Source organism: Mytilus californianus, unplaced genomic scaffold (assembly GCF_021869535.1).
Source record: "Mytilus californianus isolate M0D057914Y unplaced genomic scaffold, xbMytCali1.0.p SCAF_1, whole genome shotgun sequence".
Lineage (NCBI taxonomy): Eukaryota > Metazoa > Mollusca > Bivalvia > Mytilida > Mytilidae > Mytilus > Mytilus californianus.
The window spans coordinates 33,407,632-33,468,579 of record NW_026262581.1 but is presented as its reverse complement, the minus strand read 5'-3'; the positions used below and the strand labels follow the sequence as shown (position 1 = coordinate 33,468,579).

The following is a 60,948-nucleotide window of genomic DNA, read 5'->3' as shown; positions in this document are numbered from 1 at the left end:
GGGGGTATCTGCACGGAAGAACACGAAATAAAATTGCCATTTCACGATGAACGACCAATTAAAACTTTCTTGCACGTTGATCTTTTTACCGATTTCACGAAACACGGTGAATAACGATTCTTGTTCACGGCTGCACGTGAAATAAAAATGGCAAAACACGTTGCACGAAAATAACCCTTTACCACCCTCTTTAAACCAACTAAAGGTCCCATTCTTTGAAAACAATCCAGAGATGAAACGAAACACAAAAACGATTTACAATTAGCATCACATAAGAACCACTGTTCAAAGGAAACGTAGGTCTAGATTTGTTGATTATTTTAACAATTAATGATCAAGTAAGTATAGAAATAAGAAGATGTGGTATGATTTTTTATAAGACAACTCTCCACCTGAGACCAAATTGTTAACAACTATAGGTCACAGTACGGCCGTCAACAATTAGCAAAACCCATACTGCAAAGTCAGCTATAATAAGCCCCGAAATGACAAATGTAAAACAAAACGAGAAAACCCGTTCCAGAAATCAAAAGAGTTGATTATATTAATATCACAGCAACAAAGTTTGATAATAATAATACATTATTTGATTCAGATACCCATGTGCATACACTATAATCTACACATACTCATACTCGAACACTCTCGTTTATACATGCACATATAAAGCAATTGAGTGTAGGGTCTATATCCGGACGGAAATACGTTGACTAAGATTAAACTTCAATGCTGTTTTGAATGTGGAGCGTTTTATGTGTTCTGTAATGGTTGTTTATAAAAGAAAAATACGGATTTAGATGGGGAGAAGCGGTAAGACCTACAATTAATTTCAATTTACAAATACTTCTTCCCGTGTTCCATTTAGGGAATATACTTAACCAATTATAAACACGTTTTTAGGTCAGAGATGTAAATATTTCCTGTTTTTATTTTTGTTGACAGAGTTTAATGTAAAATGAACGAAGTTCAATATATATCGGTTATACAATGTTTTATTCTCTTTCTTTCGCCTTAAAAAACAAAACATGGTTATCTTTTGAAGAGCATCTGATATTTTGTTCTGTTTTTGTTTGTTTTTTTGTTAGTTATTTTTCTGCTATTAAGATTACAGTTCCAAAGCTTATTTCCAATGTAATCTGTTCTTTCTTTCCCTTCTGATCGCAAGGTGTCAAATCACTTAGCACAACAACCAATCTATCTATTGGATTGATAATTATTTTGTCTCGTCCTAAATATGCACTAAATGTGTTTACTGTGTGTTAAACAAACAACAATCAATCAATCAAGTCTGCTCATTTTACTTCTTTACCGTAAGTTATCGGCTATTAAACGTTCTTTTTATGTTTAAATTCGGTATACTAAGTCTAAAAAATTTGACTATATTCTAATTTAGTCATGGCTAAACAAACAAAAAACCAAAAATTGACGCTACTCCTACAAGTGACGAGATAAACTAGACTGAACAAAACAAAAACTTTAGACTTGTTTGTACTAAATTGCAGGAAAGGTCCTTCATACACCAGCTGATCAACTAGACCTTAATATTTTGTTTCAAATGACCTAAGCTAGTATTTAATGTTTTTATGGTGATAGCTAAAGTGTCCCGTATGTCATATATCAACCAATTAGCTAGCGAAACCTTAGAGAATCGTAAATAAGAAATCTCAGAAAACTAAGCATTTTATCATGATTCTGATTATATATTCTTAACTTAATTCTACCATCGAAACATTCATGAACTGGATTACTTTTGTGTTCCTTTCTTAGTCAGTCATTTAGGCAAATTAAATCATTTCTATCAACAAAGATGCTGTGTTTATACGTGTATCATTTAAACTATCACATGGGTGGATCCAGGCAAAGTTATGAGTAGTTTGTTAATTGTTTTTTTAATGTTAGAGACTCGACCCCTAAACCAAAATCCTTAACTGATCTGCGCCTGTGGTGCAATTTTAATCATGAATTGATTATACAAACCTATAGGATAAGTTATATATATATATATAAATCTACATTCTCATAGCTGCAGTGCACATTTCGTTGAGTAAAGCATTTCGACTATTCATTTTTTGGGAGGGTTTTCTCTCGGGACAATCAATTTTTCAACTTTAATGAAAAAAAAAAAACTTTTTTTCAATAATATGCAGGAAGAAGAAATTTCTGTTCATGAAAACAATTCTTTTGAGTTGACTAACTTTCAATGGAATAAAACTATTATTTTCACTTCCCATCTGAAACTATCAAAATACCAAGAAATTCGGAATCAAACAATTTATTGCCCATGCCGCTCCCTTGCGAAAGATGAATGATCGGTTCCTAACAAATAAACTTGCTATCCATCTTCAATGAAGATCCTTAGGTACACAGTAACAAGTAAATTTATTGGCAGATGACATTATTGGTCTCTAAATTCATTTTTTTCCTTCTAACTACAATATATAATACTACACAATAGATATTTGTATACTGATTTTATGCAAATAATACACGAATAAATAATAGTTGCACAAAGACGTTCATAAAACAAATTAAAAAATTGAGATGACCAGTTGGTGCTAAATAAATACATAAGAACCAGGTTTTCGTAAGTGAAATTCTTTTTTTATATAGAAGGGCTTTTAAAGTTTCATTTTTACTTCTGTGACAGATGACTAAAGGCAGTGAAAAGCAATAAGCATACGACATGTGAATAAAAGAAGATGTGGGGTTTACATTAATGGACATCAACCCAACAACAAAAATTAAGCAAAAGGCAACTAGAGTAGACTGGTAAATTTGCATAACACCGCTGGTTTTGGAAGTGGTAAAAAGTAGCTGTGTACAACATTAAGGATGTTCGCTTGTCAGATATTCGGAATCCTCTAGTTTTATCTGTGTGGTGCCATTAAGAATTTTGCCCGCTAACCCCTACTTTTCTTTTCATTACTTTATAACTAATAGCCTTAAAAAAAAAGCCATTTATGAAAATCGTAAAAAATCCTTGTTATTTTTTTATAGTTTTTGAAAGAAAAAAATTGTCAATGTTAAATGTATGAACAATCTAGAGAGAATCATTTCCCGCCAAATTTAAAATGTCTTGCATTTTTTTGTTGTTGCTTTTCTAGCTCGTTTTATGAATACTCTCATTTTATAAAAGTCTGTTAAAAAGCTTGTTGTTTTGAAACAGAGTAGCGAACATCCTTAATTTTCATGTTAAAAGCAATAGTGTGAGAATACGGAAAAAGATATCTTTTGTACATGGATGCATATATATATGTTTGACATTCCACAACTGTCTAGAATATTTTTGATATTAACAAGCCACTTGTTTTGATATCCATAAATAGTAAAATTGATGAATAAAAGTTTATATAGAAGAAAAGATATTTTACTTTCTTCATCATTTAATAATCTGCCCCAGAATTTATCTTACGAACTTTTGGTTTTAATGATATTCGATATCTGCCAAGCTCGGCATAAAAATAAAATTGGGTGTGTTTTGTGCTTTGTGTGTACCAAGACAAAGATCGAGTACCACAAACCCATTTTATTTGTGTGGTAACTGAAAGTAATCGATCCAATAAAAATATCTCAACCCTAAATCTTTTGAAAATAAGTATACGATAATATTTTGCAAATTATATTTTGAACGTATGCACATTTTACTTTTCAAGAAAATGTAAGAAAAACCATTCGCATTTTAAGAAAGAAGATTTTGTGTATACATCAATGAGACAGCTTTCCACTTATATATATAAATACAAAATACCAAAATAGACATGTTTTCCTTTGAATTCTATCTCAATATTAACCAATACCGGAATTATCAATTTGTTGCAAAATGTTATTGAAATTTAATCATTCAAAATTAAGGAAGAATTAATATTGATACTGATTGAATATGATGTTACAATTAGTAAATGCCGTTTAAACAACAAAATATTTAACGATCTAAAATTATCTGCATTAGAAAATTTCTTTTGTTTATCATGCTACATTGAAATTTTATTGTATAAGTTTATAATGTGCACTGCACAAATTTATGTAATATAAATCATGTTCCTGTGTAAAGACGTAATTAACAGTCAGAGAAAAACACGACCTTTTGCCATTGACATATTGTATAGACCCGGTATGTTGATCTGTAGTTGTTTTGTTTTTTGTTTTTTGTTTTTGTGTGTTTTTTGTTTTGTTTTGGTTTTTTTTAGGGGGGAGGGGGGATCTGTTGCTCTCTCCTTTTATTATTGTGTTATTTTTTTCAATCGGCACTGTGTTTTAATACACTACTACTGGTTAAATCATATTTTTACATGATTTATTAAATTATATTTTTACATGATTCATTAAATTATATTTTTACATGATTTATTAAATCATATTTTTACATGATTTATTAAATTATATTTTTACATGATTTGGTTGCGTTACCAACTTGTTACATTTTTCAAGTGACGGATAACACTTCTACATGTAGGTCAACAGAATCTCAAATAATATAATATTGGTTCTAATATGAAAAAAATGTCATTAGAACTAACATCATGTACATGTAGGACAGAGGACAATTGATATATTTTCTTCATCTGTTAAGATTTTATAAGTTACTGTTTGCCTTAGTTGTATTTTTGTTTTATACTAGCCACATATAGTTTAATAACAATAAAGATTTGATGTGATAATTGAAGAAGATTTATTATGAACCTAATTTCAATATAAATAGATATAAGAAGATGTGGTATGAGTGCCAATGAGGCAACTCTCCATCCAAGTCAAAATTTATAAAAGTAAACATAATAGGTCAAAGTACGGTCTTCAACACGGAGCCTTGGCTCACACCGAACAGCAAGCTATAAAGGGCCCCAAAAATTACTAGTGTAAAACCATTCAAACGGGAAAACCAACGGTCTAATCCATGCAAGAAACGAGAAACGAGAAACACTTATGAACCACATCAACAAACGACAACTACTGAACATCAGATTCCTGACTTAGGACAGGTGCAAACAATTGCAGCGGGTTTAAAGTTCACATTTGAAATTAGTTTGGGTTTTATGTTTAAATTTTGCTTCAAGTTTTTTATTGTTCTGTTTATGTCTTGATTTTGTTTTTACTTTCTTAAATGGATCAATGCGTTTACAAAATTACATCTTTTGTGTACTTGATTCAACTATACGATGTTACCGCACTGCCACACTGCGCCCATTTTTTCATTACAAATACTAGTAAGTCAACCCTTAAAACTATTCAAATAATTTCCTCTTGTATGTATGATTAAGATTGTAGTAATCATGTTAAATTTCAAGTGTTTCATCATTTAAAATACTACTATATACTCATTTGCTAAGGATGTGAACGAAAACATCCGGAAATTAAACGTTTAATCTCTTAAATAATACTTTAGCATTGAAAATCTTAAGAAATAGTATTTGAAATGTCCAAGCAAAGTAATAAGCTACTCAGAATTACTAAATTACCCTATAAGTCAGTAGTCGTGCCAGAGTAGAAGGTCATTGTTTTCTTCTGTGGTATGGTAAGAAAGTTTTGTCGTGGGAGCACGAGTTAGTGTTTGATGTGTCGACTTTATTGTCAATAGGCAAACAGTCGATCGGATTTTTTTACTTACTGTGTTACAGTTTATGTAAAATGCTAATTTACTAATTTACTCAAAATGTTTAGAATCCAAAAATTGAGAAAAAAATGAAATGTCTATCAATATACATACACATTGACTATGATGAGTTTATTGACTCCAATTGAGGGTTCCCTTGAGTCCTTAAACTTTGAAAGCGCAAAAATGCAACTCTTGTACCTGCTATAAAGGTCACCTCTTTTAAGCAAAATAAAATTGAGAATGGAAACGGGAAATGTGTCAAAGAGACAACAACCCGACCAAAGAGCAGAAAACAGCCCAAGACCACCAATGGGTCTTAAAAACAGCGAGAAAATCCCGCACCCGGAGGCGGTCTTCAGCTGGCCCCTAAACAAAAATATATACTAGTTCAGCGAAAATGGACGTCACACTAAACTCCGAAACATATTATTGAACAATAATTAAAAAAAGCATACAAGACTAACAATGGCCAGAAGTTCCTGACTTGCGACAGGAGCAGAAATGCGGCGGAGTTAAACATGTATTGTGAGAAAACCGGTCTTGGCAAGTCACCTTCTTCTCTTCCCGCAGTAGTAATACCTATGCACTTTGAACCCCAAATCAAAGGTCACCACTCTTGTAAGGTCAGTTTTCCTGTCCCAAGGGTGACCTTTACATACAATTTTCACTATATTGTTTAGCTAAAAGAATACATGTACATATATTTGGAAAGCTCTGTATAGCCCTTTGGCATGGTTATCCAATGGATAAATTGTATCGCACAAGAGGTATCGTCAATTTGGAGATATATACTAGAACACACTCGCGAGATCGCGGGTACCTGACTGAACAAAAGTACATTTTAGCCTTGATTTTTAGTATTCGTACTGTCATCTGATAAAGTCATGCTGATTGTAAGGTGCACAGTTTTTTCTGCTTTCAAAATCTTTTATGTTTGAACCCGTCCTGGTTTTCTTACTACAATAAACTTACTATAAACTATTTTTTTCTTAACTAACTAACTAACTAACAAAAAATTATAGTGGTATTAATTTGGAAGAAAGCAGACTTGTTAAATAGTGTACTATAGTATAAGATAGACATAAAACAACCACTGGAAGAATTCCTGGTTCTCTTGATAGAAGAGGGATTTATAGAAGGTAAGAGACCGGAAACTTCATGTGACAGATAGTATTGGTATCGGTATCGGATTCGACTCGAAACTTGTTAATTATTGGTAATTCAAGTAATAGCTTTTCTAAAAAGCTTGCCGTTTTATAGCTTATTGTGTTGAAAATTGTTTTTTGATTTTTAGTTACATCTATTCAGAATATTCCTAAAGTGAAACATTGGAAAGACATAGTATTTTAAGGGTTACAATTTTCTTTTTGTGCGTGGTAATTTTTAACCCCGGGAAAGAGCTTTATTTCTAAATCACTTGCTTTTTTTGCCTGTACTAATTTCGGTAAACATTTTTATGGATTTATTCTTCAGCAGACATGTCATTTATTTACTCTCTGTTGGGTTGTTTGTGTTTGAGAAAAGTGTGATCAATATCTTTCATTAATTGTCCCGATAAACCAACCTACTCACAAACCGGAACTAATTGTTTCTATATACTACTTGAGCCGGTTTCAGTCGTGTATAAGGGTACACAATTCTTGCGAAAAACGTTTAAAGAGTAAATCGGTTTAAAGTCGGTTCTATAAAATTCGACAAATTGGCACGTTATGAAATAAAGTGCATACATGTGTGATTCTCTGATCGTTACTTTATTACATATATATATATATATATATATATAGGTCTTTTTGTTAGTTTATTTTTTTTTAGCTTTGTATCAATCTGATGAGTCAACTCCTTTTCAACTGGTTTTTACAATTAGTTCTTATATTATAGAAGAAAAAAAGATATGGGGTATCCATACATGACACAAAATCAGTTCATGCACAGCAAAAGCACAAAAAGCAAAGGAACAGCGATTTTGTTGATTTATGTTGCGCTTTAACACCACTGTCCCAGGTTAGGGTTGGGTTGGACGCCCGCAAACATGGTTAACCCCGCCAAGTTTGATGTGTGGCTGTACCAAAATCATGAGCCTGGATTTCATTGGTTGTCGTTTGTTGTTGTGTATTATATTTGCTTTTCGTTTATAATTGTTTTGTACATACATCAATGACATGCCGCCACGGTTGGTTTTGTCGTTTAATTTTTTTTTACATCTGTTATGTCGGATCCTTTTTTAGCTTGCAATGTGGTATGAGTTTTTCTCATTGTTAAATGACGTAGGTCGACGTATATTTGCTAACATCTACGTCATTTTGTGTCTGGTGTATATTTACTATAAGAATCCCTCGGTAATTAGTTATGTGGAAAACAAAAGGGCCTGGAATGGTGTAATATTCAAACAACACCATTGTCCTATATGAGTTATATATAAAGTTAAATTCTTTGTTTCGTCGTTTTTACGTCATGCCTGCTAACAAATTGGACCTCGTTATCTTAGTAGTATAGATATATATGTATAAAATATATTTATACGTAATTGTATTCATCTTTTACTTATCTAAAAGGCATAAATATTTTCTAGGATGTTTTGACCAAACTCGAGAAGACTGTGCATTTAACCACTGTCTGGCAAAGTTTCGAGATGAACATGGGAACCCGTCAACCATTAAGACAACAACTGCAATTCCCTTTATCACTACAGGTATAGTGTCTTACTAAAATACGTAATCAACGTTTCCATTATGCTTATAAGTGATACATTGAGGGCTGTTAAATTTCAAACAAGTAGCAAATAATACATGCGTGCTTAGTGTAATACAATATATTTATATGAAGCATGGTTTTATTGACACGTTGCTAGCGCAAAAAGTAAGCGTTATCTCTTCTCCAAATCGACCAGTTTGCTCCAGCTCTTGAATATGCTACTTGTTGTAGCAAAAATACATCAAATATCAGCTTTGACGTAATTGTTTTGACCTGAACTGTGAATTTTGCATTTGATATATTTGTTTCAACATCAACGAAAAGTTTACACGTGAGCTTACACACTTTTAAAAACACCTTAATTTACATACTTGATAAACCAATAAGCACAAATATAGAAATAAAAATGGTATTCCACAGGGAAATTTTATTTATAAATTCAATTAAATCATTTTTGTGGGATGAACACTAACGGCTAATGTATAATAGATGAAGACGAAATGTTTTATTCATCTGCATTTAAGGTGGTACCTAACACTACAGGGAGATAACTAAACGTTTTAATCACGTTGTATTGTTAAGGAAATATCAAGCTTCTCAATGATCAAAATTAGTGTTTGTCAAACTGCTATATAACCAGTGAAATTTTTCTGATAAAGTGATTGGTTCAAATTATTTGAAATTTATATATTTTTGTCAAAGGGTCAAAGTAAACATTTGTCAAAATTTTAGGAAAATTAAACGAGCCAAATTAATATTAGTCAAGGTGTTGGGTAACACCTTAAAAGTTCTTTATAAATTTATTCTCGACATAGCCATAGATTGTGTTTTCTGTGAATGTCTCAAGTAAAGCAATCGACAGAATTGTTTCATATAGATAAACACGTGAAGTACTTTGAGTGATTACAGCAACTGTGAAAATTCTTTAATGTGGCTTGGAATTGTTACTAATTGTTGTGTTTTGCATAATAATGTCCACTGTTACATTTGTATCTGTCATTCACCATTATTGCAGAAAGTGCCTTTCCTTTACAATTTTTATTGTACGATTCTTTTTTTACCTTGTGGCTTGTAGGAGTTCACTGATCCAAATAAACCATTATTCTTATGGACCTGTCCTCAAAAAGTCATTACAAAAAAAAAAACGCCAGACAATCATTTTGTCTACATACGACTCGACAATGATGTTCGAATCTAAACAGTTAGAAGTAAAAACTAATTACGAAGTTTAAGGGCTTTGATAATACAAAAACAACAACAAAAAATAAGACTACATTTGGAAATGGCATTCTATGTTTAGGGTGAGGTATGCCTATTCGTTTCGAATGATTTTTAGTCAAATATTTCTGTATATTTTCACCCGCTATTTTAACTGGCCTGAAATTTTACATAGTTTTCCACACTTTTAGAGAATGATATCGGAGGATCCGTATGCTCTCCCTGTTCCACCGCCGTCCAATGAGATGACAGATTCTCTGTTTACAAATGAAACAGATTTCTACCTACGTAATGCCAATCAAAACCCGTCCAGAAGCATTTAACAGAGAAGTGTATCATTCAATTTTGTTTATTATCTTTTTTAGATCAAAATCGGCCAACAAGAAATGGTCTTGGTGAGTCGCTTGGACTTTTAGGAGGGAATCTAGCAGTTTATGTCGGCGCCGGAACTGGGGGATTTGTTGTTTTATGTATTGTAATTATTTTAGTACTGTGCCGATCCAGAAATGCGGAGAAGCACAAAAGGTATTGTTCCTTTTATACCTACTAGCATTTACATTTTTAACTCTAGATTATAGGTCATTTCAAACCATTACAAATACATAATTCACGTGTTTTTGTCTTTTATCTCTTTTTTAAAATTTATTTGTGTTAAGTACCGATCTCATTAGTCAAACCCTTTCCAGTTGGTCATTTTAGCTTATTCTTATGTTGTGTAATTACACCACTCTCACATGCTAGACAAGGGTTGTGTTTAATTCCACATTATTCTTAACGTGCCTATCCAAAGCCAGGAACCTGTAATCTAGTGGTTGTCGTAAGTTGCTTTCTGACAAATTTATTTTTTCGTTCAAAGTTAAAGTCTATATTCAATTCTGTTATTACTTTAAGCAAATAATGCTCATCATCAATATGACATGTAATATATATATATGCAAATACAATAACTGATAAATAAATGCATAATGCATACATATCAGGCCAATGGGTTTTTCCGTTTTACATGCTGTCATTCCTTGACCGTTTATAGCGTTCTTTACGGTATGCGTTTTGCTCATTGTTATAGGCCGTACAGTGACCTGTAATTGTTAACATCTATGTATTTGGTCTATATTTCTCATTATCAGTCAAACCACATCTTCCCATTTTTATATTCAATTAAAAATATATTTGCGTTATATCGATTTATGTATATACATACATAATATAAGAATAATGAGATATGGTATGATTTTCAATGAGACAACTATCCACCAAAGTTCAAATGAATTGGATGTAAGCAATTATAGGCAACCGTACGGCCTTCAACAATGAGAAAAACCCATACCGTATAGTCGGCTATAAAAGGCCCCGACATGAAAAATATGAAACAATTCAATTGAGAAAACTAACGGCTTAAATTATTAACAAAACTTTTTACGAAAAAACAAATATGACAGACATGAACTAACAACAACCACTAAACTACAGGCTCCTGACTTGGGACAGGCACATAAAGAATGTAGCGGGGTTAAACATGTTTATGAGCACTCAACCCTTCCCCTAACCTGGGACAGTGGTGTAACAGCACAACAAAAGAACAAACTATAAAAATCAGTTGAAAAAGGCTCATCAGATCGATACAAAGAAAATCATAAAACAAAATCACAGACAAGAAGTGGCAGGATATATATCCATCCCTCATCCCAAACAACAACAAAAAAACACTTAAGTACAGATCTTAGAGTACTTGCAGTTACTGACAGCTAGTTCAAAGCCAATAACAACTAATAAAAAAATATCATGTATCTAAGATTTAAATATCAATCAGTACACACCCAATATCCAATGGATTGAGTGTAAAAACGTCATTAACAGTCAGAGAATAACATGACCTTGTACAATGCCAAAATATAGGTATCGATAAATTGTAGATAAGCATTTTTGACCATGATCCATAATAATATTAAGGATGTTCGCTACTCTGTTTCAAAATAACAAGCTTTTTAAAAGACTGTTATAAATTGATAGTACATAAATAACGGAACTGAAAAAGCAGAAAAAATAAGGATACATGTCCTTGTTTTCGAGATATAAGCCATTGAAAATTTGGCGGGAAATAATTCTCTCTAGATTTTTCATACATTTAACATTGGCTCCTGTTTTCTTTCAAAAGCTATGAAAAATTAACAAGGATTTTTTAAGATTTTCAAATATGGCTTTTTAAATTATATGTAATAAAATAATGAAAAGAAAAGACGGGGTTATCAGGTAAAAAAATAATGGTACTACATGGATAAAACCAGAGGATTCTGAATATCTGGCAAAAAATCAAAAACAAGAGGAGAGAACCTCCTTAACACACAATTATCCTATAAAAAGTAAGCATAAACACACAACCAGCGTAGGTTTGGAATATAAATGATTATAGGAAATGGGGTGTTCGTCATTGATTAATAACCCCAAAACACAATACATGTACAAAAAGATCACCCTTATTCTAAATATGCGGTCATCATTAATAAGGAAAGTGTCCATTCAATATTCATATATCTGACTAGACAAATTGATTGAAGTCACTGCCAAATTTTTAAGATATGTGAAAAATAAGAATTCAAGAAGTAGGCAAAATCCACTCCTAATTATTATTTTCATCAGAATATTTTTCTTGAATCTTATACTTTACTGGATTACATTTTTGTTTAAATAACAGACGGGTAATAGAGGAAGATTACAGAGTGGTGGCGACGACATTGACTAATGTAAATGATTCTGATGGCACAACATACGAAGAATTGTGTATTGTAAGTAATTGGAAAAAGTAAATAGACAAGAATAAAACAATAAAACAAATTATGCAAGTTCCTTAACATCGAAGTGGACACCAGCAAATGTAAAACTGACGCAATTTAATGCTAGACATTTTATTATTTTAAGAAATAAATCATGAACAGAATCGTTGCAAATCGCCGTGTCAGAATCTAATGCATTCTGGGAAATATTTCCAAAAGCGTAAACCAGAACATTGTGATTGGATGGTATTATAAATAACGTCTAACACAATGGATAACCGACCAATGACGTGTGACGTTATTTTAATTTTGTTCCAGATTCATAAAATTACCCACAATCCTTTAGATTATGAAATGATGAATTTAATTTACATCTTAGACTATTTAAAGTAAAAACAGATCAACAAAGATTTTGTACGGATAATTTTCTAGATATGTTTCCGAGTAATCCAAAATAAATTTTGTAAAGTAATTTTTGTGTTTGAATTTTATAGTTGAATATTCAAATTAGATAATTAAAAATGATGATATAACTTTCCAGGACAATCCACATTACAATCGACACGAAGTCCAACTACCGTATAAAAAAGACCGTAAACGCTTACCCGGAGTATCCAACGTAGTTGGCGACACCTTTAAGCGTTGGGTCAGTGTTGATGCCAACCAACCAACCGCAAATACATCTAAAACATTGACGCAAGCCTCAACAAACAAACCTCTACCTCCAATTCCAGATGCAAATTCAAAAACATTACCAAGTTATAAACAGGCGGCCAGTGCAAAATTATCACAGTCTATTGATGAGTATACAGAAATAGGTGGGGAAGTGAAAAGGCGTAGTAATGTATATAATCCTTTGGATTCAGAGAAGTTTGGGGAATCACGTGACAGTCACGGGATATACGAATCACTTAGAGCCAGTAAAATGATGGATATACAGAATAATCGGCCTCCTATTGGACTTCCGGATGGAGAATATTTTACTTTAGCTAAAGAAGATGACAATACTACTCAGAAAGAGCCCATATCTCCAGGGGAATATATGATACTGGCAAAGGAAGAAGAAGAAGATAGTAGTTCGGAAAACCAAAGGTTGTTACCATCAAATGAAATTGCAGAAAGTAGTTCGGAAAACCAAAGGTTGTTACCAGCAACTGAAATGGCAGAAAGTAAAAAAGAACACTTGGAAATGACGCCTTACGCAGAATCGTCAAGATCTGTAATTGAAGATGAGGCTGACAGTGGAATCTGCGAGAGTGGTGGACCTAAAAACGATTATTACATTCTTGAAAAAAATTCCGACAAAAAAGATCAACCTGAAAATTCAGATTATATAGAACCAGTAAAAGGTGATAGACATTCATATATGCAAGTACTGCCAGAACATGCAAAACTTTGTCGAAAAAAAGAACTTGAAAATTAATTTTCGACGAAACATTTAACTTTATTTATATAAAACCATTATTATGCCTTGTTAGTTTTACAGATATTTATCAATATTGCTTTTTGCGATATAAGATAAAATTCATTCAAAATTGAAAGTGTTTTAGAAAAAAAGAACCGTGAATTAACAAAAAATACATCAAATCTCACTGAGTGGTACGACACGAATATGGTAATGCAGGTTATGCCTTCTCTTCAAATGTTGAATGCATGCCGAATCTGACACTGATTTTGACTCTGTGCGGGCATTACACATTTATGATAAAAAAAAAGATGATTGCAAAAAAATGTGTTTACGCAGTTGAAATAACATTTCCAAAAGAGTTGTATAGACAGAGATTCAGTTTGTCCTTCACTGAAATTGTTTCACCTTTGAAAACAATCTAAATTTTGAAACACAGTCGTTAATTGAAAATTGACTTTTTAACATCGTGGTGTTGTGGTAGCATGGTCTTGGAAAGTATTTGGTTCGATAATCGAAATCGATTGCATTTTCTGCTTCTCCTCCAAGCAAGTACCATTCACACTGATCGTCTCGTTATCATAACGATGTGTCTAAGTAGGGGGCGTATGTCCTAATGCGGACTGTAACCATTAACAATTTAAAAAAAAGTTGAGTTGAAAATATAGAAGACTTGTACATGATATTGTATATATGACGTGTCTAGTTTCAGTTATAATAAATGCATAATGCTAACGTACTAGGCTTGTTCTCTACTTCTTGTAACATACGGGTACATTGTTAAATAGTTATAAGAATACCAGACCAGTCTAGATGATAACAGACACCAAAACCACAGTTTATATCTACAATTTAAAAGATTAACACGTCTGCTTCAGTTATTTACTAAAACAAAAAAATACGAATAATACCGGTGTTCTTGTACACGACTTGTGTTTCTGGCATAACAATGAGGTGCACTCTAGATAAAAAGGTAGTCAGTAGTTCTATAAAAATATAAAATGTAAGAGAGCAGAAAAACCAAAAAGACCTAATACTAATTATAAACATCAAAACCCATCTGAGATCAACTTTGCCTCAGGGAATTGCAACCTTATCTATTATAATAAAATGACAAATTAAGGATGTTCGCTACTCTGTTTCAAATAACAAGCTTTTTAAAAGACTGTTACAAATTGGTAGTATATAAATAAAGGAACCATAACAGCAGAAAAAAATGAAGGGTCCATGTGCTTGTTTTCGAGATATAAGCCATTGAAAATTTGGCGGGAAATGATTCTCTCTAGATTTTTCATACATTTAACATTGGCACCTTTTTTCTTTCAAAAACTATGAAAAAATAACAAGGATTTAATAAGATTTTCAAAGATGGCATTTTAAACTATATGTAATCAAATTATGAAAAGAAAAGTAGGGGTTAATGGGCAAATTTTTTAATGGCACTACATGGATAAAACCAGAGGATTCCGAAAATCTGGCAAAAATTCAAAAACAAGAGGAGCGAACATCCGTAACAGTCTGTTTTGATTATACATTATTAAAAAAACGAATGTTGAGATATCAGATGTTTCGCTGTCTCTAGTACAACATGTCGACGCTGTGGACAATGTTGAGCTTTCTTTTTATGTTTTACGTGCTTATACAATTATGGGACTGTATGGTTATCATCTTTTCCGTAAGTTTATTGTTTTCTGTATGGTATAATATTAAAAATTAAGATTCATTTTGTTACATCTAGTGATCCGTTTATTTGGCAATTGCCATGGCAGTCAGCAGGGTTTAAGAACATCCGTTGTTCGACCTGTTAGTCAAATGATTTTTGTTAAAATATACTTTTTCACTTTTTTGGTCTTTTGGAAAATATTGTTTGTGCTGTATTTAGACCCCTCTACCAAGAAATTTGTTTTGCATGCACACGTATAAAAATTGTGGTTTTTATCCAACGCAATCATAGGTTTGAACGTTGTTTTCAATTTAGACTTGGTTATCAATATATATATATATATATCTTATTTTTTTCGAAATTGTTTTGTTAGTATCCTTGAATTTACCACACCAGAGATCTCGTTGTAGCGTCCTTGGTGCTCTACAGAAGGTTGGAAAGTCATGCATGCACTACCCGCCCGGTGGAATTAAATATCCGACATTAAAGAGGTGATAATTATACATCCTAATTTTTTTACGTATGAAGCGCTTTTCAGAACTAACCTTATTCCTGAAAGCTCAAAGTAAAGTATGTATAAGAACCAAAACACGTGAAAAGCTATATGACCAAAAAGGGACCTAAATATAAAAAGTTCGATCCATCAAAAGTCAACTTTACCTTTTTCCTTTCATGTTGTTCTTTCAAGTGCGAATCATTTAGCTATAGGAGGAAAGACTTATCCGAAAGAAATCATAAAAAAAAATGTCGTAATGACACACGAAAACAAAACCAGCTTTATGTGAAAAATAGTAAATCATATCACATCAAAGTTATAAAATAACGATCCGAATACGTTGATAACTTAAACCCGGTAGTATAAATATAATGTTAAGGAGATGTAGAAACAACTATCTGCCATAAACAGAGGACGAGGATGTAATCTTCTTCCGGTTAGTTTGTAAAAAAAATAACAAATCTATTGGTCGATCATGAAAACCCCACAAATACAATCATGATTGGTAATGATGGATTGACAATTTTGACCATTATAATTGCCTTTCTGGGTGTCAATCAGGTGTCTATTGAAGAACACAGTTGTAGTGTGGATAATTTCAATGAATGTCTGACTATCACGAACAAAGAAGTCTTTCAAATACTGTCATAGTGTGCTCGAAAATCGGATGGTAAAAACAGAAACATACAAACTGTTTACACAACAACGGGTTACATCAATTATTTTGTAAGATAACTTTTCATAAATTATGACTGAATAGAGCAAATAATTCGACTTGACGGCATTACATTTTTGATAAACAAATACACGGCGATTACCCCAAAATTGGTACTCTGTATCTCTTGATTTTTTTAGTTTGTTTTTTTTGTGCTTAGCACAGACCTGATAAAGCCTTTTTCAACTATATTTCTACAATATGTTCAAATCTTGCACTGTTTTCACAACTGTCCCAGGTAAGGTTAGGGGTCAAACTTTAAAGCTTAAAATCAGGTCGTTTGTTTTCTCTTTTGAATTGTTTCACATTTTGTTATCCCAGTGCCCTTTATATATATATAAAAGGAGATGTTGTATATTAGCTATCAAAATCAAATAGAGACTAAGGGTAAGGATGTAATCAACTACATAGATATAAGAAGGTGTGGTATGAGTGCCAATGACACAACTCTTCATCCAAGTTACAATTTATAAAAGTAAACCATTATAGGTCACAATACGGTCTTCAACACGGAGCCTTGGCTCACACCGAACAGTAAGCTATAAAGGGCCCCAAAAAATTACTAGTGTAAAACCATTCAAACGGGAAAACCAACGGTCTAATCTATATAAAAAACGAGAAACGAGAAACACTTATGAACCACATCAACAAACGACAACTACTGAACATCAGATTCCTGACTTAGGACAGGTGCATACATGTCAACATACATCCTTTATCACTGAAGAAAACCTATAACGTAATGTTAGCTATAAAAGGCCAAGGGAAGACTAAATGCGAAACAATTAACAATATAAAACTAACGGACTGATTTTGGCAAAATCCAAAAAAACGGAAAACAATTATTACAGACAGTAACCATTGACCATCACAATATTGCAGGCTCCAAGGTTGGGACAGGCACATACAAGATGTGACGGGGTTAAACATGTTTGTTAGTGCTCATCCCTCCCCTAACTTCTTGGTCAAACAGTGATGTAACAGCACCACATCGGCAAAACAAAAAACAAACAACTTATAAAAAGACAAATGACACAAACGTACCGATCTGAGTACTCGATGTTACTGAAAGCTAGTTCAATTTCAACAAATAAACAAACAAGACTATCCATAAATATAAAACTAAAAAACAAGACGTGTAGGTTAGCTTGTCAACACAATGAATACAATTTTCAAAATCGTACCATAGTACAAATATTTAGATGCTATAAGGTTGAACTATTAAAACAAACAAACAAAAAAGAATTGAAATTTTATAATTAACATTCATTCCTGTTATTGATTTTTTTTCCGAAAATTTAGAATATAATATCAATAAACACAAACGTCAAGTATTTATCAACTCAATCTCTGCTCAAAGTCTTACATTCAACTATATGAATATATTGCTATACAAAATAAGCAGAGACTTATAAATCCATATTAAAACAGTATAAAACAATAATGATAATTAAATTTTGTTATGATTATTGTAAAATATTAATTACGTTTTATGTGACTTAAAATCCTTGTGAATTGAAACCATGCAAGTATTTTTTTCATTCACGATTGTTTAAAATTTAGATATTTAGCTAACTTTGGGTACGCATCCCTGCTCAATGGTGCTCATACGTTGCATATAATTTTCATAAACGTAATGACTGTTCAAACCGGTGAGACATAATGCACGTATATATGACAATTTTAATTATATTTTATTAAGAATAAATTCAGTCTCAGTTTAAACTTAATAATGAATATTCTCTTGGTCTGGTAGTATCTATTAATGAAATCAGATATTTTTGACAGAAAAATCCTTTTGTTTAATTATCTTTCTGCTTTGCGACCACTGTGTTTCCGACCTAAGATAAATATTTATAACAGAAATATCGTTTTTCTTAATTTTCTTCATGCTTTCCGACATTTTCCCATACTATGATTGAAATACAAAATATCAAATGATAAACGTTCAGAAATATTCAGTTTATTCTGGGACATTATGCAATAAAGATTTTGCAATACAGATTAAATAGATTAATAAACTATTCCCAGATTTATTGCCACAATGCACAACAGTACGCTGTATTAATACTACACACACAACGTGTACAGGGACCGTCTCAAAGCATGAATTATATAATTGCGTTATCATTATACTTGATATTTAATAAACATTCGCATTTTTTATTAAAAAACACATATGTTTTGTCAAAAGGCAAATAGGTTCTAACATATGAATGATTTTTTGACTGCAACCTAGTTTTTATTGATTTACTTTCCAATCTACAAATGAACTTTGATTGTTGAAATATACAATGTCACGTGGTACATGTAGCCGATCAATAGAGAGACCGTATCAAAGACATAGAAAACTACCTGTATAAATGATCGCAAATTTTCGAGACGTTCCGGGAATCTTGATTCCGAGGATATCGAATGACCCATAGACACTTCCAAAACTCACCAATATATAGGCGTGAACCCCTCATGGAGTTCAGGCAAAAAATCGACCAATACACCTGTTACGGATTAAGGGTAAAGACATCATAAGCAGTTTGAAAGCATGACCTTGTGCAATGCCAAAATATCGACAGGATGTAGGACCATAAATGTTAATAACTGTAGTAAACTACTAGCATTAAAAATAAAATCAATGTTAGTACCCATAAATACAGTATTCAAATATCTAACTACAATGTTACATCGACTGCCTTTAAAAAGAAGTGATCAGTAAGTTTACATGTATCGTATCGACATTTAAACAAAATCACCTTAAACATCAGGTTGTGGTTCCCCCTTTGTAACACGGTTTCTGCAGGTACAGCCTGTATAGCTTATTGTACGATATTGTTTTTACTCATTGTAGAAAGCCTGTAAGTAACATTCGTGTCTCTTTGACAATTATATAGCATCTCATTATTGTAATTGTACACATAAGACAAAATGTCATAACTATAAAAAAGTATAAGTAACTTTTTCAAAAAGAATGAAAGAAAACATCAAACTTTAATTCGATTAATAAAAACACATTTTCCCATGAACATTTGGATGTACAAATATAAAAAACAAACTATAACCAACAATTTGCAGGATATAACTATAAACACTGATGGTTATTTAACGACGTTCATATCCTATCTAGCAGAAGAGGAAATTAATATCTAATACACACATGAAATTAAATTAGAAATATATTACTAGTTTCGCATAGTTGATTCATGATTGATATACAAACATTTCCTCATTAACTCATAGATGCCAAAGATACGGTTAATTCTGCTTCATATCTTGACTTATATAGAAATTGTCAATGAGTATTGGTTGAGAACTAAACTTTACAACACAATCTTTGATTTCAGGTTTCCAATTGTGAAATTTCCCTTTCTTTTCCGTTTCTATGAATCAACATTCCAGCAGATTCTGCCTATGGAGTATATATCTCCGATTTAATATGATTTACCAGAACTTGCGTTTCCTGTAATGATTTCCTTCATAGAGGGTTGCTGCTTAAACGTGAGCCTTATGGTAAAGAAAAAGTAATTCCTTCAAAAGTTTTATAGACGCCATCATGATTTAGTTGACCGTTATGGAATATCTGTGTCGGCAAATATGTATCAGTTGTCGAAGCCACAATCCAGTGATCTTCTTCCCGACTGTTACATCTACGGATGCGACTTGTCATCGAGTTTGTACTAGTCATGCGCAACATGACGAATGCCACTGGTAGACAAAATATGCCATTTCGGAACACCTGAGATCACTGCGGGTTTTGGTTGTCTTCGTGTAGCTGAGTCTTTAGGTTTCTGTGTAGTGTTTTGCAGACCTTTGTTTGTCTTTTCGTCGTTTTTCCTCTTGGTCATTGTCTTGTCCCTTTTTCTTCGACTTATGATTTTTAAATCTCCCTTTGGAATCATTTGCCTCTTTTTTTAACAATTTAATTGTTTTAGGTAATACATTGAAAAAAGGAGGACAGGAATTACCAAATACACCAAGATAATTGTAATTTTTCTAGTTCAAGCGTTGTTTGCTGTATTCAATTATTATTAAGTAAAACTGTCTCGGCAATGAATGGAAAGTGTGAAATTACCTGCACCCCTTAAAAAACAAAATAACAAACAACAAGCAACAAACAACAAATTAAAAACTATAAATACATAAATACAATAATAACAAAAATAACAAAAATACCTCCCCCCCCCCTCTTAAAATAAAAAAAGAAAAAAAAAACAAAAACAAAAACAAAACAAGCAAAATAAAAACAAAAGAACAATAAAATGGAGTTCTTAGTCTTTTGATTTCATATGTATGTAAATGTAGGTAAATTGCTGGGATTTTTTTTTATGTGTTTCACGACATCTGTAACACTATCTGGTCAGAGAGAGTTTGTGATTAACAAGAAGATGTAGATAGATTATGTAACCATTAGATAGAAAGCATGATGTTTAAAATCATATTCAGTTATTCAGTAAAAGGGTTAATGAATTAAAGTTAGATCTTACAATTGTAACATGAGACACCGACCATTCACCATTTGTAGGTGCATGGCTTTTTTCTCTCGATTAAAATTTTCTTTTATCTTAATTCAAAAACAAATTTTTCAAGATCATACTGGACAAAGAATTTTGTATGGAAACTCAATGTATTGTTTTCCTTCTTAATTTTGAAACAAACCAATTGGTTCACTTCCCTCTGAAATAATATTTTTCAAGAATTTTAGAATAAAAAAAATGTATATTAAAAAAAATCCATGCCTCCCACAAAAAAAGCTCATTTAATCAGCAAAAATAGTTTTTCTCTATGTTTTTCAAGACTGTAAAGTTAGACTTTAATTACATTTTTCAGTACATTTTCTACATTAGTATTCAACGTAAGTATGACAGAAAACAATGTCATTTTGTTATGAAAATAGTTATCCTATACGCTAAAGTTATTTTCATCATTGTACTAGTTTTTTTTTAACGACAAGAATTTCAATTAACCCATAATAAATTGATTGTTTGGTCCATTGTTGTTTGATTATCGTTCAGTGGCAAATATTTGAATTCAAAATATATATGTTCTGCAAATTGTCCCGATCTGCATGAAAGGTTCGAATTTCGAACGGTTTTGAAAAATTAGAATCTGTTAGATAGGGGCAGACTTTTTATCTTATCACAGGCCACATAAAGACCCCACCAAAAGTCATTTCATGGGGTCCTAAACGTACAGAGAGCGTAGCACCAGTGGCGGATCCAGAACTTTTCATAAGGGGGGGGGGGGGGGGGGGGCGCTGACTGACCTAAGGGGGGCCCGCTCCAGTCATGCTTCAGTGATTCCCTATATAATCAACCAAATTTTTTCCACGAAAGGGACACCCAAGCCCCCCCCCCCCCTGGATCCGCCTATGAGCACTCTCCCAGGACAAGAGACGTTGTAATTTAAGTACTCATTCCGACTGGTTATGGCTGCGTATTTTCACATCATTCACATCAAAACGGACGCCCCTTAAAATGTGTTTAACTTCCAGATAGGAGAAATCCAGCTAAATTGTGTATACACTGATAGATGAAAAAATATTGCACGAGAGGATCTTAAATATAAACTTTGTAATTAAGGTACAATTCTCGTTTGAATTGAGTACATTTGTCATTTCAAACCTTTTATAGCTTACTTTTCAGTATGGGTTTTGCTCATTTCTGAAGGTCGTACGTTGACCTATAGTTGTTAAAATCTACGTCATTTGGTCTCTGGCGGAGAGTTATCTCATTGGCATTCATACCACATTTTCTTATTTTTATACAAATGGTGAAGTCAATCAATAATTATTTATGATAAGAAATGATAATAACATGACACTTCAAAAAAAAAAAGTATATACCTAAATTACTCCAGTTCATATATATGTATGTAACATACAATAGTAGAGGGGGAAATGGACAACCTTGTTTGACCTTTTGTCATTTTTTAATACTCAGTCTGTTTAAATTCAAATAAACAAAATATTTCCCTACCTTTTTATAACTAAAAAAAATTTGGAATGCACGTTATTGAGACAACATCCAAACACACAGACATATATCAAGAGGTTACTTTAATATTGGATAAAAAAATACACAGAATTATTATTTTTGAAAAAAAATGAGGTGTTTTTAGTATGTTTCGCCCCTTTTATGTTGGATGGACGAAATGAGACACAATTCAATAAAAAAAAATATCTAGTAGTTTCTGATATATTTTTAATGTAATTAACCATTTTTGCTTTGAGTAAAACTGTATATTTTAATTTTAAAACTAATATATAGAACAACTACATTACTATATCAATAAGATTAATTACAAGCAGACGTGTAGGTGTATGTAGAAAGTTACATGTTTATTTGTAACACAGGTACGAATGTATGATTAGTCAACCGTAAAGCTTGATGGATCAGGGGACATGAAGATGACAGTTGGTAATTTCATTGCAAGAGATATGTCATAATCAGATTATTTAGTATCAAATTTGTAATGATGAAATACATGATTAAGAAAAAATAAATGTCGTACGTAAGGAGAATTTGAACAAGTGTTATATTTTGTTTATCCGGGCAGGAACTTAGAATTTAGTGTTTTATGTCGTGAAAAAATATGGACATTGCAATAGACTTTATTGAGCCTCATGGAATTAAGGCAGTGAGAAATGGTCTACAAACGGAAAAAGTTAAAAATAATGACGATGACTTAAAATTAAGGAAGGAAAACAAGATAAAACGTAAGGAGCAAAAGAAAAAGAACAGAAAAGAAAAGAAAAGAGAAAATTCTAAAAGAAAAAACAAAGACAAACAATTGGGAAAAAATGGCAAACTCGATAACACAGAAATCGATGTCAGTTTGACAACTATTAAGCATTCACCAGATGGAAACTTGTCTTTTTTGCAGTCACAGAATTCAGGTAATAACACTATCTCGGAAAGACCAAGTGCAAACCTTCCTCCTAAAGAATTTTCGGATAATGTGAAAAATGTGAAAATAAAAAAAAACGATGGAATACACATTATTTCACATGAATACGTGAAGAATTTAATTAAAAAAGCTTTTGAAGCTAGAGAAAAAAGCCCTGAAGCAAAATTATCGAAACCTATTCCATTGTCTATTGTGACTTCAACTGAACCCAACAAGCTACGTTCTACTTCCATGCCCACAGCAACTACTGATTCAATGACAGGAACGGATAACTTAAAGACAAACGTTCCGAATGAACCTCAAGTGAGTCCAATAATTTCTGAGTTTACCACAAAAGAAAGCAATCACCCGACAGCAGAAAGTACAACCACAAAAGAAACAGTAACAAAATCGTTTTCAACATTATTACCAACGAGCGGTAAGCAAACATCAAAGCCAATACATATTTCGACAACAGAGAGAACGCAGCAAATTATCCCGGAAGCAGGAAATGAAAAAAAGACGGAAATATCTTCTGCAACGAAAACACCAGAAGTCACCACTGCAAAACTATCAGACGATGTTGCAATTACAATTCCTAATCTCACAAATATTCAATCAACGGAAGTAGAAAAACATCCAGAAATAATAACAACAAATGTGACCAAAAAATCGACAACTACCGAAAAAACAACGGAAATGAAAACACAACCCGAAATAAAAACAACAAATGTAACAAAACAAACAACGAGTTTCGAAACGGCAACGATTTTACCTTCTTCTGTCACACAATTAGAAAGTTTTACTAATGACACTTCTTCAACATTCACTGCAAAAAATATAGACACAAATGTCCCGGATGACAACAAGGAAATAGATAAAACGGAATCCAGTAATACCAAAATGGACAATATACCAAAGAAAGCACATTCCGGTTCAGTGGTTATTCAAGAAAACAAAAACTCAAATTCAACTAAAGCGGATGATATTGATATTATCATTTTCCCATCTTCAAGAGCAGATAAAAGGAGAAGAAAGCAAGAGAGAAGAAGATTATGTGCTAATATTGGTAAGTGAGTTTTTAAACAAAACAATGATGTTAACTTGATTATTTTTTTTACAGATGACTATGGTGTGCAATTGGTTATATGTACTTTTATTTTTTTTTTCTGATAGGGGATGGTCAATTAAGTAAAAACTGCATATTTTAAGTCCATTAATAACGACCAGTTTTATTTTTGTAAAGTGATACATCATCTGCAAAAACTTGTAACGAAACATCAGCCAGGGTAAAGTTTCCGACAAAAATGGGTATTTTATTTATCTTTGGCAATTCAAAATTAAAATTTAAAACTTAACTATAACAACGGTAAAAAGTAGGGAAAAATCTGAAATATAGATATAATTTCTCGTATTTTTTTTCCTCGTTATTACACTGGTCCCTTTGTTTGCGTTTACTGTTTTGAATTTTTGTCTTTAATGCATGACGTTTTGTCCGAGATCATACCTATTGGTAGCAGTAAGCAGTTTGGTATTCTCGTTTGACAGTGATTATTTGTGGTGTTTAGGTAGATTTGTACGTCATATACAGTGTTAGGTGGTTACGAAGTCTGTGACAAGTGAACCGTAATTTGATGGATTTCGGGACATGAAAAATGTCATTCGGTTATTTCCTTCCACAAAATACGTCATAAGCTAATAATCTGAATTTACAGGGATTTTTATTTTACAACATCCTATCCTCGAAATATTCAGTACTAAATGGAAATTATCTTCTTTTAACCGCTTTTTGCTTACAAGCTAAATTCAATCAGAAGCTTCTTTTAATAATATAAATAAGTACAGATCGTGAAACCGTTACAAAATGGTCATCTTTGCGAAGTATGACACATGCAGTAATAACTTTGACGTTGACACTTTCTTTACGCTTAATGATGACCAATCTGTTGCCTGATTGGTTCGACTGTAATTAAGTAGTGTTTGCAGTGTATTGTGTACAATAAACAAACCAACATTAATGGAAGAATACATATAATGTAAATGGAATATACTTATTTAGACTCAGTGAACCTGTGAGAGACACATCCCTATAAACGCTTTTATATATAGAAAATAGAAAATGGATTTGAAATCTGCCGATGTGCTACAACCGAGAGCTATGTTTAATAATAAGCCAATAATATCACCGGACGAAATCAGAAAGCTACTGGAAAGAATGGACGATAAAGTTAAACAAATTCATAAACTTGGACAACAGGTTTTAAATGAATCCACAACCAGTAAACCGACAACACAACCAGTGAAGGAATCGACAACAAAACTTATAGAAAAAACAACAACAAATTCTAAAATTTTGAATGGGACATTAACAAACAACCAGAATACAACAAATGGTTTTGATAATCAAAATCTAGACAACAACTATCAAAAAGTGACAGTGACAACAACATTGGCTCTGCCTACAAAGACCAGGAAGACTGATTCAACAACATTATACCCAAACAACACTACAGAATCAATTATAACAACAAATACAATAGTAACAACAATAAATCCAAAAGGAACCAGTTTCAAATCTGATATAACTGTGAATACTAATGAAACCTTGAACTCTGGTGGTAGTGATTCGGATACAACCACACCAGAAACAGTTATTTCAGACGATGAAGATAAAATTGCTCAAAACTCTGCAACAAAAGATGATGATGTTTCCATTTTTCGCACGTCTGAGGCGGATAGAAAGCAACGAAAGAAGGAAATTAGAATGTTTTGTGCTAAAATCGGTGAGTTTGGTTTATTAGTCAAACCAAACTATTTTCATCTTTTATAATTATTTTATTTTAAATTCATACTTCAACTTTTAAGGTCGTTTTAAGTTAACACGTAATTGTAATTAGTTATTCGCCTTAAAGTTTACATGTTCATTAATTATAAAACTAGCTACACACTGTTGTACATGTTGACAAACTCACGAAGTGTGATTTATGTAATACGACCAACAAGATATCAATGTTCGTGTCTGAATTATAGCTTCTGGACAATTGTACTGTCTCCGGGGTCTTTTCCTTGTATTATGATTTCGTTACTAAATTTCGCCCATATAATATTATGGACAGGTTACGTACACTGCGCAAGAGAAATATGAAACCAGATGATGATATTTGCGGGGAGGAACCAAGGCGTATGTTTTCTTTTATTTAATGTTTTGCGACAAATCTTTGGATTTATTTCAATCTAATTAAAGTTTAATATCCGTACTCGCTCATTATTTTATGTTTGTTCGCTGCGTTGGAGCGACCAAACATAAAATAAATGAGCGAGTTCGCGGACATTTATTTTTTGTTAAGATTGGATTTATTTAAACTCTCTTTTGGTTTATGTCCACGATTTAATGCAATAATGATAATGGAACGTTTAACGTCGAATTGATTGAATCGGAAACAATTTTTAAAACCATAGGAAAGATAACATTTGAAAATAAATTTAAGTGTTTAACCTTTTTATTAATTTATTAAAGATGTTTATGCTAATATTATCCAATTGATAGTAAATAAATAAACTGCGATGAAATAAAACTAAAGAATATAAGAACACACGTAATTATTATATTTTAAAAACTATGACTAGAAAAAATGGCCTTTGGCTACGTTATTTTACGCCTATTAACATGCGATTTATTAATTCTGTTTCACAATAATATTTATAAGACATAAGTAATAATTTTGTTTTATTATCTTATGAAAAGTCCATGAATATTGTAAACTTTGCGTTTATCTTCGAAAGACGATATCTCTTCTGTTAGATAAATAAAAAACAAAATTCAGGTTACTACATTTTGTGCAAATGTACTAACTTTTTTTATCTATATTCTAATGAAAACTCTCTCAATAAATAAAGAAAATTATTTCACTGTGCATCATTAATTACTTGTAATTTTTCATATTTGTGTATATTAATTGATTTATTGTTGGTTGCTTGACGATCCATATTTGCGTATAATATTTGAAATAAGTTTACTTAAAGGTAGTACAAGATTTTATATTATTACAGTTTATTTTTAATTTCTGATTTTGTGATTTTGCTGGTTGGTTGATTACTAAATTTTTTTATTTCAAACTTATTTTCACAAACCGATACATATACATCTAATTTTAAAACATAAACCTACATGTAATAAGAACATTGTCAAATAGTCCATTTTCGAATTGCCGACTTTGTTTCCAATTTTATATGGTTTTACAAGCAAAAGAAAAGAGCATTATGTAATGTGTGAGATATATATGGTTATAGTTCATACTTTGTTAGTTCATAACACACATTATGTTAAAATGGGATTGCAAAAATAGGTTATTACGCAATCTAAGGCAGATCAAAATCAGCTCTTTCCATAGGAGGATACAGATTGTTCTTCATATGAGCTGTTTCTCTTTTCCAATTAGAAACAAAGTAGCTGATTGGAAAAGGGACTATCATTGACTGAAATAATTTAATGTATGTGATCATATTGATTGATGCATGCGTATACGACCCCTTTGTTAGTATTATAGCTAATACATCTTTGTTAGTACTAGCTAATATATCTTTGTTAGTACTAGCTAATATATAGACCGTCACATCGACATTTACTTTTGCTTACTCAAAATTGTAATATTCGACGACTAAACACTTTAAAATTATAGTCCAGTTAAATTGTTCTGATCCAAACCAACCAGTCTTAGCATGCCATTTGATTAACAGACAGGCAACATGATACCATGGAAAAATATAAATTTTTGATTGACCTATCCGTCCGTAGATACAATCGACAATTAGTCCTTTTTTTTTTATAAATAATATGTTTGATAAGGAAATAAGGACAATACTACATGTATTTGATAGAAACAGACATTTTGCCTGAAACTAATGTATATGATCTACAATTATAAAAGATATCATGACCTGAACCCGAATAATTCAGTCCCTCCCCGTGATCGACACTCCCACTCGCGAGGTTCATGTAGCCATCGTAGAGCAGTGGAATATAACGACTGAATTATTCGGGTTATCATGACCTATGTAAAAATCAGTTTAAACGTTATCTTTTGGTTAACATCGAGAGTATCTTTTTCGAATTCATATATCCGATGAATGATATATTACAAATAAAAATAATAAATTCATGAAACTCATTTTAGCATCGAATTGCTAAGAATTTTGAGTCCGGGACATTTTTATGACTTTTTAAATTTTTTTTTTTTTTATAAAAAATGACCTTTTTAAAAATCTTAACAAGAACAGTTGTTGCAAAGGTATGTAGTGTTATATGTTGGTGTTATCTATTAAAGACAATGTTGCCATGGAAAGATATTTTTATCAATTTTAAATCAATTCTTCATTGTCATTACACTATAAATTTATAGCACGTGACAAAACATTTATCGACATAACTGTTTCTGTATTTGCAGATTTTGGGGATGCCAAGAAAGGATTCCAATGTTGTAAGAAGACGTTGAATTGTTTTGACGACCTACCAGAGAATATAGATGAGACAGTTTTCCACAATGGCCACCATGAATATAATGAAGCAGAAAGACTCCATGTTTGTCAGTAAGTGTGTATAGCCCTTTCCCAGTTTTTTTGCTTTCGGTTCGGCCTATAAGTTTAGTTAAGTGGACGACCATTTGATATGGGGACAGGAGGGAGGTGGATTTTTTCCCGCACGAAAGTTTTGTGAGGAACGATAATTAATTTTATTTTTCTTATACAAAGCTGCATAATTTTTTGTTCATGCAAAACACTTTTCAATATTATATGAGTCGGGTATTTATTTTCAGGCTGCTTTTGGAAAGATTATTTATTTTGCCAGTTTCGATGCCAAGTCATTTTTTCAATTATTTTGCCCTAACCCCATACAGAGAATATCAAATGGATTTTCCCTAGAACGAGTTACAAGCAGTAAAAATACACTTGAAATTATAGTTATTAATTAAGATAGTTTTTAATAGCAAAATTAACTGCAGTGACATTTTAACATTTTAACGTGTCTGTTCCATAAATAAATCGAAAGCAACCGCGGATTACGCGAGATTATCCCGATACCTCGTTACGTAAATATCTGTCAATCATTATCAGAGAATTGCAATGCACATCGAAAAGTACATTATGGCTAAGTTTCACAATCGATATCATGAAGTCGATTGAATCAGATGACGAACTACCAGTGGTGTTTTACACTGTTAGTATCTCACTTCCTTTGATGAAATTAAAAGAAGTTGAAACAAGGATTCAATTTTGGTGATCGCTAACCATTTATATACAATTATTTTCCTGCGAATTTACACTACTAATTTGTTCTCCTTATAATTAACGCTCATAACGACACGAAATATATGAATATATGTATCTTTGATCCCTCGATGCAAAAGACGCGCCAAATTGGGAAAATTGTACACGAATTGTGGACTTTGTCCTTTTTCTAAGTTTTCTGTCATATTAGTTTTTCTTACACGATTTAAATAATACATTTATATTGTAAATTTTCATTTATCAGTTATATAAAGTATATTATTCTCCTTACTAAGTTAAAGCTTACAATGTTGAAAAGAAAATTTTGTTTTAGAAGAACTTTTCTGTCGGTCTACGTCTTTTTGCTCTAAATGGATTTTTATAGTAAGATTTCTTTTTACACTCGATCTTAGTAATATCTAACATAAAGGATATTTCAGAAATAATTGACATCGAAATCATATATATTTTATTTATATTTTAGTCATATTGACGAAGCTTTGGTGTGTAAGGATGGTGTGTTTAACAGATCAGTCTGTAAAAATGTTAACCCAATTATGGAAGGCAAGATCAAACCACAGTTAGATAAAGTCAAGTTATTTTATTACAATCATTGTAACAGAGGTATGTATTTCTAACATAATAAAACAAATTCAAAATATAATAATTTGAATGCATTAAAAAAGGTCCAAAAATATGTAAAACAATGACGAATTTAGAAAATATTTAAGATGGGATGGAAAATACATTCGTGAGATTAAATTCAGTAATTTCAAAATAACAAAGAAAAGGTTGCAAAGTTATATAACACGGTTACAGTATTAGGTTTTAGTCATGGTAAGAGGATGTATAGATTCACCAACTTTAAAAACTTAAAGCACAGTCGAACACTAGTAATCGTGAAAGCTTCAAGATACCATTTGAATTAGCCAGCCGATTTTTTAAAACATTTTTTTAAAACAAATTTTACAAAAGTTTTTAACTTGAATGTGTATTCCCTTTTAAGGCACTGCGATAACACCTACAGGAGGATACCCTTCACATAAACCACACCCACACGTCCCACCTACTGGGCCTGGAGGAACAGGATCAGAACAGTATCACAGTCACACAAACTCTTATGCTCCTTACATTGGAGGTGCCATCATGGGTGTGTTTGCTCTGGTTATCATCGTCCTATTTGCTATCTATTGCAGGAAGCGGGTAAATAAAAGGTACGATTTGGTTAATTTTTTTTTCTTTTATTTACATTTAATGCACAAGTTATCTTTTATCGATTATGAAAAATATCAACATAAACTACGAAAAAATACAATATATACCATTGAGAAGAACAACATCGTCAGCATAACATGAAATAATTTACAACAAATGTTATCGAGTGACCCCTCTCATCAGATCAAGAGACTGCTATATATAGAAAGTAACGAAAAGGTTTCGCTCGCTTGTAAGTAGTTGGATTTAAGATATACCGTCTGTGATATCTTTACACTGAGTTTTAAGTCATTAAAAAACCTTTTAAAGTCTTAATTTATTATTTATTTTGCAAAATAAAAAGAAACGAGCTCCATCATGGAAAACTTTACACGTATTACATAATCTTTGGTTCCCTGTGATTTTTTCATATGAAACATTTTCAACACACTTTGCATGTGAGTTAAAAAAAATTATGTGAATGAACATTATTTAATGTTCTCTAAATGTTTACAGAAAAAGAAACAAAGAACAGAGAAATGACCCAGGACGTGAATCTACCCAGTCGTCCAGGTATAAAACTGTCAGTTACAACAGACGGAAGTCAGATGTATATGCTGAAATTGATGAGAAAAGTGTAAGTACAGTCAAGGTGGAAATAATACAATTACAAAACAATTATACGTAGCTTCAAGGGATATTACAAGTCGATGTCAATATACACAAGTTATTTTAGGAAATATCGTAAACAAACTTTTCTTCGCGGATCGATTTGCCCTTTTTTAACCAACTTTCAGCCAATTTAATTCCGCGATTTTCTTATTTTTATTGTTGTTATGTAAGATCCATGTTTGACATTAGCAACGACAGGGATCCATGTGTGACATTAGCACATATGGTCGCGTTATTTTTTTTTCTCGCGCAAAAGTCGCGCCAAAAATCGTTAGCATAAATTAGTTGGGTTTTCCGTCATCTTTCTGAAGATTGACGACATGGAAGGGATCTTACCAAGTCAGAATAGCTGATGACATTTTTCCACTGACACTTATATTTGTCAAACCACCTGCCTTCTTGAAATTTGTTAAGCATATGGCTCCAGAAACTCGACGTAACTTTAATTAAACGCATATTTTCTGTACGATATACGTCATCAGAAGTTGATTGTTTTTCAAATTTATGCTTGGTCACTCAATGACCTATGATTATTATTACAAAATTAATTTTTGGAATTTCGTATCTTTGATTATACAATGACTGTTTATAATCTCATTGAATATTTCAGATGATATCGTCTGTTAGTTATAATATTGATGGACATTCCTGTTCCACAGACGTCACTAATCTCTCGCATTCGAACACAAGCAGTTTTTCTAGGAAATATCAAAGTGCTCCTAGCATTCGACAGTTAGAGCTTGATAATCATGGCTACCTTTCACCAGAGTCAATCATGCCGGAAGATGAACTGAAATCGAATATAGCAGACGAAAACACGTCCACGCATGGATACATCGAACTAAAATCTGAATCGGGAGATAGTGGACAGTCGTATGCTAAACTTGAACCGGAACCGGAAGACGAGTACATTCAAGCAGACGAAATAGAAAGTACTCCAATAAAGAAAAAGAAACCAGATGAGCAAGGTCACATGTACTTTGTTCTTGAAAAGGAAAATGAAGAATCTAACAAAGTCCCGGATCAGTGAATCTGAAAGTTATTTTGTTTGACTGTCTCTTCGTACTTTATGTTATAGTTGTACATACTAGTAGTTATTTAAGGTACTTCTGTGATAAATATGAATGTTCTAAAATCGATATTGACAAAGTGAAGAACGGGATTTGGAGTCGCATAAAGGAGTTGCGCATAATGATACATTTAGTTAAAAGTTGGATATAAATGTGATATTTTCACTTAAAAAAATTCTATATTTGTATATTTCCTTCGCTTGGTGCTAAACTGTGTGAGTACGATTCGCATAGCAAAAGCTGCAGACCTGCGCATAAAGGCTTTTTTATTAAGCGTTGTCGCGGGTTTCCTTTTTGTATGGAGCCGATGGTTAGTTTATTAAAGATATATACTATAACTTTACGAAAATGTTTAATTACTCGTTTTTGAATAATATATTACTGCATTTGAAGTGCTCCGAGCAGTATTATTATAATCTATGCCTTTATTTATGTTTTGATAGTACGTTATTTTTTTACTAATAACTGTTTGTGAACGTCAATTTTTTTTTATCGGTTGTGAAATCAATTTCTATTAATTTCCTTTATGAAAAATGTATGACATATTTATAACACTATTGCAACAACCTTGATGAACCGGATGCGAAACGCCTTTACCATTTATAAAAGAGGAAGGAATTAGTCTGAGATACAAAAGTTTATGAAATCTAATTGAAAATTTTAAGTTTTACTTTTTAAAATGCATGTTTGTACTTTCCAGCTATAATGAAATTGGAAATGCCTTTGTTGAGGTCTGCTCTTAAAGACTTAAACATATTTTCAGAGCAGAATATTACAAGCAATGGGGTTCGGACCCTAACTAACAAAAAAGCTACCATCATATTCCTAGAACCGTCACTGCTTTTCGTTTTAAGTATAGCAATGACGAAACTTAAAATCAAGGTATATTCAAGAAGTTATATTTGAACGTCCTACATGTAACTGTATAGAAAGTTCTGTAAGGATACGCATGCGTAGTGAAATGTCTTCCAACTACAGTAACAGAAAAGAAATCAATAAAAATCGAAAATAATATGTTGATATGATTTGTTATTATTAGTGGAACACTATACATGTAGTTGTCGTAGGAATTTAGAAATAATTTACAGTTTCAAATAAGGTAATAAACAGGTTCATATTATAACTAATGAAGAAGCTTAATAATATCCATAATCTTGGAACTATCGCTATTTTTCGTTTTAAGTGTAGCAATGATGGTACTTAAGTAAAATCAAGGTTTATACAAGAAGTTAAATTTGAACGTCCTACATGTAACTGTATAGAAAGTTCTGTAAGGATACGCATGCGTATTGATATGTTTTCCAACTACTGAAACAGAAAAGAAATCAATAAAAATCGAAAAAAAAATATGTTGGTTGTTATGGTATTATGATTTGTTATTATTTCTGGAACACTACATGTAGTTGTCGAAGGAATTTAGAAATAATTTACAGTTGCAAATAAGCTACTAAACGATTCTGCATGTACACAAGTGGCATAAAGTTTGAGCACGGTGCTTCTGCATAATTCAGGGAGAAACAACAAAGTACAAGTTGCTGTTAGAAGGAACTGTTTACCCTAATGAATCACGTGTTTATTGGTGGGGTTGGTGTTGCTCAATCTGTTGTTTTCAGTATGGTGTTTTGGAGACTGTTGTTTGTTTTTTTCGTCGTGTTGTTTTGCAGTGGTTTTGACTGTTTTTCATCGACTTATTTTTTATCTACCTTTGCATCTTCTTCTATACTTTGGAATAAACATTCAACATTTTGCTGCTGGTAGGATGCAGAAGTTACATAATGTTTCCAGAGTTGTTAACATAATTCGTCCTTGTATTCTTGATAGATGTTGAATAAAAACAGTGAGATGCATCACAAATATAAATACTGACTAACCTCTTATGAGTTTGACTGTCCCTCTGGTATCTTTCGTCCCTCTCTTTAAGAGGGGCGTAAAGAGGGGGTATCTGCACGGAAGAACGCGAAATGAAATTGCCATTTCACGATGAACGAACAATTAAAAATTTCTTGCACGTTGATCTTTTTACCGATTTCATGAAACGGTAAATAACGAACTTTTTTCACGGCTGCACGTGAAATAAAAATGGCAAAACACGTTGCACGAAAATAACCCTTTACCACCCTCTCTTAATCCAATGAAACTGGAAAATTACAAAATAAAAACAAAACAAAACAACAAAACACTATGACCAAAAGAAAAAGCAAAGAAAGACATACAACAGTAAAAACACTACAAAGAGAAAGTACAGTTCGAGCAACACTAACACCATCAAAAACCGGGAGTAAACTCAGGTTCTCAGGTATGATAAGTAGTTCTTGCTTGTTTAAATTCTTTGATGAGTCAGATCCAGTGATCGGACGCCATCTATATCTGATGGGTAAAATTCATTTGTCTAATCATAAGACAGAACCAAATGTATACGCAATCGTTAAGTAAAAGAACAGAACAAACAGGAAAACAAGATGTTTTATAATACACTTGATTGAAAATGAAAGAAAAAAGAAGAAACAAGACGACAGCGATTAGGCAATACAAACCATTAGTTTTTAAACAGCTTTACAGCCAAAAAAATATACAACTAGACAAACAATAGCCATGAAAACCCAAAACAACATGGTCCTACTAAAGATTTGTTGAAATCAGACACGTCGGAAATGGGGCAATTCCTTCTTCATTAGTCTTACTCGTTGCATTGTTAATTTTATTTAGTAGAACTCCTGTAATAAGTCGTAATAAACAGTATGTCAATAACAAGGGAAAGAGGATGTGATTGTGACTACAACAGATAAGACATTAATTTCCTTGGTAATCAGTGACAAGAACACTAGTCTAGTCTATTTCGTTACGACGTTTATATCATTACAAGGTTCTCACGGATGCACAGCAGGCAGTTCTATGAAACATAAACATAGTCAAAGAACAAAGATTGAACAGTTCACGTTGTTTTCCCTTTAAAAAACATTGAACATATTTATTATATTTTCCACTCCATTAAAGAGGTAGGGCCTATTTCCCCCTGCATTTATTTCAACTGCAGGGTCAAAATCATTATTCCGTTTTGAACTTTTGAAAATTGTGTTGGAATGACTATATGAAAGACAGCATTTGTTTTTCGTAGGGGGATACGAGGATTTTTGCCGGATTGGTCATTTATTTTCATCTGTAGCTACGCATGCTTATTTTCATTTTGGTTAACATTTGTAATCTCAACTTTCCTGCATATGATGTTGCAGAATATTAATTTTCATCCTGTCTTGTGCAAAGTCATGTATTTTCAGTTCTTACCAGGCCAAGTTATTCATTTTCACCCCACCCCACCGGAAAATCAAATGGTCGTCCCCTTATGTTTTTCTTTCCATAGTATCTGAAAATTTGCTGACGTCTATCACAATCACATTTTTAGCAAACTTGCCGTTGATACTTTTAATTTTGAAAATTATACCCAAAATTTATTAAAACCTTAAAGTTCACAATGTCATATGAATCTGTGATATTTGAAATTAAATGCAAGACGTAAGTACTATACGTAAATGGTCCTGCTAATGTGAAATTAATGATGGGGAACTGGTCCTACCTTCTTATTAATCATTCTAGACTTTCAGTAAGCACTCACCATTTGATGTTAAGGTAAAGGGATAGGAATTTATTTCGGAAAACTATTCTATTCTTCTTTTGGAACATAAACATTACCAAGTCCGACCACAAATGTAACCAAGATCACTCATACCATCTGTTATCACAAGATTTATGATTAGTTACATAATATTTTTTTTATAAAGAATAATTTATTAGTTCAATGAACTTATGTCCGACTACAAATTAAAACTTTGTTCGTTTGAGTTTCGTAATTATCCATCAAAATCTAAATTCGTGCACTGAATTCATGATCAACAACGCCAAATATATCTGTGATATAATAGGTATTGGATAAGCTTTAGCAAGGTCGAACAGCAAGTGAAAGAAAAAGTTTAAGGGTTTTTTTTTGTTGAAATTTTGTTGAAATTTGTCGTTAATGCTAGAGAAAACATATCCAGTGAAAATTAAATGTATACATCCTGGTTCAACTCAAAACAAAAGATTTATGATATGTATATATAAACGATTTTAGAAATCTACCAAAACAGAGTTATCGCACTTGAAATTGACAATAATATTATAATCAGTTTTTGTTTTATTCTTGAAAGATGTGGAGGAACAGGTACAAAATCGACTGAAATTAAGCAAATAAAAAAAAAATGCACGCGGAAATAGCATGCCTTTCAGCTTTAAGAGACCTGCGAGTTTAACATTGAAATAGGCAATAACGCCCTGGATATGCAAAATGTAACATCCGTTTTCACATCATATTGTGTCGTTCTAAAAGTGTAAAAAAAGTTTTTGCAATTATTCTGAGAAAAATATCATGCTTCAATATAGTATTTATAGAATTTTCATTTTCATTCAGTCGTAATTTTAAGATATCAAGACAAAATAATATCTTGCCAAAAAAACAAAAGGCAGTCATAACTTTATATATATAGATATAAACTCACGACTTTTTTTGTCATTTTATTATCATAATACATACATACGTGTACTTATATACAAATAATAAGTTTGACAGGCCAAATCAAGCGTAAAATAATGACAAATCTGTGACATGTAAATATACGACTGACAATTTTTATCCACAAAATGTATGTACTCTAAAACACTTTGTCGATTATTTAATATAGAGGACTATTATATATCTTTTGCAATATATCTAAAAATCAAATACGTTTTAAATATGCAATTTTGATTATAAATAATTATGTCTCGAAGGATAATATTGAATATAAACCGCCTATCAACACAGACGGCAACTAGGTAGTTTCAAAAAGTGGCGACCATTCCGGAAGTTCGGAACATCAACATGTCGGATCAATTAAGATTGACAACTGTTACTAATACATCGATTAACGTTCGGACGGGTACAAGCAACTCCGACATTCATGCAAAAACTATTTCTAACTTATTGACATTGGTCAATCATAAACAGCACAGGAAAAGAAGGGAGAGAAAGAATACATTTGGACCAAAATTTGAAAAAAATTCCGGTAGTGATGGATTTCCTAGAAGAACAATCATAGATTCTGCTGTGTCATTCGGAATAACAGATTCGCACTTGACTTCTGGATCTCTAGTAAATCCACCAGAAATGCGTAGTAAACAAATCCAAAATGAAATGGTGGACACAAGCGCAATGACTTTAAACAATAGTGAACATAAAAGCCTGAAAATATTAACGCCTAAAATGGTGAGAGATTACGGTGGTCAGTTTCGACCTTTTAAACCGAGAACACCATCAACTCAAACAACAACAGAAATCCATAATTTAGTTGGATTAAACAGAACAACATTATCGTCGACTACTGGTACTAGTCCTGTTTCGGTAAGCCTTGCACCAAAAGAAATTACAACAAAAACAGTTACCAGACATAATCCGCATTTTACCACGGGTGGCTACAGTTCCGAAGAATCGGCGACTGTCACTGAAATTCCAATTCAAAACAGGACTGACGAAAATGACACGAATCCTGGTCCCGACCTTGAAAAAAAGGATGAAGAGCTCGTGCCAGCACCACGTGATGATATAGATTCCTTTTCACCAGCCAATTCTGTACACAACAATGAAACTGCTTTAGCTTTTGACTCTAACCAAGTTAACCTCCAGATGGATCTAATGATGTTCCCTTCTGCAAGAGCAGATGTCAGGAAAAGGAAAATAGAAAGACTACGATTCTGTGCAGGGTTTAGGACGAGTAAGTTGATTTAATAACCTTATTTAATCACGTGTATTGCATGTGCGGGATATTTAATGTGCTTAACCTTCCGGAGCTCTACTATTTTTACCGTTATATAAAATTTTAAAAGTTTGAAAAAAATTATTGCTTTTTAATAGAAATAATTTAAAGAAAACCCATTCAAATTACCAAGATAACAAACAATTATTTTTTACATAATTATATATATATTAAGAAATATTGTATTATTTTGTAATACTTATAAAAATCCTCCTCCTTCGCCTTATTTTAATATTTATTCAAGTAACTCAGGATCATCATTTAAACATTATTAAAAGTAAGTTGGAAAACGAAAAATATCATTATTTGCATATAATATAAAGATAGACAGAATTTTTTTTACATATGTTATGATGTCGGTGAATACAAACTGTGGCTTACAACCATATAAGTATTAGATATTTATAAAGTTTCTATGGTAGCATGGTGCATTTATAATAATACAACACAACAAAAGAAAGAAAACACTACCATCAGTTTATTCATAATTAATAAAACAAATAAATGACTCATTTTTTTAAACTAAAGAAAAAGAATTTTCGAGCAATATTTTTGACAGCATTTTGAAGACATTATGACTTTTTTTTCATCAATAAAAAGAATTAAAATTTAGAAAATATTCGAGAAAGTTGAAGCCTTTTTAACATTTCGAGAAAACTAGAAACTAAGGTAAAAACATTTTGTTTGCAGTTTTCAGTCATGTATTCTTAATATGTGAATTCTTCAACTGTTGAAGTTCAACATATTTAGAATATAAGTAATTATACTTAAATTTATCATAGATTTTGGTAATGCAAACGTTGGCTTGCGGTGCTGTATGAGGACATTGAATTGTTTTGACAATCTTCCACAATATCTGGATGAAACATTGTTCCACCGAGGAAGACATCACTTCAGTCCTGCTGAGAGACTCCATCTTTGCCAGTAAGTTATTTTAAATCATATCAAATTTTGGTTCTTTTTTCCATCTGTTTTTTTATCTTTAAGAAATGGTATACACATCCACAACAGTAAGAACAGTCAACACTTTTGCACATTGTGCCTCAATTGTGACTTCTGTCTCTTCTGTCGTCCTGAACTATTTGTCACTGGACGTCAAGCAATCAACAATCAATCATTTGTCTCTTCTTCTTTTCCTACTACTACTATCATTTATAATACAAATATAACATGTACATGTAGCATTGTTAACATTATTTTTATTATTATTAGTCTATACTGGGACTTTTATCTATACTACTAAAATAACGAGGTCCAATTTGTAAGCCGGCATGACGTAAAAACGGCGAACCAAAGATAACTAATATAGGACAATGGTGTTGATTAAAAATTACACCATTCCAGACCCTTTTGTTTTCCACATAATTAATATTACCAATAATTAACAAGTTCCGGGTCGAATCCGATACCGATTCCAATAGAATATACCACAGGTAGTTTCCGGTTGTAGATTTTGTTCTTTATTCTTCCCTCCACTATTTGGAGTACCACTACTATAATGTAGTGAGAAAACCAGGACGGGTTCAAACAGAAAGATTTTGAAAGCAGAGAAAACTGTGCACCTTATTATCAACATGACTTTATCAAATGACAATAAGAAAACTGAATATCCAGGCTAAAAATAAGGCATAGTCACTTTTATTCAGTCACGGTCCCGCGATGTCGGGTGTGTTCTAGTACTAGTATAATGGTCCAAGGTCCATAAAATAATTGTTTACTTTAACCAGTATAAGAAGTAACTATTAGTTACTGTACAACATGTTTTTACATATACAGATGCATATTTTACAACTTCTAATTAATATTATTATAAGTGTGGGGTTTTCTTAACATTAGACTATATTTTCAAGAGAAATAATATAATGGTTTATAATTTTTTTTCATTTTTCTACGATATTAAAATTTTGCAGAGATATAGACGATTCCATGCATTGTATAGAAAGAGAGCTGGACAGACGTAGTTGTAAATCAGTAACTTCTTTAATGAACAGAAAAATGCAACCACAGATGGGAAAAGTCAAACAGTTTTATCAGAGCATTTGTCCTAAAGGTATATAAAGTAACTGTACTTTAGTCTTATGAAACATGTAAGGGGAGGTAACAAAATAAAAATTGTGGATATAATAATTATCTTGCTGGATTTATTTCCCTTTTATTGGATTGTTCAGTACTATACCGACAAAATCCATCAGTTCAATTGTTTCATACTTCGAAACTACAAAATAGATATTTCCACGAGTTACAAAAAAAAAACAAAAAAAAAAACAACATTACAGTCAATATAGAAAAATCTCTAAAAACAAAGTGTTAAACATTTTCAAGATGGAGAACAGCAGTAAACGTGCATTTTCTTAATAAATTAGTAACAAAAAAGTATCCTTTTTAAGTTATTGGTTTCCAAATGTATATACATAATATTGCCTGATGATTGCTAATCGTCCATTTGTACATATAATGTACTATGTATATAATGCTAAAAATGAATAAATAAATGGATGATACAGGTAAATAAGTAAGTAAATAAAATGAATAAATAATCAACAATTTTCTAAGGAACCCTGTAGACTGGCAAACAGTAGTAGGTAAATAACAACCGTAAGGTTGATTGATTGTTAATTGCTTAGCGTTCAGTGACAAATATTTCGTACATGTTCAGAACGAGTACAAATTAGACAATGTATTAAATAAAAAGGAACTGCAAAGCTGGTCTACAGGGATGAAGGGTGGGAAACTAGACCATCTACTGTAAAAAGAGAGCATATTAACTAGAGACAGATATTTGGCCTTGCAACAGAAGAGGCAACAGGTGCTGTCTCAACACGGATATCTGATTTAAAGTCGCTATTTCGACCGGACGTGATGCGCATTTAATATAAATGGGTAAGTATAAAAATAACAGTTTAAATATTAAATATTTTTGAACTACAACAACAACAAAAAACACCATCTGATCGAAAAGATCTGAAATGAGACTTTTTGCGATAAGTAAACTTCAGCTATGGTTTGATATTTTTGCATCCTGTATATTTTCAATCGATTGTAGAAAAAGTGTAGTACACCTATGAGTTACAAGCATCTATTTATGTTTTTCAGATCCAAATATTTCTACTGTCCCCCGAAATGGAAAACCTACTACACCAACAAACCACAACAATCTTAAAAGTAGAGGATTCGGTCCAATCCCGGGATCACTATTACCGTTTGTAGGAGGTGCTATTGCTGGGTTGATAATATTGTCCATAGTCATGATTATTGCGATATATTGTAGAAAACAATGCAAAATCAAGTAGGTTCAATATTCATTTATCTGGTTTATTGTATAACATTTATATTTATTCCTGTTTTGGAAATCAAAATAGGACAAATGATCAAATCCGTCAAAATAGCATGTTTATCATTTGCGCGAGTTTACCATAAAATATAGCTCAAATGTAAAAATTTACATCGGCCCTATCGCATGATAAGTCCCATTGTAAAGTAATTCACATGTACACATTATGTCGGTTTTTTTCTCGGAATTCTTACGTATATTATGTTATAACGTTTTCTTTATTTAAGACCTTTTTATCTGATTTTCTAGAGAAAGAAAAGACAACTTCCATTCCCTTAACTATAAGTGATATCCATTATAAAGTTTATCAATTATTTTGATTGTTTGATTTTCTTTTTTAAGACATTGTTACTGTTAATTCTACAAAGTCGTTGGATAAATAAAATATATAAAACTTAACGAGAAAAGCCAAAAAGCCCATTCAAAAGTGATCGTGATTTTATTTTAGTTTTCGTGGAAAGATAAATTACATTTCAGACCCTGAAACGCTTATTTTTGTCCTTAATGTGTCGTATTGATAAAGTTAAGACTATTATATGCATTGAAAAAAGTTACAAAAGTCAAGATTCACAGACGAGTATCGTCAATCAATGTTATGCTTTGATTTCATACTGTTTTGTTGCAGAAAACGTAATTCTAACAGTCAAGAAACAAGTTTCGAATCCGACCAATCTCTGAGGTATAAGTCAGTTTCGCACAACCGACGGAGGTCTAGTGTATATGAAGAAATAGACGAAGATAAAGTAAGTTTGTGACCGATAAAGTAGGATACACGTACAAATACAGTGGGAAAATGTTCACTTTTTTTACAGCGAATGACCGTGAGGGCATTCCGGTGTAATGTTGCCACAGACATTTTTACCCACGTGACATTCGTTTTTGACTGATAACCGAACGTATTTCGTATAATTACGCGGATATTATCGAGTGCAAAATGACATTCCTTATCGCTTGTTATATATTAATTTTATCAATAAATATTCATGAAAATAATTTTTAAGAACATAGATAAATGATATGAAAATGTTTTGTCGCGAGAAATATTTATATCAATAACAAATAAAAAACACCGAAAATTTGTGTTACATTGTAACGCATGCGGAATAATATCTCAAGAACGTTTTGCAATAAACGCGGGAATTATGAATGCTACTCAAATCCAATCTATTCGAAAAACGAATTATTACAGAAAAGTGTCCACCATGCACTTGCATTGCACTATCATTAGAAGAGAGGGGCGAAAGATACCAGAGGGACAGTCAAACTCATAGATCGAAAATAAACTGACAACGCCATGGCTAAAAAATGAAAAGACAAACAGACAAATTATAGAACACAAGACACAACATAGAAAACTAAAGACTTAGCAACACGAACCCCACCAAAAACTGGGGGTGATCCCAGGTGCTCCGGAAGGGTAAGCAGATCCTGCTCCACATGTGGCACCCGTCGTGTTGCTTATGTTATTACAAATCTGGTAAATAGTCTAATTCGGTATGTCATATTCGTGGTGAAAAAGGAAGTGAATAGTAGAATAGAATGATATACAAATGGATGAAAATGATATATAACTGTTATACAAATATTAATATTATATATATAAACAACAAACCAGAGTATACTGATAACAAATTATTATATCACTTCAATATAATAATGATTACGGTGAGGTTAAATTCCTTGTCATTTATACATCATCCACACAACTTGTCTCAGAAAAAAATATATCTCATAGTATGTACCTTAACCTAACTTTCAGGTATAGAGATGTGATTTTTTTTCTGAGATAAGTGCTTGTGACCATCAACCAGAACTTGCGGTCATCCGATGTTCAAGTACTTCAGTACTTTGATTTTTTATGCTAATCCTTTCTTTTACAACACCAAATAGTGGTGATGCACTTTATACCACTGTGTAGTGTTTTGGGGTGTAGTTAGTCTGTTTGTCTTTTCTTATTTTTGCCGTGGCGTTGTCTGGTTTTTATTTTACTCATGGGTTTTGAATGCAGCATTGGTTTTTCGTCTTCTTTATTTACCCATCGGATCACAATATCTATTCATCCTACAAATTTCGACAAGTCTCGGTAAAGTTTCAACTGTCACGAATGGATCTTAATCAAAATCAACGTAATAGCATTAATGATATTTCAGTATAATTCATATTTTAGCAAGGATTTGAGAACGGTATCATGTAACAATCGATTCAAGCTGTAATGTTATATAAATAAGTTTTATCATTTATGTACAATTTCCATATTTTTATACTCGGCCTTCGTTGATATTGTAGATGGTCCCTTCAATAAATTCACCAAAGAAAAAGAAGGAACATGGTGTGGACGAATCGCGCATATCAAGGAAACTACCGAGTGCTCCAAGTGAGGAGAAATTTAAAACTGGAAATCATTATTATCTATCTCCAACATCGAGTTTACCAGAGGATAACCGAATAAATGACAATGATAAAGCCGTTACAAACTTTGGGTATCTAGATCTACAAACTGATGAGAATGGCCAGTCTTACGCCAAATTAAAGACAGAAGGAGAATATATTACGCCGGAAGAAATAGCAAGTACACCAAAACAAAGAGAGAAAAATCCAAAAGAAGAATACCACATGTATTTTGTATTAGAAAAGGAGGATGAATAAGTTAGCAAAATGCATGTAATAAATCGATTCCAATAACTTACATATTTATTAAATATTTATTTAAATTCAAATAGATTTTATTAGTAAATTATTTAACATTTTTTGTACTGATTAAAATTATGTTTTGCTTTGAATTACACTATCATTTCACTGTAGATGTTACCGGAAAAAAATAGGAATATATAGGTGGATAACTCCTTTTGAAATAGTGATGAGTTGATCTAAGTGACCTTATCATCATCATAAACTTGAACAATTTGTTGACGTAAGCAACACCATTAACAATATGCATAAGTGTCCCTCCAACAACGTTTTTTTTTCTCAGGCGAGACAACAGTTTCTCAGGAAAGGCATTAATAAGCAGTTCCTTTTTCATTAATGGCACCCGTCATGTTGCTCGTGTCAGAAAATACCCTTGCACATGATTCATCATTGGAACGTTCGTTTATGGTTTTTGATTAGAGTCCCATAAAGGATTAAACATTAAAACAGCTGAATTAGGATCAATGGTTTTAGAATTTCATAATGTTTTAAAGAGGGAAGTTTGATTTAAAGTTTGTGTATAACTAAAGAAAGTGTCCCATTCGTCACTTTCTGTAAGTTCTGAAATGCCAAATGCACCTAACAAAAAGCAGGATTACCCAAAACAAAACCAGGATGTTCACAACTCCATGTAATACACATATGAAGTAATTCTGATCAGATTCATTCCATTCCACTGCAAACTGTTGGATTTGGAGTTTTTCATTGATAAACTTCCAGAAATGTAAAAGTGGTAGAATTCATATTTTTATGGATTCTAAAATAGATTTGGATCAAAATACAAAATGTAACTTCAATGTCAACAGTATGTAATTAAAAAATACACTGAACCTTTATTTCTCAAACACATAGTTCATTTCTGGAATCAGAGGAAGCATTATGATAAAAAAAAAAGATAGTTGGCGGCGACGAATAACTGACATACTGTATGAACTTCCTAGTTTTCATGTGTTCTGATGTAGGAGAATTTGCGTTGACCATATTCCGCATATGTAGAAATATCTACATTCTTTAGAGGGAAAATCCAATCATTATTCTGATATTAATACCTCAGGTCGTACACACTTACATTTTTTTTTATTGCAAGACCTAAATAAATGAATCAACTCTGTGATAAAATGTCTGTTTAGTTTTATGAATACAAAGATGTGGATTGTTCTAAAATTCCGTAAAATCAGACTACAATATTCTACTATTGTTTTTATTTTTGTTATTTGCTTTTGCTTTTATGATTTTGCAACTGCTAGTCTTAATAACGCTTTTGGTATATGATATCAGGTCTCAAAAAATATTTTGTCTTTATGACTCAATGATAAAACAAATATATAGTATATATTATTGTGAGTGAAAACAAAAATATACCAGAATTTTTCGATTTATTTTAAATCTAAATTGAGTACCAGTCATTAGCAGGACGAAAGTGAAATCCCATAGTTGGTCTGCACATATTGGGCAATGTTAGTACTGTTAAGTATCACTTTACTGCAGTCAAAACCAGCGTATTGTAATCTTGTTTCCGAGCAGAGTGAAAACTGTCTCGCCATCATGCACTTATCATTTTTAGGATCTTTCATATTTTCGAGGTATGGTCTGCAATAAGGCTCATGTGCCATGACTTGTAGTACTCCAGCTTCATCCTGGCAGAAGTCGGTGGTCGTTTTCTGCATTTGACCTACAAAAATATTTAATGTCGAGTCAATATCAGTGCACATCTTCAGTTGATATTGTGGTGAAATGATTTGACACTTACCGAAATAGAAGAGATAATAAACAAGGAAGAATATTAAAGCTACTTTGTAACCAGGGAAATATAACCAAGAAATAACCTTAAAAGGATACGTATTATTAGTTGCATTTTTTACACGTAATATTTTCAGTATAAGACAAGTACGTGTATACACATAGAACAAAACAAGTTTGCATGTGTATTTTGTTGGTGCATACATGTTTATAGTAACGTCTCAGATTCAGATAAAGGTATTTCCATTTCTTAGCTTTTCAAAAAGATGAAAATAATATATATATATATATATAGTACATTGGCACAACCTTTAAGAAATTGTTTGGGACTTTTGTGATTGTCTAATTAAACTAGCAGGAGTTGAAAAAATGCGTCGACAAAAAAACCCAACAATCTAAATAGATCGTCGTATAATTTGTGAATTAAAATACTACATGTACATCATGACGCAGAAAGATTTTTGTTTCCCTAATGTCCAGTGAAAAAAGCAGAAAATCCTTATGTTACAGACCTTGACATGCCGATAGCGTGGACGGTTTAACTCCTTGGTAACCCAGTATTTTAGAAAATTCCGGCTGCAGTTCTGGCACAGTGCACACGTGACCAAGCTTGTCCATTTCGTGCTGAAGCATGTGCATTGCATAGTAAAAATTTCTGAAATACAGATCTAGCATAATGAACCCCCTTATCAAGTCACTCAGATTTCACAAAAACCAAATTTTTATTTTCTAAATGGGCTGCATGACAAAGATTGAAAAAACTTTCCACCATACTGCAACATTTTAATTTTGAACAATTCAAAAAACAAATGTCAATGGCATATTTGAACCATATATCACATACCTTTTATTCCTCTGAGGCTGGCTCTTAAAACTTTAACTGTTATTCAATTTTTTATAACGATAAATGTGTTTTTTTGATTTTGTCAATGGTTTTGTCTATTATTTCAAACTATAGAACATATAATATTTTAATCGAAATACGTATTTCCAAATGTTCAAATTATTTTTTTTTTCTTCTGAATTCGTCTGATATTTAAACAACAGTAATTCTTAATGTATTGATAAATTGGTTTTTTTTTTATATATATATATATATTTATAGTTGTAACTTTATTTCTAAACACAATATTACAGGTTCATGAATACGGAGGATTTATATGTATATAACAATAAATACAAATCTTAATATGGTAGCCAAGCTATATGTTGAATGTAAAAAAATATATATAAACCGGACAAACAATTGTAAAATTCGGATTGTGGTCGGAAAACAAAAACAATATGTATTGCTATTTCAACGTTCATGTTGAACTCGAGTTTTTATTGTCCAATCTCAGACTTATGACGAGAACATATTAATTATCAAACTTCCATAGTTCATAAAATGCATCTTTAAAAAATTTAGGCGTTATTGCGAGTATGGCAAAACCTGAAGAGGAAAACTATGTACAAAACGATTGTCCAACGCGCGCATAGTGACTTTCTGTCGCTTTTTGTATAATTTACTATTACATGTATATTATTATATATGATAACTTTGCGATACAAATTTTACTTTTATAATTAACCAGCTAGAAGTTTATTCACAGTTATATACTTCAAACTGACATTATGAGCGGTTCTCTTTGGAATAAAACGACAGATGAGGTAAACTTGTAATTCATCTATACCGGTTTCTAAAGTTCCAAAAATACATTCTATAATGTCCTAATAAGAACTTGGTAGCAGTTCTATGTCTAAGGTAATATCATTTAGTTATGCAAATAAGACAGTTATGAGCTGATTCAAAGAGACTAGATCCTCCGTTCGTCTCTGGTGGTTAGTTGTGCAATTTTCAACCATCTCTTATCTTATATATAAAAATAAGAAGATGTGGTATGATTGCCAATGAGACAACTCTCCACAAGAGACCAAATGACACAGAAAGTAACAACTATAGGTCACCGTACGGCCTTCAACAATGAGTAAAACCAATAACAATAGTCAGCTATAAAAGGCCCCGAAATGACAAATGTAAAACAATTCAAACGAGAAAATTAACGGCCTGATTTATGTACAAAATAATGAACGAAAATTAAAACAAATATGATATACAGCAGCAAACAAACACCACTAAATTTCAGGCTCCTGACTTGGGACAGGCACATACATAATGTGGAGGGGTTAAACTAGTTTGAAGGCGCCAACCCTTCCCTTAACTTGATTCGTACCATTATATTAAGAGGTAAGCAAAAAAAAAAGGATAACTTGTACAACAAATTATTACAAAATAACAACTTGTATTCACAACAAATATAATATTCTTAACATACTTGCAGTATACAGTCTGGCTCACGACCGTAATATTGTTAAGATACATTATTCCCATTGCATCTTGTGTATGTTTAGAGATGTATATAAAATCTTTACATTCTGAATCACCACCAGATTGACCTGGTTGATACACTTTGAAACATTCATCTAGGTTGACTGTTGGGTAATTATCTTGAATCCACTGTTTTGCTGTCGAAGACTGGAGGCCAGCTTTAATTATGGCATCTGGACAGTGGCTTTCACCCAACATGTTTGTGAATTGATCTGTGCATACTTCCAAACTGGAAACTAATCTGAAATTTCCCAACAAATATACACTACAGCTCTATTTAAGGATGTTCGCTACTCTGTTTCAAAATAACAAGCTTTTTAAAAGATTGTTATAAATAGAAAGTATATGAATAAAGGAACTAAAAAAGCAGAAAAAAATGAAGGGTCCGTGTGCTTGTTTTCGAGATATAAGTCATTGAAAATTTGGCGGGAAGTGATTCTCTCCAGAATTTTCATACATTTAACATTGGCACCTTTTTTCTCCCAAAAACTATGAAAAAATAACAAGGATTTTATAAGATTTTCCAAACTTGCTTTTTAAACTATACATAATAAAATTATGAAAAGAAAAGAAGGGGTTTGCGGGCAAATTTTTTTAATGGCACTACATGTATAAAACCAAAGGATTACGAATATCTGGTAAAATTCAAAAACAAGAAGAGCGAACATCCTTAAAGGTTTTTCTTTTGCCACTCGTTCTTATGGTGAGTTTTAACGAGTTTTTATTTATTTATTTACCGATATAATTTACAAACAGAAATGTACTCTTTACCCCGTATTTTGGATACAGTAAATCGGGGGTACATTTACATTTGCCATATCTGAATTATACCGAAAAATATATAATACAATGTATGAAAAGAAAAATAAGAATCACCAAAAAGTATGGACAATACAACAGACTACCTCAACCACCAACAGCTGACTAATCCGAAAAAATAAACATTCAAATGAAGACAAACAACAGCGAAAAACACACGGTCCAGATATTCGAACTTGATAACTTGGTAGGGTAAAACCAGTTGTATGTGCACCGAGACAAACCTTCTTCTTTGTCTATCTAATTATCATGATTATATGCCGCAAAACAGCTAGCATATATTTGCTTTTCCTATAAGTTAGTTTTCTCTTACAGAAATCTCTTTTTGATTTTATGTATTCAAATATTTTTTTCTCTTTATAATAGATTCTTTCTTTTTATTCTAATTGACGAACATTAAAAGTAAAGGACAAAGTTATATTGTTCCTTAATTATATTTTATTCACATAAATCAGAAGATACTTCTCAAAGTACTCAATCCTCATCCTTATTTCATAACTCTAAAAGTGGAATAATAAAAAAAAACGGAACATATAAAAATAAGTAGATTTGATAAAATTGAGAATGGAAACGGGGAATGTGTCAAAGAGACAACAACACGACCAAAGAGCAGAAAACAGCCGAAGGCCACCAATGGGTCTTCAACACAGCGTGTGCTAGTTCGGCGAAAATGGACGTCACACTAAACTCCGAAACATATAAATGAACCAAACTTATAAAAAACATACAAGACTCACAAAGGCCAGAGGCTCCTGACTAGGGACAGGCGCAAAAATGCGGCGGGGTTAAACATGTTTTGTGAGATCTCAACCCTCCGCCAATACATCTAGCCAATGTAGAATAAACAAACACACAGCAATACGCACAGTAAACTTATGTATACTTGGTTTTTCATTGCTACAAACCAAGGAATAATACAGGTCTAATCAATTATGTAGAGTCTAAAATGCATTCCATCGACTGATTGATCACAATAGGTTACCACCATTTGGTAATAAAAAATACTAGAAAAGAAAGAAAAACTTACGAACAAATATAATAGTTGGAATGTTGCATGGATCCTCCAATGATAGGAGGAAAGCAACCAATAGCAGATACCAGTCCAAGACGATCAGGAGATGTACACAAGGATTCAGTAAGTTCTTCTACTGTAAAACAAGTTCATATTATTAGTATCACACCGCACAAACAACCGATATAATTCGAATCAATACCAGATGCAAATGTTGAAAGCTCATGATTTACAAATAATAGATAACAGAGATAACGTGAATACAGATGTAATGTACTTGTTTCATTGCTAAAAAAAACCTTCACAAAATAACTTAATTTATATCGTAAACATTTTTTAAGACTAACAGTTGAATGGATCCAAATTGCTACTGTTAGAATATTTTAAGCATATAGTCAGACAAAACTCAGCAGAATTTGACCGTGTCCGTCGGGAGTTACCTTCAGGGTCACGGGTCGGTTATACTTTTTGAGTATTATGTTTCCGTGCGGACTGATTAAGGAGGTTTTTATAATTATCGTGACTGCTTTAGAGTTATTTTCTTATTAAGTTGTATAAATGCCACTTAGTAATATGAATTCCTTAACGTTGCTTTTTGGGGGAAGGGGGCTTGTTTTATTTTGTTTTCTGGTTTTATTGCGGTTGAAAAAATAAAAAAATATCTAAGTAATATTTGGCAAGTTCATAGTTTTGTGCCTTATAGCATAAAGCTATAGAAGTTAGATGGCAAAAGTGAACAGCAATACAAGATCTACTCAGAAGCCAAATGGTCAACCGAATAGTAACAGATGTTGGTCGCAAATTTAACCACTTTCGGCTGTATCCTATTTTTTTGAAAACTCTAAAATAATGTCTGTAAGTAGACTAAAAATCAACCTGCAAAAATAATCAGCAAGATAAGAATTTGGTCCATACAGTTTCTTTTCTTATTGCATTGCAATAACTCAATTTTATGCAAAAATGCAAGGCGATGCTTGTAGACTGGCACATGCTCCTTGGGTCATATATTTGAGATTAATTATGTAATAATATTCTTACATTGACAAGATTGTGTGTCCATTGCAGTCAACCAATCATCGTTATAATATGTCGCCATCTTGGTAAACGTGGCATGAAGACTCTGCATGTCACATGTTTCGCCATTTTTAACAGCAAGTAATTGAATACATCTACCAACTTCATTGTATATCCTTAATAAATAAAAATACATTGTCACGAGTCTTATATCCTTCTTATCAGGTTACATTTATTCGCCTTTAATTTTTAAAAGTTCGTGTAGGTCAGCCTTATTTCATAAATGTGTTTTATCATGATCTGATTTTCAGCTGCTGTTGTGCTCGTCTATTTATTCATCAGTTTATCCTACCGTATACGCTATTTTAATAAAAATTATGCCAATATTGCAACTTTACTTATGAAATGGTTTTCGTCTATGTGGTTAATATGCCGTGTACGTAATCTTCAATCCAACATTGAGTTTCTTAGAAATTTGTACTTTCATGCTACATGTGTTAGGGGATATAATTTACAGCAGGAAATTACAGAAACTCTCTAAAAAAAATTATTTTTGAATCAATTAAAATCGATGAACACTCATAAAATACAATAGTTTGGAGAGTGGAGTTCATTATCAATTTTGGAGTTCAAGACAAAAACGTCTTCTAATATAACAGCCAAACCTTTATCAACTCCGCTTGAGAAAGTTATAATATTAATTTAGGTCAAAATACCTATTTGAACTGAAAATTTGCTATACAAGAGCCCCTTACTATACCAATATGATTTTCTCTTTCAAATGCTAGTAAAAGTGAGGTTACATTCAAGGTCACAGACATAAGTAAAAAAACTGATAGTATTTACAAATAACATTACAGACAGCTACTACAAAAGACAACTCCAACCTAAATAACATACAAAATGAACACTAGTGACAATATGAACAACGAACAGCATATGATCAAGAAAGCCTGCATGCCTCTGTACATTCACAAAATGTTACAGTGGTGAGTGAACCAAATTTTACGTGCTAACAAATCCGCACTTTTTACACATGTATTCCAGTTGTCACGCAAGTAAAACACTCATATTTCTATTTTTTTTTAATATACTAATTGCACTTACTGGCAAACATCTGTATGTGTGTGTACAGTATTATTCAATACAGCAAGAATACCAATACAGTTGGTTGAATATTTGGAAACGATACTTATGTGCGAGCACGCATCGACTGTAAAATATAATGACAACAGGTTATCAGGGTATGTTTTCTTGCCTAATTGCCGAATATAATGTAGAGACTATACTATTTCATGTAAGATTTGAAAACATGGTTAACATTACAAATGTAAAATTCGAGCTCGAACATCGTTTGCCATATTCATATGTGTATCTGAACTTTTGAAAATGTAGACAAAATATAATTTCAGTTTTCGTGCTGAGATTCGAAAGAACTGAAATAAATGTGACTATAAAAGATATTTAACATTCTTTAATTTTTTTTTTCAAACAAATGAGTCCGTGAATAATTTTCAATCATGAAATATCTCTTATATGTGATATTTTTTTCATATTTAACGAAAGCCCACAATAAGCTCAGTGTTACCGATTTAAACCAAATATGTCTTTACTGAATGTCAAGCCAGACGCGCGTTTCGCCTAAATAAGACTCATTAGTTGATCGTGAATCAAACTAGCTGGAAGGCAAGATACGAAGTTGAAACGCATTAAAACAGAAAATTCAAAAAAGTTGTGCCAAACACGGCTAAGGAATTAATGCTAATGGGGTAAAATCTCCATGTTTCAAATAATTCAAAATGGTAAAAGTGAGACAGTGAACAGTTGAAAATGTATACAAAGACGTATGGAAGCATTTGCAATGTCCAATTTAATGTAACTTATAATAATGCTGGCATTTTTTTGTAGTAAAATTGACAGAAACACATTTTGTATGACTTGCAAGTTGAACTCTTCATACAAAATAGTGTGCATACGGCGATTTCAACTAATTACCTCACATAGATGATATAACTTTTGGCTCAGAAGAAATTAAAAAAAGTAATATCATCGTGCCTTGATCAATGACCGTTTCAAATTTTACTATGCAGACAAGGATGCAAAGATAAACAAGAGAAGAAAGACCAAAATGCAAAGATACTTACTAGCAGTTACTTCTCTCTGGAAAAATGCAAAAAGTAAAATTCAGTCTTACATATAGCAGTACATGTATACGATCAAAACTTTATATTTATGATAAAGAGCTGCCACGATGTTGTTGCTACATGTATTTGCATTCTCGCCTCGAGTGTAAGATTTAGAAGGTCGTGGGTTCGACCCTTGCTGGGACAAACCAATAACTGTAAACCAACTATTTACGATATGCCACCATTTTGATTTAATGAAGCCAAAATTTTTCTAAAATCCAAGTGTTTCGCCTCTTTAGTTGTTCATATATAGACCAACTCGTTTAGGGTTCTGTTCAAAGTATACAGTGTGCGACTCGCACAGAAATGTATTTTGATCTCTAGCGTCGGTCAAATACCAATTACGTGATACATATTCAAATGTGACGTCTAGCATGACTTATTGTGTGTTTTTTGTTGGAATTAGAATACGACTAGATTCTTTCGAGAAGAGCGTTATATTAGAATCTACCTCAAGTCAGGGTTTATATTCTTTTATGCTCCCTCTGTTATTTCCCCTGATCAGGATTTAAAAACCAAATAATGATTCCGCAACTTATCAATGTGCCTTTTCTTTGTCTTGAATCTCGTCAATCGGACTTGGCGTCAGTTTAACAATCATGTATATTATTATGTTCTAAATTTTGTATCATGCTTTCAAGAATTAAGTACTGTTGATCGTAAATCTTTGGTTGTCTCTCTTAAATTTTATTCACAGACGCTTTGGATTTTGACTTTTTAGTGCTTGGTTAACACCACTAATTCGGACCGGGTCTGAAAGAACATACCAGAAAGAAGAACGTATCTAAAACATCCTACGCACGGGTGTCACTTTCAAAATATGTAAAATTGAGAATGGAAATGGGGAATATGTCAAAGAGACAACAACCCGACCAAAGAGCAGACAACAGCCGAAGGCCACCAATGGGTCTCCAACGCAGCGAGAAAATCCCACACCCGGAGGTGTTTTGGTAATTTTGGTATCAAATGAAAGCTGAATGATTGGTGATAATTGTAGAACACTTTTTTGAATTATAATTTTGAGTAATAAAAAAAATGTATGAAATTTTAAAAGGAGGGTACATTTTGCCTGTTTCTTGGATCTGAAGTACCTGTTTCGGTAAATTACGAATTTCCGAGAACCAGTTCTCTCTTATATGCAATTAAAGGTATGTTGCTTTTTTCAGTACAAGTCATCATAAGGTGTTGCTTTGACATGCAATCATGACTTTCAATTTATTTTAACTTAAGACAACAACAGTTTGTGACTGTTTGAAATTAAAGAATTTAACATAGAAAGCAAAGGGGCGATGACTTAGTGGTGTCCTTCCATTACACTTTTATATGGTTAAAACTGAATGATAAGCGCTGTATGTCTTTGGGTTTGTATACCTACCACCACATTGTCCTATTATTTATATTTTTCTCCTACTTATGCCTGTTACTTTAATCAGCTATCAAGCAATATAAGACGTCTATAATAATTTTTTAAATCGTTTGTTAACTTTGTTTTTGTTTCTGTGTAGTCGGGTAGCTGTCTCATTGGTTTGTACCCCACATCTTTTTTTTATTTGAGATTGCAGCGATCTAAAGAATAATTTAGTACCAAACAGTTAATCTTTATTTGCTTACTTTCTTGTATATCTATTCAGTCAGGATTCTACTTCGTCAAAATTATCTCCCCATTACGCCAGTTCATTTTTACAATCGTAAAAATGGAAGCCATTGTAGGGATGACGCGCTGCCAATTTAGCTCTTGAAAACCGATAAATTTATCCGCATAGCACCATTACGATCCTTATATGCCAGTTGTATTTTAAAAGACAAATGTATCTACTAGCTAATGAGCATTCAGTCAACTTAAAACTATTGTCTGATCGGTTGTCAGGTGGAATTTTCGAAAATTCATAAACATTTAAAAAAAATCTAATTCAATATTTCGTGGAAGGGCAGACTAAAAATGTTCAGTCGTTGAAGACTATAAACCCTAGATATCACACACAAAAAATGAAGTTTTTTCGAAGATATGCATTTTTAAGATTCAACTTAAAAGTCTGTCGTCAAGTACTTTTAGTAAATATTTGCTATTCGAACACACCTACTCTGTTTTTGTGATTCATTAGAAAGGTATTTCACTTGACCTATATATTTCATTTTTTTACTACTGTGAATTTTCGATGTTATAAAGTCAACCTGTTGCCTTGATATATAAAAATGATAGAATCTGAAGCGAGATGATGTATCAAATACTTTTGCTTTTTACGTTTTCAAGACAAAATATTCAACGCAAACACGCCCTAACATAAAAAGGTGCACTCGATTTTGTCTTTTCGATGCAATTGTTACCCATTTTTGGGAATTTTTTCTTGAGTCACATAATGGAAGGGCAGAAACGAAAATTAAGGAACAAATAGATTGATATGTTCTCCGTCCGTGGTAAATTTTTTTGAAAAATCGGAGGTTATGCATTTTTTAGATCCAACTTAATAGACACCCATGTCGTCGACTTGATATCTAATTGTTCTGCTTAATTATGTAATAGATAAATTGAAAACTTATGCAAATTGTGTTTTTATGATAAAATATTTCGTAATTTAGCAAAAAAACTGTCATTTTATTTGTTTCTATTAACTTTTAAAATGTGTGTTACTACAGTAAACATTACAGTAATCATTTATCGCCTTCTCTGACAAAGAGCTTCGATTCTTTTGTTCTATTTCAACTAGGTTTCCGCCTGTATTTGCATCTGTTTAATTGACCAATGGTATTGATGACGCCAGTTGACAGACCAAATCGAATTAGAAATACAGAGAATAACCATTGCAAGCTAGACATTATGGTTATTGAATCGATTGCCGATTGAAAAATGCAGACTACTATCAGACACAAAAGTTAGTTTTGAAAATTTAAGATCTTCTACAGCACTTTTTTTTACTTAAAGTACAAAACAAATTAATGTCGACGCCCTTTATATCTGACTTTACGGTGTTGGGTTTGTTCATTGTTTAAGGCTGCACTGTGACTTATACTAGTACATGCAGTTGAATAAATCCGCACCATTTGGACTCTATTGGACAGTTGTCACATTTGCAATCATACGACATCTTTTCATTCTATTACAAGACTAGATAAATAAGCAAGATGCCTTACCGTAACATAATTAAGGTAGACTAATACACAAATAATCGTTAGATAGTCCGGTTTCATTTCTGGTGTTAAACAAAGTGTGTCCTCTGTGAGATGACAATCAGAAATTCGTGGTTTATCATAAGTGAGTAATACTTGTACCAAAATTTCTTATACAATGTTCTTATCTGAAGAACTTATTCGTGAATAAATGAAGGTTGTTAGTTTGATCTTTTATTTAAGGGAAATTACTGGATATATTTAACATTACAGAAACAGTTTCATATCATTTTAGAGATAGATATTCTCTTTGAACATAAATGGATTTTTATCATTTTAAAAAGAGGTCATTTTCCTTTTTTTTTTTTGATTCATGTTATATACGTCAACTGAGCAACCTCATAAAAAACGATAAATAGCACACGTGTCACACTTCCGCACCGAAAATTCAATCGAAGTAATCAAATGAGCCCTTCGGATTATAGCTACGCTCCCTTAAGAAATGGTGTCAACATAGATTATAATTACAAAACAGGCGCCAAACTTCCACAATGCATCGAATTTCTGCCGTGAAGAAATATGATCATTTAAATCTGCATAGAAGGGCTTGTTTGATTACTTAGATTAATTGAATGTACTAAAGTATACTATTTTAGTTGCCATACTGTCGCGTGCACGTTCTTGAAATCTCAATGTTGAGCTTACATGATTATTAAGAAACAGTCTTTGGTTTTCTATTTTGTGTTATGTCGTTGTCAGTTTATTTTCGATTTATGAGTTTTAATGTACCTTTGATATCTTTCGCATCTCTTTTCATATGGTTTTTAGAAATAAAAAACCCGTTCTGCTTTGAATTAAACATTTATGCAGTGAACGAAATAAATACTGGCGGTGTCCAAATTGACCAAATGCATTTTAATGAATAAAAACTATGTAAGAAATTAACAAAATGTGAAAACTGAACCTCCAACACCCTCTCAAAAGAGAAAGAATTTCAAAGTTTAAAAGAGAAGAAAATCCAGACTGCTAGCTGAAAGTTCATTTTATGCATTTAATACTTAAAGTTTAATACTTCTTTAGTGTAATTTTAGGGTGGCTGTGAAAAATGTGAAAGACGAACTTTCGTACGAAGATTATTTTATATTCATAACTATGAAATTAGGAATGATTGTAGATTTTCATAGTATGACATGATTCCCCTCCCCATTACTTATTAAATGGAATTGCATAGACTTAATTCCGTTAAATATTCCTAGGGTTTGCATGTAGTGTAAATCGATCAGGTAAATTATTACATTTTGGGACTTATTTACTCAGAAAGTTTATCTTCTGGCCAATGTGAACTGTACATGAAGTTTAACGGAAACCTATTGAAACCTTTTACAGTTTAAATCATTGAAGTTCTTTCATCATGAATAAATATCACACAGTGACTGTAAAAAAAAATGGTATTAAAATAAATTTTCATTTACAGAGTAATCCCGGGACTCGTACGCTAGAGGAATTTGATATAAAGTGAATCCCATTTAACTCCCTTTGCACAGAAAAATCCTATTTGGATAGTTAATCAGAATTTTTCTATAGTCGCTGAAACGAATAAGAGCACAACATAAGAAATGATAGAAGTAATATCATGATTAAGTCGTATCCTGTACCGGAAACTATGGTCATAATTTATTACTTAATACTAAGAATTAATTTTCCAAAACCTTGTTATGGTAAAATGGGAAGCGTTAAGACGTTACGCACGATATTGCGTCTCAATTGGTAACGTCTTAATTTGAGGTTTTACGCCGATAATCGAGGACATTTTTTGTTGGCAGTTTTTTTCTGCAAATCAATATGGATACTTCTAAATGTTTGGTTGTACTGAATATGCATAAAATATTTCCCACTGGAAGTTACGCAAGTAACAAACAACACAATACATGTATTTGGGTAAGATAATAGGGTCTATATATAAAAAAAGAAGATGTTGTATGAGTGCCAATGAAACAACTCTATACCGAAGACCAAATGACGTAGAACGTATTTAGCATGCGATGTTTCCCCATTTAAATCCGAGAAGAAGGGGAGGAAGATATCCATTTTGCTTTAATAAAAAGTGTGTGTGTGTGGGGGGGGGGGGGGGGGGGGGGGGAGGGGGGTTACAAGTTAAACGGGTCTTTCTTATAAAGTACTCTATTATAATTTGTATCAAAATGGTCATCATTTTTCTTTCGGAATTCGAGTTCCTGACATTTTGAATCATTTTTACCTTATAATTTCCTATAAATTACGTTTTGTCGCAATCGTATATTTCTCCATTAAATCAGTTATCACAATTATAACACAAGAAGTATCGGATAAGAAGATTTTTAATAACATGTTTGGATATTATTTGGTGTATTTTGTGAGTCTGTTCCACGGGTTTACAATTTATATTACAACCAAGGTTTTCCGACTTCCTCTACCATAGAAAACTTTCCGATATGATACAACCAATAACGCTAAAAGTTGCGTTAAACACCAAAACACAAAACAAAGTTTAACAAACATTTCGACTAGATTTTAAAAGACATAAATAGCGTCCCGAATTGACAACGTTGAAAACATAAGAAAACCGTTCAGTGGACAAACTTGCAAGACATTGGATTTCTTTAAAAACGAAGTCGTTTTGACAACGCAATTATCAAAAAGTATGTAACTGTTTTGTAGGGTTAAAGTACAATTACGGAAAAGCACTATGTTGTATGCTACCAATCGAAATTTTATTTAAATGACATCGCAACTGACAGTTTATTCTTAAAAAGCGGCGTAATTCGACATTGGACATTCGTGCAAGACATTTGCCAGAAGCAGTTGCATTTTTATTTGTGGTGTGAGTGCTGTAAAAATTCGGTTTTGAAATGCTCTATCTATATACTTTTGTGAGCATGTTTTATGAAAACGAAATTCCATACAATCTTATATTTCAAAAACCTATAAATTTTGATAACTTACCATTTTCTGAAATCTGACCGTTAGGAAGACTATTTATGTTTGCAAAAAATCAGCTTTTGCCGTTGCATCAACGAAAATTCAGTAATGACGCAATACTTTATATAAGAGGCATATCATTCATGCGAATTTTCGCGGATTTTACACTGTTTCGAAGAGTACAAACATCCCTATAAAAGTTATTATGCGTATAGTCTGTTACGTCTGACATGCATATTTTTGACGTTTTGCCAAAATTTTTGTCCTTATTTTAGACTATTGTAAAATATTATAAAACAATTTGCTGATTTTTTTGGGAACAGTAATACCTGCCTATTCTATGAATATAAATTGTATATAGCTTAACTGTTCTGATTTCATAGAAAAGCTGTTTATCAGTGTGGACTGGTTGATTTCACGGTATTGACGCAATAACGTGCGCAACGTCTTAACTATACTTCTAAAATAACAAGGTCAAATTTGTTAGCCGGCATGACGTTAAAACGACGAATCAAAGAATTCAACTTTATATATAACTAATATAGGACAATGGTGTTAAAATTACACCATCCCAGGCTCATTTGTTTTCCATATAATTAATATTACAAAAAATTAACAAGTTCCGGGTCGAATCCGATACTTATACCAATAGTACCTGTTACCTGTTACCTGATTCTGTCAGCCGCACCACCTACCGGTGTATTTGGGATTTGCATATACACGGGTCATAATCACACCTGAACTTTGTCATCATACAGGGATTGATACTACTAAAATTGTAAAATATGTGATAAATAGATTATAAGACGTCCTTTTTCATATGGGCCCTGGTATCATCCCTCGACCGATTTGAACCCTCTGCTGGGGCCTTGGGCTAATATGGGAGTCTCGGGATGATACCAGGGCCGATATGAAAAAGGACAAGTTATAATCTATAAATATTGAAAAACTGAAAATGTAGACAATACATGCTTCAAAATTGTGAATATTGATATTGAATGGATAAAAAATTATTTTCAGTGGACAAAATTTTAATATTTTTTATTATACCTGCTTCAAGATTAAAAACTTCAAAGATGTACAAGTTCTGCTGCTGGTTCTAAATTAAGCTGGAAACATCCAAACATAAAAAAACTGGGAAAAAAGTCAGAAATGGAATTAAACATTATAAACAATGCAAAGAAAACTGAACAAAAAGCTGAAATGCAATATGATGTCATACATTTCACATTATTTCTCTCAATAGTAGTTTATGACATTTTCTTTTTATATTTGAA

General features: G+C 32.2%; 4 protein-coding genes across 7 annotated transcripts; 3 read left to right on the top strand and 1 right to left on the bottom strand.

Annotated features, from left to right (window-relative positions):
- The first annotated feature begins 693 nt into the window (after positions 1–693).
- Positions 694–14,414, top strand: LOC127719116 (uncharacterized). Of its 2 annotated transcripts, XM_052225151.1 has the most exons (6): positions 694–810; positions 8,160–8,279; positions 9,865–10,024; positions 12,192–12,282; positions 12,812–13,362; positions 13,411–14,414. In XM_052225151.1, the coding sequence occupies exons 1-6, from the start codon at positions 798–800 to the stop codon at positions 13,691–13,693; spliced, it is 1,218 nt and encodes a 405-aa protein (XP_052081111.1). In that variant the 5' UTR covers positions 694–797; the 3' UTR covers positions 13,694–14,414. The 2 variants fall into 2 exon arrangements, with proteins under 2 accessions (XP_052081111.1, XP_052081103.1); XM_052225143.1 differs by having other exon boundaries at positions 12,812–14,414.
- Positions 14,415–22,969: 8,555 nt separating this feature from the next.
- Positions 22,970–33,648, top strand: LOC127719020 (uncharacterized). Of its 3 annotated transcripts, none has more exons than XM_052225099.1 (6): positions 22,970–24,497; positions 28,873–29,014; positions 30,177–30,316; positions 30,699–30,906; positions 31,403–31,523; positions 32,169–33,648. In XM_052225099.1, exons 1-6 carry the CDS (start codon positions 23,135–23,137, stop codon positions 32,586–32,588), a joined length of 2,394 nt encoding a protein of 797 aa, XP_052081059.1. In that variant the 5' UTR covers positions 22,970–23,134; the 3' UTR covers positions 32,589–33,648. The 3 variants fall into 3 exon arrangements, with proteins under 3 accessions (XP_052081059.1, XP_052081060.1, XP_052081062.1); XM_052225100.1 differs by lacking the exon at positions 22,970–24,497 and adding an exon at positions 25,269–26,211; XM_052225102.1 differs by lacking the exon at positions 22,970–24,497 and adding an exon at positions 26,420–26,609.
- A 3,883-nt stretch (positions 33,649–37,531) lies between these two features.
- On the top strand, positions 37,532–44,490 carry LOC127719050 (uncharacterized). Its single transcript, XM_052225107.1, has 6 exons — positions 37,532–38,408; positions 39,233–39,374; positions 40,361–40,500; positions 41,544–41,736; positions 42,407–42,524; positions 44,068–44,490. The coding sequence occupies exons 1-6, from the start codon at positions 37,805–37,807 to the stop codon at positions 44,425–44,427; spliced, it is 1,557 nt and encodes a 518-aa protein (XP_052081067.1). The 5' UTR covers positions 37,532–37,804; the 3' UTR covers positions 44,428–44,490.
- Positions 44,491–45,743: 1,253 nt separating this feature from the next.
- LOC127719146 (uncharacterized) lies at positions 45,744–52,769 on the bottom strand. Its single transcript, XM_052225172.1, has 6 exons — positions 52,530–52,769; positions 51,447–51,598; positions 50,424–50,544; positions 48,525–48,818; positions 46,722–46,864; positions 45,744–46,141 (listed from the first exon to the last, which is right to left on the bottom strand). Exons 2-6 carry the CDS (start codon positions 51,532–51,534, stop codon positions 45,876–45,878), a joined length of 912 nt encoding a protein of 303 aa, XP_052081132.1. The 5' UTR covers positions 51,535–51,598; positions 52,530–52,769; the 3' UTR covers positions 45,744–45,875.
- Between the last annotated feature and the right edge of the window lie 8,179 nt (positions 52,770–60,948).

Excerpts from the sequence above, each read along its gene's own strand:
- LOC127719020 (XM_052225099.1), top strand. The coding sequence starts at position 23,135 with ATGGACATTGCAATAGACTTTATTGAGCCTCATGGAATTAAGGCAGTG. Across the intron at positions 29,015-30,176 it reads GAAAGACTCCATGTTTGTCA|TCATATTGACGAAGCTTTGG; the intron begins GTAAGTGTGTAT and ends TTTATATTTTAG. Across the intron at positions 31,524-32,168 it reads CTGAAATTGATGAGAAAAGT|ATGATATCGTCTGTTAGTTA; the intron begins GTAAGTACAGTC and ends TGAATATTTCAG.
- LOC127719116 (XM_052225143.1), top strand. Across the intron at positions 8,280-9,864 it reads AATTCCCTTTATCACTACAG|ATCAAAATCGGCCAACAAGA; the intron begins GTATAGTGTCTT and ends TATCTTTTTTAG. Across the intron at positions 12,283-12,811 it reads CATACGAAGAATTGTGTATT|GACAATCCACATTACAATCG; the intron begins GTAAGTAATTGG and ends ATAACTTTCCAG.
- LOC127719050 (XM_052225107.1), top strand. The coding sequence starts at position 37,805 with ATGCGTAGTAAACAAATCCAAAATGAAATGGTGGACACAAGCGCAATG. Across the intron at positions 38,409-39,232 it reads CTGTGCAGGGTTTAGGACGA|ATTTTGGTAATGCAAACGTT; the intron begins GTAAGTTGATTT and ends AATTTATCATAG. Across the intron at positions 40,501-41,543 it reads TCAGAGCATTTGTCCTAAAG|ATCCAAATATTTCTACTGTC; the intron begins GTATATAAAGTA and ends TATGTTTTTCAG.
- LOC127719146 (XM_052225172.1), bottom strand. The coding sequence starts at position 51,534 with ATGCAGAGTCTTCATGCCACGTTTACCAAGATGGCGACATATTATAAC. Across the intron at positions 48,819-50,423 it reads TCCAACTATTATATTTGTTC|ATTAGTTTCCAGTTTGGAAG; the intron begins GTAAGTTTTTCT and ends GGGAAATTTCAG. Across the intron at positions 46,142-46,721 it reads CACGCTATCGGCATGTCAAG|GTCAAATGCAGAAAACGACC; the intron begins GTCTGTAACATA and ends ATATTTTTGTAG.